We start from the raw sequence: 70875 nt of genomic DNA on the forward strand, positions 1-70875 counted from the left end.
GGGCTCTGGCGTTGCTACTTCGCTTACTGGGCCGGGAATAATCGTTGGAGTTCCTTTGGCCGGCGTTGGGGCAGCTTGTGGTATCATTTCGGCTGTTGCTACGGGCATTATGAAAAAGCTATCCACGAAAATATCCAAGCATGACACGACAATAGCTCTATCTAGGGCTAAAGTAAATACTATTACCGATCTTGTCTCAAAGGCTTTGCGTGACAGAAAGATAGACGACGTAGAATTCTCGCTTATTCTGGCCGAAGAAGACAAATACGAGAAATTAAAGACGGACATAAGGAATAAAAAAACAATCGTAAAAGATCTTTCCGAGGAATCTCGCAAAAAGATCTATCAAGAAGCGAAAGAAGAGCTTCAAAGAAAGCTTGCTCAGTAAACATCTGCTTCGAAAAGAGCGTGACGGGATTCTATTTACATATCGAACGTCAGTCTAGAAATTATGCAGATTAAATATAATAATTTTCACATACATAAGCGTCCAGATGTGTCTGGCGTTCGCTTGTGATCGTGGACTTTGGGGCTGGGGAGGCCTAAAGTCCCGAGTTTGAGCCTCGCTGTAGATGCATTTGGACCGGTTGCTGTGAGTGAAAAAAAAAGCCTCCCCCACTCACAGCAACCGTGGGGGGAGGGGTAGAAAATGCGATTCAACCCCGCGATGGGGGGTTTCGCGATTGGAAAAGTCAGGGGGTGTCTCGGGACGCTGTCCGGAGTTCACCCTCTGGTGGGTCGTAAGAAAGATATATGTGTATGTACTAGAGGGCCTCTGGCGCGGGATGAAATAAGCCCCGTAAGCCCAAAATGCAAAAAACCCCACTGGGGATAGCTTGGTGTTCTGCGTGATGCATTCCCCAGTGGGGTTTCTGGCAACGCCAGTTTTGCATTTTTATTTTCTCGGAATCCATTCTAACAGGGGGTGGTTGGGGTCTATTTTGTAAAATATTTCGTAAATTACGTCAGGGTAATAAGGAATATCCTTATTCAGCCGACAAAACATCCACTCGGCTTTTGTCATATCAGAAACCTCAGGAATAGACTTACCGGTAATTTCAGACAAAAGATAGGGAATAGCTTTGTAATATTTCCCTAGCTTTAATTTTTTCAGCGTTTTCCGTAGACTTTGTGGGGTTGGCTCTTCTAAATGGTCTATGATTTTCTTCTTTACTTCGTCGCTTAAATATATCGGATGTAAACCTTGGATATGACTCATCCAGTCCCTGAAGTATTTTATTCTCTTATATGGCGTTTTCTTACGACCTCCATTGGCGTAATACTGCTCTCTGGTAGCATTTGGTACGGCATTACGAATATTCTTACCACATTCGTAACACTGCGCTGACGTGTCGTCTTCTATCTGCATTTTCTTACCACAACACCAGAAACCCTTGGGCTTAGGTATGTTAACCTTGGATCTTAGACAAATTATACAGAAGTCATTGGTGAACTTTTTACATTCATGCATATATAAGACAAATATTCCTAACATTCGCGCAACATATAACGGGACACGGGTAATTCCCGCGGGGGACGCTAGTGCATAAACACGGGTAATTCCCGGGCGATTCCGAATGGTGATCGCGAGTCCCCCTTACTGCTGCTAAGGACTTGAAGGACTTGATAAGTACTTGAGAATGACTTAAGTAAGTACTTAAGGACGACTTGACTAAGTACTTGAGGCGACCTGGGCAATTCCCGCGAATGACTTGACTAAGTACTTGAGGCGACTTGATCAGGTACCTCAGCAAGTGCTGCCTGGAAGACCTTTTCGACTTCTCTGTCCTTTTTGAAGTCCTTCCAAGACATCGTAAGTTCCTTCAAGTCGACGTGCTGAGCTACGTGCAAAGCCGCAGAGGCGACTGCCATTAACTTACCGCACTTCAAAGACAACCACCCGCAGGTTATCTTACGTTCTTGGGCGATAACGTAGTCCTCGCTTATGTCCTTCCGCAGTTGCTCCACGTCGTCTATGGGCAGCGCAAGTCCAAGTAATTTAGTCGCAAGTCGGATAGCGGAGTCTGCTACGGCGTCCGTGGTTTTACTTGCAAGGGCGGCCTCGTACCTCTTATGGAACTTCTTAACCTCCTCTTCTGACAACTTATTAACTTGCTCATGGGTAAATTCCTTGCCAATCATTTCCTTGCACTTCCCCGAAGACACAAGGATGTTGAGTTGTTCCTTGAGGTTACTTTCATCTAACTGTGTGGGGACTTCATCTAAGAGCTGCTCAATCTCCATATACATTAGGAGTTAAAGATCGCAGATCTTTATGGAATACGGAAACCTCAAAGAGAAGATCATTTTGGAATGTTGGTGCGTTTTTAAATGCCGCATGTATTCATGCAACTGTTCCTTGCTTATCTCACCGCCGTAGTCGCTTAAGATGGTTTCCAGATCAGACTTGCTGGGAGTATAAAATACTACGAGAGATCCTATGTTTTCCCTGAAGGGCTTAGAGACGCTGGTAAGCTGCTGCGATAGCAACCAAACGCTGATATTGTCATGCCTACCGATGAAGGGGAGCTTCACCAACTCGGAAGTGCGCCTTTTTACGTCGTCCCCACAGGCAATGTCATCCAGTATGAGGAGTGTCTGTGTATCTTTAGGGAATTGTTTGTGCCAAAACTTAAGGTGGCTGGATAACTCGTTAGGATCCAGTATGTCCACAAAGAAGTCGTCATCTTTCACTCCTATGCCCGTCCAGGTGCGGTTATTCACGTAGGTGGGGCATAATAGCACGATATAGTCAAATCGGTATCTAAAGGGTCCTAATAGCTGCTCTACTACGAATTGGGTCTTTCCGCAGCCGGTGGGTCCTACTATCAGAGCGTTACAAGGAATATGATCTGGGTTCATTTATATTTAAACTTATTCGCTAAAATATATGGAGCCAGTGGAAGCAGTGCAAAGAATTGTCGCCGACGCAAAAGATAAAAGAGACACCATAGAAATGCAAAGGGAGGAGATCGATCGGTTGAAAGAGCGCGTGCAGGAGTTGTACGATGAAATATGCGGCCTGAAGCGCGCGGAAAGGTTTGGTGCGCTCTTGACGATGGCGGGCTGGGCAAAAGAGTCCGTGCAGGACTTCGTTCGGTATCCCTTATAGTGGTTATTAAATCCTTATTATATATGGAGTGCACGCGGTGTAACAAGGAGTTCAGCAGTAAGCAAATGTTAAAATACCACCTGGAAAAGAAGGTATGCGTTAAGAAGGCGCGCGAAAGGCGTTGCAAGGAGTGTAATCGCCTCTTTAGCAGCGTGCAGATGTTGGAGTATCACGTCGATAACCGCGTCTGTTTAAAGAACATCTGTGAGCGCTGCGAGGAGGACAAAGACGAAGAGTGGCATCGTTTCCGTTGTCGCGGCAATTACGACTTAGAAGGCGTAGCTTGCTTAGACCATGGCGACGTTGCGGCGCGATGTTGTCCAAAGGAGACTAAGAGGTGGTTAACGCAACGTAAGAAAGAAATCGATCAGCGCTTTGCGATGTTTGACCGCGTCGAAGGGGTAAGGTGGGAGGATAGAGAATATTGGGAGGCGCCCTGCAAGTACTGCGGCTGTCAAAGAAGTGACCAATATATTTGGCAGTGCTTGTATCCACGGTCTGATCCCCGCACCTTTAAGGAGTACTTAGATACGTTTCAAAGTTGGAGTGGTAATAACTTAAAAGATAAAATCGCCCGCAAGGGCTAGTAAGGAAGTCAGATCATGGTTTGCGCAAAGAGTTTCAAATCCTGATCTTATTTTTATTTATTATTATTAAGGTTAAATAATAATAAATAAGAATAAGGACCCCTTTTAAAGGAGGTTGCAGGATTCAATAATAATAAATAAGAATAAGGACCCCTTTTAAAGGGCCTTGCAGCCGCTGAATATATGCTATACTACTTCATGGCATTTCTGGGAGGATTCCTGATCGCCCTTTCAATATATGGACTGTATTACGTGCGAACCACCTGCCGACTGCATTGCGACACCCAAACCTAAACCGCGTAAAAAATACACCTGCCTTCATTGCGGCAAGGTATTCCCCGAAGAATCCTTTGTGGGGCATTGGTGCTCCGCGGATCCTAAAGCGCAGCGGACCCTATTAGACATTATGAATGCAGAGGACTCTCAGGCTCATACTTGACTACGTCAAATACCCACCTGCCATCCCTCTTACCATGACTCATAACATGGGTAACGTCCTGCCCTTCGATGGCGTACCTTATCCTATCGGGCGCCCAAAGGGTGTATGTTCTTTTTTTATTCTTTAAGACCAAGCGCAGGCGGTCGATGTCTTCAAAGACTACGTAATTCTTTATCTCGTAAATCTCCCCCACCGCCAAGTCCTTCCAGTGCGTTTGTATGAACTTTAACTCGTTAAATTTATCCTTGTCCATATATTCTATGGAATATCCTTAGATGCGTTCCCAGAGTCTCCGAGGTTTTGAAGGCCTTACAGCACCACCTGCAGGGAATTCGTAGGCGTTCAGCGTACGCGGTGATCTCCCTGCAAATGACGTCGTAGTCGCTGCTTATAAGCACCTTATGACCGCTTTCTTCATACCTCCGTAAGAGTAGTCGCTGATCCTCAGAAAGTACCCCGTTGCCTTTTGGAGTCTTCAGCTCGATGCAGAAGCCGCGGTAATGGGTGTGCGCATTCAAGATAAGCAGGTCGGGTTGCCCCCGTTGATATCCTTTCTGCCAGCACTTTATGCGTTTACCGTCGCCGTCCTGCAGTTCACCTAGACCGGGGGTCACGAGCATTTGGGGGTAAAACCTGCGGATGTAATCCACCACCTTTTTATGCAGGTCAAACTCATTTTCTATTTTGAAGACCAACTTGTTTGGACCGTCAAACGCATATTTACCCGATTTACGTAATGTTGGAAGGACTTCCTCGAAGACCCAATCGCGAAACTCCACAGCTTTGGGTAGTTTGGAGCTAAATATCAGCTGATACAAACCAGGCTCAGAAATGAACACGGAATGTGGGTGCATAGTAGAAGCGCCCTGTTTTAGGGCCCTTCCTAACTCACTCGACCTTTTCTGGTATTTCTCAGAAACGTGCTCCCTGATTGCATTTCTTGGCTTCTCATATTCCAACGCGGTAGCCACATCCTTTCCCCTGAAATACAGTTTGTCGCCTTGCACTATGCATTGCAGTTTGGTATCGTTCTTTTCGAATACGCGAAGCATCGTATACCTAAGGAATATTTTAATAGGCAACGCTCTTTAGCTGATTCATTTCCACGCTTAACTGCGCGTCAGACACGACGAAGACGTAGCAGTTTATTTTGTCGCCGTCGCTCGCACTGGTGTTCTTGGTGCGCTTGATCTCCAATGTTATGCCATCCTGCGTATTTACTAGACGTAAACCCTGACCATGTAGGTCTTCGTCGTTCGTTGTGCGCATGTCGATCCACAGCGCGTACTTATCCTTAAAGAATTCCTCAGGACTTACCTGGTCGCCAAACTTACGCATTGCCTCCCTGTAGACGTCTGCAGGTTCTATTCCCTGGGAGTAAACCTTGTTTGGAACGCCGTTAACGCTTACCCCCACGTTAGTAATGTTGGGGTTGTGAAAGGCCTCGGAGTCGCGCTTGCCGGCTTCGTAGGGTTTGGCAAACACCAGCATTAACCCCGTGAGACTTCTTCGGGGGAGGTTAATGCTTTGGTTGATAACCTCATCCGTCTTATCCAAGAAGCTAAACGTCTTGTACATCACTACGTGGTCGTAAAGGAATGCCTTTCCGGAGCTGTATTCCATGCCAGCGCTACGGGCCAGCTCTTCGCTGCGCACGGTTTCGTACTGCAGCTCTAAGTTGGTAATAGAGTATGGGGTTGTTGTGGTAAGTGCAGTGGTCAGCCCACCAATGATGTTATTAGCATCTGCTAAGGTTACTTCAAACTGTAACTCGGATAACTGTCTTGGGTAATACACGCCGTGATTCGTAATCACTTCAAAGTCCAGTGGTATGACATACTTGCTACCATAGGCGGTCTTTATTCGCTTTGCGTCTGCTACTGCGGTTTCTCCGCTGCCGTCAGTAGGTTGCGTTTTCGTAGGTGTGCGGACCTTACGTAGAATGACACTACCAATTCCTTGTTCTATCCTTTGCGCGCGGTCAAATGCCGTTAACCATAAGTCTTTGTACGTGGTGTATAAGTCATACCTATTCAAATCTAATAGCGATTCCCCTGCGAACTTTACGCGCATCTTAGAAACAATGTTGCGACCCACGTTGTTAACGATAATCCTTTCATCTGTGGGGCTTGACTGTACCGCTAGGTCGAACCTTAAAGCCAAGGTACCAGGAACCAACACTAGGTTATCCGTTAGGCGGGGCACGCCTACATACAGCGTCTCCCCCGGCTTTGCGCTAGAAGGCGTGAATGTGACCCGGTGAAAGGTGCGTTCTGCTTTTAGCCCACCTACTTGCTTAGGCAATACGTTTGGGTTTAACTTTGAGCTTATCATATATAATGGAAGTAGAAGGAACGGATTTTGATCCCCTTACCGAAGAAGGTCAAGTTGACATTAACGACGACGAATTCGACGCATGGACTAAAGGCGCGGAAACCGACCCCCTAGTTTACGACGCAGCCTTAGAAAACAAGTATGGTAGTAGATGGAAAAGCGCCAAGGCCACCTTAAGACGCATGTGGCAATCGAGGAACCGCGGCAGCCCCACCCCTGAGTACTTGGAACTTCAAAACGTGGAGTAGCCGGAGGCAGCTGCGCGGGAAACCGTAGAGTGGGCAAATCAAGAACTAAGGATGCGTTATCCCCACCTCGATGCTGACGGCGTAAAACTTACAGAGCGCGGAAACAAAGTCCTAATAAGCGTTAGAGACCTGAGGTATCCCGACAAGGACCGCTGGACAAAACCACAGCTCCTTTTCGACGAAAATGGCTCGGTTAAGGTTAACGTGGCAAGATTAAGGGGCTTCCAAGTGGCTACCCGAAGTGCGTTAGAAAGGTTGGAAAATTTGAATGAAAGGGTCGCACTAGAAAAACGCGCTGAGGAGCTGCAGAAAGCGTTGGAAGAAAAAAACATAGAATACGCAAAGCAAAGTCAACTACTTGCCAATGCTGAAAAGGGGTCTAACCACCAAAAAGAAAGAATGATAGCAATGAAAAACGACTTAGATAGGGCCCTTCGCGAAAGGGATAAAGCCCAAAGGGACTTAGAAGAAGCCCAAAGCTCACATGCTCCAACGGACGCGCTACGAGAAACGTTGGAAGAAAGGGAGGAAGAATACATGAAGCAAAACAAGCGGCTTGCCGACGCTCACAAAAGGGAAATTGAATATAAAAACCAAGAAATAAGTGAGCTGGTAGAACAAAGAACCCGAGTTCGGCGTGAAAGAAATCAAGCACAAAAGGCCCTTAACCTTGCCCTGCAAGAGTTGGACTTAAGAAGCGAAGATGCTAATGACTTACAAACTACCATAGCCGGCTCTTTGGTGGAACGGCGGCGGTTGGTTGCCGAAATTAACACCATGGAAGAGCAACTTCGGCAAAGAGATCAGGCCATCGAAGACCTAGAGGGGCAAATAGAGCGGCAGCAAGAAGTAATTGCGGACCAAACTCGTACCGAGGAAGAAAGGGAGGCAGCCCAAAAGGAAGTAGAAACACTTGAAATACGCCTTGCGGAATTACAAGCGCAAAAGGACAACCTGGAAAGGGAGTTGGGCCTTACCACCAAGGAAAAGGTAAAAAGAGCTCTTTTGAAGTATGGCGTTCCACTGGCATTTGCGGTCGCTATTTCAAGCGTAGTAGGCGTGATCTTGTCCGCGCTTAAGGCTACAGGCGCGGGCGTGAAAAAACAAGGTTCTGGTTTGACGGACTTGGGAAAAAAGATGGCAGCCGGTCTTCCTGGGCTGCTGGGTTCGGTTGTTTCCTTGGCACTTAGGGCCGGCGGTGAACTGTTGAAGTTCGTGGGGAATAACATTTGGATCTTGGTCGTCGCTATTGGAGTGGTACTCCTGAAGAAGATGAAGGGTTAATCTTATCCTTGTGTATTGCTGGTGGCTTATCGTCGTCGGGCGCCCGAGGTGTTCTCGACTGGGGATAAGTAAAGATAGTATTCGCGCCGCCTTGATAATTTGGTATCAGGGGTAGGGCAGTCATAGTAGAAATGGGTTTATGGCACCAAGCAGCATCAGCGGAAGCAGCGCCTTGACCATTTATTCGAAGGTAGGCAACGTCATTGGGAAGAACCTGAAGCTTCGCATATTGACAATTGGCTATCATGTGAAAAGTTATTGACGTTATGTCCTCTGTGCTTCGCGGTGGGGCCTCCGACGAAAAATGGGTCGGGTTCCTATTATTATCTTTTTTTCTGTAAGGCAGTAATGAATAGTCATTCTCATCGACAATCCTAAACCCAGCATTGCACGAATACCCCGTGCTCAGCACCATTAAGGTCAGGCTCTTGGTTACATTTTGACCCCCAGCGAAGTTTTTGGCGAGGGGACCCTGGGTACTAGTTTGCCATGGCAACGGTATTGTTCAAGATGCCAAATGCTAAAAGGAATTCCAAGATGGCGGTTATTATCGCTATTTTCACGAGTTTTGATGCTGTTTTCACGAGTTTTGATGCTGTTTTCAAGCCTTCGGAAAGAAACAGTTGCATTCTTTCGTTCCATAAAATCTAAGGAGCAACAGGGCTAGGTATTTTCTGCAGCCTTAATCTCTGACATCAAACTACAGTACTTAAAAGCAATGAAATCTGATTATGATCGACAACCGACGTTCTCACTCGGACTCTGTTCGTGTTGGATCAACAAACAAATATTTGGGGTATAATTCAGCCATATGAATCTGCAGGTACGTATTCTTTTTATTGATGATATAGAATTAAATTTCGTTAAGAATTTTGTTTAACCAAAGCTAGAAATATCGAAATAAAAATTAAATATAATTCTTACATTGTTTTACATTATATTTCTTTCAAGCCCAACCGAAGCCTTAAAAAACTTACTTTGAAAATCTTTGTTTTATTTCTACACATTAGCGCTTACGACGTTCAAAGCTGTTCAGCGATTTTTCAAGAATAGAAATCTATTTTCCACTCCCTTAGAAGAGCTCTAGCGTATTTTATTTTCTTTAATAAACAGGAAGCCGTTTTGTCAGACTTCATTTGTTCTGTCGATGGCGCTACCAGTCCATTGTTTACTGTACATAACTTTTCCCATTCTACGAGCATAGCTTGGCTCTTCCTACTCTCTGCCAGAACTTTTACTTGTATATGAGCTAAATCTTTGTTGTAGCTTTGTTCTAGTTCTTCATCTCTTTTTTTTCTCGCTTTCAGCATTTTCAGATGTAAGTGCTTCTTGTCAAGAGTTTCTAGTTCTTTTGATGGTCCAAAAAGTACTTGTATAGCTCTGCAGAGACTGCTCTTTACAACATATTCATACCCTTGGTCTTGCAGGTGAGTATGTTCTATAGTTTGCTCCTCTTGAAAGGGGTCTCTGTCTTTCAGATTAATGACTTCATCAGGAGCAGGATAAACTTCTATTACCTCTTCCATAGGATCATTCGGCTCGGGCACAGACTCATTTGGCTCAGGCACAGGCATAAGACTGTTTGGCTCAGGCACAGGCTCATTTGGCTCAGGCACAGGCACAGGATCATTCGGCTCAGGCACAGGCTCATTCAGCTCGGGCACAGGCATAAGATCATTCGGCTCAGGCACAGGCTCATTCAGCTGGGGCACAGGCATAAGATCATTCGGCTCAGGCACAGGCTCATTCAGCTGGGGCACAGGCATAAAATCATTCGGCTCAGGCACAGGCTCATTTGGCTCAGGCACAGGCATAGGATCATTTGGAACAGCATCACCTAAGTATGATGTATGCACCCTCTTTGTCGTTCCATCTTTCTGGTCAACCCTAATGATGTGTAAGGGGATTGCTATGTTCTCTCTGACACACACCTCCCAACAGCTCTTCAGGTAATGCTCTTCATTAGACAGAGTTTGAGATCTGAAGTGATGTAGCTGTGGACCCCTTAATAATGGATCAGGGTAATCAGAGACATCATGAAATTCAATTCCATTGTCTGTCTTCTTCCACCAGACACTCTCACCCTCAAGCAAGAAATCACTTATGTGCTGAAGGTGAGACTGCCACTCTCTTGAATGCTTCTTGATGATGGAGAGAGGGATGACTGTATTCTTTCGTTGTGGTAGACATTTGGAAAGGTTACTGACTTGAGCTTGCTGTCGCCCTGGATCATTTGCTTGAAGGCCAAGTTCTCTCTCTGCCTGAAGGCGTATGAATAGGTTGGGGATGATGTGTCCAGGATGGTAATTGCTGGTCTGTTTAGTTATCCTCTTGATACTGTTGAAGATCCTCTCTTGCCTTTCTGCATTAGTTGATTGCCCAGAGATGATTCTCAACATATCACCTGCATGTGCACTGAGGTTATGAAAATACACACCAAACATTTTCCTTAGGGTCAGCTTTTTAGGATTGTTGACAATGTAGTCATGCAGCAGTATTGAGTGATACCATGCCTGGTTGTAATACCGAAGAACTTGAGCAGGAGAGCGGTTCTTATCACCAGAGTACAAAATTCTTTGCATCTCAGTCAGAGTGTCAATGGTTTGAAGGGCTTCTTGGGAGAATATTCCTGACTGGTGAGCAAAACCTGCAGTCTTAATTAAAGCTACTCTGAAATCTACACATCTCTTGCTGTCTTTGCCTGTTAGACTCAATGAAATGGCCTCCTCCAGGATCTTAGATTCTTCTCTAGACAAGTGTTTAGAGAATTCTGCAAAAAAGTTCTCAATATGGTGACCCAGGTCATGGAGCGGTTCACATGGTAGGATTTCATAGCTGTCAAGGCCTAAATTAGAGAGTGAATCATTTGGTGTGTTAAACAAAAGTGCTGGAACCCGTTGTTTTCCTTGCAAGGTCTCTGTTAGTAGTTGTCTCAGGTCTTCCTTTGTTTTTCCATCATAAATTTGCCTTGATCCTAACTCTTCTGCTAGCTCAGTTTTTGAAAGACCTTCAAGAGGCTTTAATTTCTTTTGCATGGATTTTCTTCGAGCCACAACTCCTTGTAGTATGACATCCTGTCTCTCCTTTAGGCTTGTAAAATGACAATTTAGAGCATGGTCAAGGCAGTAAACCATGTCACAGTGGATGCCACAAGCAGAGCAAAAGTAATTACCACCCTTTTGTTGGCCGGCTTCAAAGGCTCGAAGTGGCATATCCCCATGACAGAGCCTCAGTTTATCAGTAAATTCAATATTCTTTACTCTTTCAGTGCATTTATTTCCGAGGCCAGCAATGCATTTCAACCTTTCGTCACTGTAAAGAATTTGTTCACTCTCTGAGCTCCCACATCGGGCAATGAAATGAAGCTCGGGTTCTTCTATTATTTGTTGTATATTGACATTTCTGCCAAATGCCTGCTTGTATTCTTCATCTGTGTAAAACACAGCAGGGTCATACAAGCAAGTGATCAAACAAACTAGGTAGCCTGAGTTTGCAACAGTGGAATTATCTAGCCAGACCATAAGATGTCTTGTCCTTTCTACTTCCTTAAGTTTTTCTTTCATTTTAAAAATGTCATTAGTGTCAATACCATTTAGCTCATTTACTCTCTCAAGTTCACCTTGAAGCTGCTCTTTGGTCATTCCATTAATATCCTGGTTACTTGTTGCTCTTAAGTACTTCATTTGTTTTGCTAACATATTTTCTCGTATCTCCTTTAGGGTTACTTTCCTGCCTTCAGTTGAAAATTGAACCTTCTTGACTTCAAGATTTTTTGTAAGTACCAGTTTTTCATACTACGAAAAAGAAAAATAGAGTTTGTTGTAAATTATATTATGAGTAGTTAAATCTGGGTTGGATGTGACATTTAGAAAATATTTTGTATTATTTACCTGGCGAGGCACTATCAGTTCCCCAATCGTATATTCTTTTGACCTCAGTTTTTCCTTTAGCTGTTGACGTAGCACTTTTTGATCTACTTCTACAGGAACACTTATTTCCCCACCTTGCCCTTTTCTTTTTTTGCGTCTGATCACAGGACTACCATCTCTCTTTCTTTTTGTTGTAAAGCGTTGTACATCAATGTTTTCAGAGATGAGCCATTCTTTAATTATTTGCCCACCATTTTTTGTCAACTGACTAGTTTTGTTGGTAACATCATATCTCTTAGCTAGCTCACTCCAGTTAATATTGTGTTTGTCTTCATAACTTTGTATTTCTGCCTTAAGTGCTTCTTTATCCCAGTTCATTGCATCAAAATTTCCAGTGTGGTTCTTTGCTTTCTTTGTTGGTGGACCATAAATTACTTCTTCTCTCCTTTCCTTTGCAGCTTCTTTGGTTTCAAAACAGAGTGCCTTTCTTGCTCTATCCCACCCATTCAGTGACTGTCCACTACCATAGCATCTAAAAAGAAAAAAAAATTGAAAGAATTTGACCATTAAACCTAAGATTTGTAGTTTTCATTAGTCAGAATATTGTAATTGATGGATTTTTGAAAATGAAAAATAAAATGATGTGCTATCAGAGCTGGTGTTTGTTTTTATTGAGGGGAAGTGTTAGTTTTTCTTGTTATTTGCATGATTGGAGGATTTTAGCAGGAGTTATTTCCACAAGATTTAAGTATTTTTGATTAGGTTCTGTTGATCAAAAGTGAATAATAGTGTAGTGATTATGTTTTAGATTTAACTCACCTCAAAAATGCAGTGTCATTCATTTGTTGTTCAATTTTATCTTTATTTTGCTTGTAGTGGTTTCTTCTTTCTTTCCGTCTCTCATTTTTTGATTTATGTTGAAGGTTCAACTCTGTAACTTTTGAGAGGGCCTCTGCAAAACTTGTGTTAAACCTTTTCTCAAACACGCCATCAACAGCTTTATACATGTCCCTAGCAGCTGTTTTAATGTCATTTTTCAGGGGTTTAGTTTGAGGGGTTTTAGTATATAACTTCTCTGCAGCACTCCTAGCTGCAAACACTGGATTACTCTTTGCCTTGGCTTTAAGCTGAGGTGAATTCACCGGAAAATATGCCTGTATATCAGAAAATCGGATAGCACATCCTTTGCAGTTGGCAAGGCTGTGTTCTCTCTTTCAAGCTTCTGGAAGACTAATCCATTTCTTAAGGGAGAAAGTATCGAGGAATTTAGATTTTTCTTCTAGTTTCTTGACGTTCCACTTATTAACTTTCTCTCTTAAGGCTTGGAGTTTCTTATGGAATTTAATGAAATCGATTGAAAATCTTTCCCAATCATCGGATGAAAAGATACTTTTAAACTTATTATACTGTTCAGTCTTCAGGTGTGCTTTATATTTTGTCGAACTTTCTCCTTGTTCCCTTATCAATACAGTGGTCCTTGCGATCTCCAATGCAGCAACTTTCGCAAATCCACAAGAATTAGGACACAGAAATGTCCCTGACATCGCCAGTTAATCCTTGGAAACTTTGCAAACGCCCAGTTATAGACTTATTATCGCTTTATGGTATTTTGAAGAATATATAGTAGAAATAAGATGAACGAGCTTTGATCGTTACATCAAGTACTAGTTTACGCGCCTTGAAATTCCCGCTCAAACTAATGCAGCGTTATCAGTAATAATCAAAGAGTTAAGTATTTTATGAGTTATTTATTGATGAATTCAAAACCTTTAACAGTGCGCTCGTAGTTTTCAAAACTACTTTTAAATTATAGGAAACAACAAGTTACGAATACAAAAAAAACATATTTGCACGTAAAATTAAGTGTTTTCTGTTCATGATTCGCAAATATTGGAAAAATACCTACATAGCACTATATCTTAAGAGCATCTCTAGGATAAATGTCCACTTTTTTGGCAAAATTCTCGTCTGTTTAGGCAGTCATAGCCTCAAAATCTAAAGCAATAAATTTCATGTACTCCGTCCGCCATCTTTAATTACCTCACTTACTAGCCATGTAACCATGGGAACTTTTCTTATTTAGCAGACAGCTGACCAGTTCTATGTGAGCCTGAATTCAATTTTTGAATCTCGGATATTCAAGCAAAAAAGGGGCTAGAAAAAAGGGAAAATTTTCAAATAAAGCGATTTTTTTTCCTGTTTTATGATTTTCAGTAGTAAAACTATACTTTTGTAACTGGAAATCGTGAAAGCGAATGCTGTTTGTACTTTTAAAAAGAGTAAAGTGTTTGTTTAGAGTGAAGTTCATGAATGCCATGCATTTTGTGTTAGAAATCTACTTAAAATCTTTGTTTTCCAGTTGGTTCTAATTAATTTAATACATTGGCTGCCCTTATAAGTAATCTTATTTGGTGTATGTAAAGAATGAGCACGTTTTCTAGACGCTTTAGCAAAGGGCATATTTTTGCATACATTATGCTTTCTAAAAGTCACGTGATTGTTGCTATGGAAACAATTATTTTTCTGTCAAGACCTGTGATGGTCATGAACATTTGGTATAAGTTTGAAGTTCATAGGATATATACATAAAGAATAGTAATTATTTTCTTCTTTTTTGTCTATTTTTCACCGAGAGCCTGACCTTAATGGTGCTGAGTGTTAATGGTAATAGTACACACGATTAATCCCAAGCCCCCAACCTTCACCCACAGCCCGGTGTCATACCAATGCTGTTCTAAGTATTCCTTCCCTCCAAATAATGAAGAAACCAATCTTCCTTCGCGTGTGGGTTCATATATTTCAGGGAATAAATTCCCTTCTATAGACTCATTACCGTAAGAGTGCTAATGGTCTTGTGATTGTAGATAGTACCCCTTTGATTTTCTATGCTGTTTATGCAAACACTCCCGGTGTCATCTACTCTTATCTGCAGCTTTACCTTCCCGTGGCAATCAGCAACCATGTGGAAAGTCCAAACCGATAAATTCTCGGTGCTCAGGGGGTTTGGCTCTACGGAAAAATGCACAGGCTCCCTGTTGTTCGTCTTCGCGCGCATAGGCTGCAGTATACCCTTGTCATCTAGAAACCTAAAGCCCACGTTGGCGTGACTACTCGTGCCAATGCAAATACTACAAAGGATCAATTTCTTTCCTGAGTAATTCAAATTCACGGACATGCCCGTGACATCAACCCAAGATGCCTGGTTGTATTTTTTCTCGCCTGTGTAAGTCGTATAGACACAATCTACTCCAGCTACGTAGGGGTTGTTCATCGCCATATATAATAACTCAGACCAATGCTTGCAGCGGTTAAGCCGACCTTTAGTAAGTTATGGTCATATTCCTCAGGTATCGCAGGCATAACCTTCTTTGATGGTTTCTTAACTACGGGTAGCTTCGTTTCGTGTGACTTTTTTGGCTTCTCTACGAAGTGAGGAATGTTCCTAAGAGTGTCAGAGTTCACGTCGTTCACCCCAAACTTCATATCCTTAGTAGCTCGTTGAAGTTTGTTGTTGTATCCTACTACAGAACCAGTATTTATAGATAAATTACTAGGCATTAACCAACAACCCGGGGCTACTGCATAGTCCAACCTCGCCTTAGAATTTTGTATAGCTAGTTGGTAACGCTGTACGCCCTTGCTAATGTCGCCCTCCAAGATCGAACTTTCGAATAAGACCAAGGCTTCGGCTCGCGTCTCTTCTGCGGCGCCGGTATTTCCAATTATACTCGATCGGGTATTTACCTGAGCTCCAAGAATAGAATACACGTAAGCTTCTATGCTGCGATTCAAACGGGCAAGGCCGGCCTTAGTTAGTCCTTTACCTTCTGGGGGTATGAAATTAAAGTATTGCTTCGTTTGCTCGTCGTTAACCATTTTGATAATCAGTGGATTAGCCCCGGCATACTTACCACCCTCGTCTTTGAACAAAGGTCCATCGCGGACTTGCTTGGTATCCTTAACTGGACCCTCCAACCACCACCACTCATTCTTCAAATGATAATGGGTTTCTGGGTGGGAAGCCATGGTCCATTGTAAATTCAACGCGTGGACTTCCTTATCACTTAGCTCGTGTCCGCCAATCCCCCAATAAGCCCAAATGTGCCCCAAACCATTGTTAGCACCCGCGGTACACCTGAAATCCTTCCCTACAACACCAAACTCCTTACAAAGTCGGTCGTAAGCAGGAACGTTGTATTTATTATCTCTTGGATAAAACGTGGCATCTCCCGGCAGCGCAATAACACCCATTTCATGTAGTATTCTTCTAACCGTGAAGTGAAAGTGAAACATAAATATCGACTCCTTCATCAGTTTGGCGCTTACCCCACAACCGCTGGTGGCGCACCAAACCGCAAAGTTTAGTTGCTGCGGCCAATAACGCATGTTAGGACCGCTTAACCATTCATGAGATTCCTTAGCGGTGGTATGAACAATGGGCACGTTTTTGAAGATATCTCGCACCTTTAACAGAAAGGAATGGTTGTTAGAGATCCGCATGTTCAACGTTAGGTCCAAGCTTGGATGTTCATTAAACGTAACTGCGGGTATCGGATAAGTACTGGTACCAAGCAATAATTCCTTTGACCAACCTTGCACGGGTTTAGGCTTAGGATGCTTCAGCTGAGAGTCTATCTGATCGACCAGCGTAGGTTTCAAATCCTCATTGCTGTACATCCTAGAGCCGTTATAGTAAATACCATCGGGCCTTCTTTCGAACTTACTAGGGTCTGCATGCGGAAACATCTTCCTAAAGGCCCTCCAATTCCAGTAGTCCCTGTTGTCATGATGTGGCTGCTCCTCAATATCATTCCCAAAAGCGTCGTACATTAGTATATATAATGGATGTTATACCATCAGCACCTCAGTTGTACCCAGATGTTCCCAATTATCACACTACGGCACCAATAACGGAACCTAACGAAATGAATGCCGAAAACTTCAGGCTCAATAAAGCAAATTTAATCCTGGCTTACTTGGAAGGGCAAACACAACACTACGAAAAAGTCCGAAAAAAGTACGTCAGAGCCCGGAGTACGCTACATAAGATTGCGATAACTTGAGGATCCATATCCGTTGTGTTAACGGGCTCCGGCGTTGCTACTTCGCTTACTGGGCTAAAGTCCCGAGTTCGAGCCTCGCTGTAGACGCATTTGGACCGGTTGCTGTGAGTGAAAAAAAAGCCTCCCCCACTCACAGCAACCGTGGGGGGAGGGGTGGAAAAGATAGAAAGTGCGATTCAACCCCCGCGATGGGGGGTTTCGCGATTGGAAAAGTCAGGGGGTGTCTCGGGACGCTGTCCGGAGTTCACCCTCTGGTGGGTCGTAAGAAAGATATATGTGTATGTACTAGAGGGCCTCTGGCGCGGGATGAAATAAGCCCCGTAAGCCCAAAATGCAAAAAACCCCACTGGGGATAGCTTGGTGTTCTGCGCGATGCATTCCCCAGTGGGGTTTCTGGCAAAATAAACGCCAGTTTTGCATTTTTATTTTCTCGGAATCCATTCTAACAGGGGGTGACTGGGGTCTATTTTGTAAAATATTTCGTAAATTACGTCAGGGTAATAAGGAATATCCTTATCCAACCGACAAAACATCCACTCGGCTCTGCTCATATCAGAAACCTCGGGAATAGACTTACCGGTAATTTCAGACAAAAGATAGGGAATAGCTTTGTAATATTTCCCTAGTTTTAATTTTTTCAGCGTTTTCCGTAGACTTTGTGGGGTTGGCTCTTCTAAATGGTCTATGATTTTCTTCTTTACTTCGGTGTCTAAATATACCGGTCGTAAACCCTGGATATGACTCATCCAGTCTCTAAAGTATTTTGTTCTCTTATATGGCGTTTTCTTACGACCTCCGTTGGCATAATACTGCTCTCTGGTAGCATTTGGTACGGCATTACGAATATTCTTACCACATTCGTAACACTGCGCTGACGTGTCGTCTTCTATCTGCATTTTCTTACCACAACACCAGAAACCCTTGGGCTTGGGTATGTTAACCTTGGGTCTTAGACAAATTATACAGAAGTCATTGGTGAACTTTTTACATTCATGCATCGTATATAAGACAAATATCTTAACATAGCAGCAACAAATAACGAGACACGGGTTATTCCCGCTGCCGACCCGTTCCTTAAACCGCCTGTAAAACCCGTAAATCTTCGACATCGACCGCGAGTCCCCCTTACTGCTGATACCACAAAAGCTGTTAGTGTAACTCGCGTATTTCTACGGGTTATTCCCGTACCGTAAAATAGCTCGCTATAGGTGATGACGCCTGTAATTCCCGTGAAAACATGATAGGTTCCTAGCATCACCGCGAGTCCCCCTTACTGCTGCTGGGGGAAAATTACCCATATATACTACTGCAGACTTTACTGCACTTTCAAAAACATGCGAACTTTTCGCTGCCCTCAATCAAACCTAATCAGTTGGTACCTTTCATATTTTTGACTGGCGGCAGCGAAAAACGAAATTTCACCGTGCAACTCAGCTCGGAGACACCGCCGAGTTCGCATGTTTATGAAAACTGCAGCGACCAGTTGCGAATTTTAGATCCCTAAACTAGCAGTCAAATCCCCCCAAAAAATTCCTCTAAAATATAACTTTGACAAAATCAAATAAGGAGTGTGATGGTTAAGTGTTATTGGTTATCCTCCGCGCGTCAAAGTTTTTTTTCTCCGGGTACTGGCTTTTCCTTCCTCCTCAAAAATCAACTTCTAAATTCTAATTCGATATCTCGGTAGCATTATCGTTAGATTGTGCGTTTTTTAAGTAAGAGAAAAAAGCTATGCCTACCTGAGAGAGAATTCATTTCGTGACTGGATTTTTGACTTGTTTCGTTTGTTTGTGGTGTTAGATCATGAACTGAAGCAAGTTGGCAGATGTTGTCTTCACAAAATTAGAAATAAGTGTGAACGTATATAATAAGAGTAATTTGTCAGATCTGATTGGCTGAGGGCAAACGCACGAGAAGATAGGACGTCAAACTTGGTAATGAAGGCAGTGTTAAGTAATCCGTTACAGCCACTCCCCCCCCCCCCCCCCCCCCCAACCAACCCCGTACTTAGCTAAAATATGTTTTGTATATCCCCCACCCCTCCCCCTCTCCACGTCACCTAGTACCCACCCCCTCATTCAATCCCATCCTGAAAATAAACTATGCAACTTCTCTCAAAAAAAGTTTCTAAAGGAAGTTTATTTAATATGACGAGGAGGTGGGCACCTTTAGAGATTACATTTATTATTGGCCGTTCAGGAATTGAGAAAGGGATTGGGGCCGAGTGAAAATATTAATCCAAGTAAGAAATAAATCCCCATTACAAAAACGCTCATGCTATTGATATCACTGAGTACTATTATCGAGTTTTAGCATGTTTGGATGAATTATATACTGAATAGCAAGCCAAAAATAAGAGAAAATGTATGGGGTTTGAGAACAGCGTCCCAAAAAAACATACATTGTCTCTCATTTTTACGATTTGTTTAAAGCCTGCTAATAAGTCAGTATTTGCCCAAACATTCTCAAACTCGATAAACGTAATAACCTTAGAGTGATCTTTCATGTGATGGGGTTTATTCTTTAATTATCAAACTCATGAATAATTCATGAGGAAAACACAACAGAAATCACGACCATGAAGAGTGTTGTAAAACTGATACAAAACTGTGTTCATTTGCATAAACTTTAAGTTGGATTTTCTTGGCCAAATTCACTTTAATTTTGAAAATTTTAGCGAAACACAAATAAACTAACCTAGACGTTTGATACGTTACGCCTCGTGGTTGTATATCTGATACAACACGGACATGAATACTGTATATATTACTTAGATTAATATTTCTACACTCGGCCCCAATTTCTACCTCAATTTTGGAAAGGCTGATTGGGGCATTAACGTAACGTACTGTATGTTGGCACCTAGCCTTAGAAACTGGTCCCAAAGTGTTCTTCATTAAACCCTTATTATTTTGTCAACTTTCGATCGAAGAGGCTATTGCCAGGAAGTGATAAGATTTAAGTGATAAGATTTTTGTTCAAAACACTTAAGCTCTTATTTCTGATAAGATTTCAAAAGAACGCTTATCCATTATTAATGCAGTGTAGAAAGGAATTATTATGCTAAGCGTGCCTTATTTACTTCTGTTCGTGAATGTTGGCCATATGTTTTTCGACTCCCTTGTGCTTAAAAAAAAACGTTTTCAAGTTAAGTAAATTGAAGCAAAGTAATTATAGTTAGCTTACTATGCTCAGCGGTCTTCCGCCACACGAGTATATGAACAGTGAGAAAATACATTCTGTACCCAGTTGCGACGTATGTTCCTCTTCGGTAGCTTGATTTTAACTTGGCCAAGCAATCAAGAAGTACAAGTTCCCGTACTCCCCGATGTCCCAGTGAATCCAATAGCTGACCAGCAAAACCAGGAAAACGCAAACAAAGACTCCCTACATCAGTACCAGGAGAACTTGCGGTAATATTCCTGTTTTACTTAATTTGTCGGATTTTTTCGATACTTGCCGAGTTTCGTTAATGTTCGAGGCAAGATTAGCTGTTTTATCAAGTTTTAGCTCAACTTTCCTTACGTTGGCAGTAAATTTCCCTTGGTTTGTACGTTTTGTAATTCTAATAGTAATGTTTGCTAGTCAGTTGTTGGTCATAAGCTAGTTATGCTATATTTTGGTTGCCACAGTCACTTCCACTGGCCGTTCGTTTAATATATTTGCCATTTGTGTTTGGTCATGAACTATTTGGCTCAAAGTTATTCATGGGTTTTTGTCAATGCTTGCTTTTTGGTTTTGTTTTATTGTGCACTCCGTGGTTTTACTTCGTTCATACTTTTGTATCGTGCCCTCTTTCGGTTCCTTGGCCATTTTCTGCTGTTCTGGCTTCGTTAAAATCATTCCTGGGCAATGTTTTGGTTGTCAGATATGTTTGGGTGGGCTTAGCTTTATTCATGACTTTTGATTTTGTATTTTACGCATGCAGTGTTTAGTTGCTATGCGTTGTGATTATTTCACGTGCACTTTGTTATGCTGGCTTCGTTAAATAACCTATTCAGAGCCAGTTATTGTTTGTCATGAGATGTTTTGTGTTTTACGCATGCTATGTTGGTGTGATTTTACGTATCGATACTGAATTTAATTGAAATAAATTATTGTCATACAGAGCAATCTTCGCACCATTAATATGAACTCATTATTATTAGATAATTAGTAAAAATCGTATGCCCATATGATCATATCTGCTATTTAAATGTCTAATAAAATGAAATGTATAGTATTATTTCATTTTCTTTTGAAAGCACCCATTTATGGTACTTCGTCTTTCAAACCTAATCAAAACTTTGAAGGGATTGATATGGAGTTTCAAAAGACAAATTTCCTTGAAAATTGGCATAGATAATGCTTGATATCGTTTTTATTAACCCTTCTATTTTGGGGCTGATTCTTGATGTTCTTCGTGTCTTTTTAAAATTCAAAATGTACATGGCACTAGAGCTATCTTTCTAATTTTCAACTTCTAAAACCATAGTCTTTCTCCAAAGTATCCGTAGAATAACTCGTAAAACATATTTTGCAATAACTAGAATTTTTATTAAATGCTAAATCAAAACAGAAAGTCGTCTTAATAAGAATATTTTGACCCTTTTATCCATCATCTAACCGTCTTGCAAAGTCTGCACCATTTTGAAAATCGAGCTGGAACGTGAAGTCATGAATTGAAACGACAGCGATTTGCCTAGAGACGACCCATCTCTCCTGGGATGGGATTGAACGGCTTTGGTTTCCTTATTATTTATTGGTTTTCTACTATTTGAATTAGTTTAAACAAATTATAGTGAATATGTAGCCAGATTTCTCCATGCGCAGGCAGCAGTTCAAATCATATTATTGTAAAGACCGCTGACAGTGTCACCTTCTGGGCATGCGTATAGCGAGGAAAGCAGCGATCCAAGTGTCCAGTAAACGTGTAAACACCACATGCGGGAAACTCCCCCAGCACCAACTTTGGTACGCCATTTCTGCTTGGTTTTTATATAGTACAGAGCTTACAAAAGCCATCAGCCAGCCAGCCAGCCAATTAATCAATCAATCTTTATTTTAATGGGGCTAATTAAACCAAAAAACATTGGTTAAGTTTATGCAACTGACACAACCAGTTTTAAAATGGTTGAAATATAATTGGTTGTTATGAGCGATTTACTTTGGGTTACAACAACCATAATATTATTGGTTATTATAAACAATTTTACAATACTGCGGATTTTAACAACCAAAAGTATATGGGTCATTATAATCAATATTTTTAAGGCCAAAGCAATGCAACTGAAACATCCATTTTTCAACTCTTGGATACGCGAAGCGTAGAAACGAGTTATTGTGAGGGGTCTAAAATATGCAAATGTGTCACTCGCTCACTCGTTAAGATGTTAGCAGATCGATAATTAAACGTTTAACGATCGTCTTACGTCATCTGCTTGCGAACGTTACACGACACTAACAAGCATGCACATAGTTTTTATTCAGTATAGACTACATTGACTATTTTTATAAGGAAATGAACTGCTGACATTTCATGTGGGATATTTCTAGCACTGTGTACCCACTGTGCATGCGTACACTCGCACATAGTTTTATGTTCGGATTGTTTATATCAAAAGAATCAAGGAAAGATGCAAGTTGAAGTAAAATAATACTATTAACGCCTAAACTAAAATTCCAATGAGTCAAACCTTTTTTCCTGATGTGTTAAAGTAAACAGAAACGCTTATATACAATCGTCAACATCTTTAGATTTTTTTCAGAAGACTCGTATTTAGAGCCGGATGCAACATAATGAATCTCTTAATGACGACCATTTTGATATTGACCATTTTTATTAACCAATAACAATTTGGTTGAAATAACCATTCGATTTTTTCTAACCATTTTTTTTTTTTTTTTTTTGGTTGTTTCAATCAGGCAGTTTTTACAGTGCGGTATTATGATTATGAGATTAGATGAGAAGTAGCTATGAGAAGTAATCTCAAGTTGTATCATTGAGGGCTATTTGGAGATCTTTATATCCGCACAGTCACCGTGCAGTATAACAATGATAATGCAATATTTCCAAAGGCATTATGACCAATAATTCTTACAATAACAAGAAAAAAGAGAAAACCCATGTAAAATAAAAATTCTAAAAACACTGGCAATAAATGTATATTGCCTCGAGATCTCTAGTGTCTCTTCGATACACTTTTAGATGGAACGCGAATTGCCCTATAACACTATGACGTCATTTCAAAACAATCTATTGTTTTAACGCTAAGGATCATGGTAGCCAGAGGGGACACAATAGCAGCAAAACGAATTAAATTAGACGGGGAAAGGTGAGAACAGATAATGTTGTACTAAATATCCTGAACGAAAGAAAATTTCGCCTAAATTCCTATTATTCTTGCCCATGTAAACAAGCTGTGACGTCATAGTGTTATAGGGCAATTCCGATTGGCTCTTGGCCATGTTTATATGAGGTGAAGTCCAGACAGTTGTGATACATGTCTGGCTATACTTCTAGCATCCTGCAGGACACACTGGACCAACTACGCCGTTGCAAGGTCTTTCATATGTATAGCCATTTGAACATGTGATGTACTGCTTACAGTCAGTTGGGTGGGAATAATCTCCACTAGCTTTGCCATCACAATATTTGCTTGGATCAAATGTGGTCGGTGGTTCAGTGGTGGTCGGGGCTTCAGTAGTGGTCGGTGGTTCAGTGGTGGTCGGTGGCTCAGGGGCGGTCGGGGCTTCAGTAGTGGTCGGTGGTTCAAGGGTGGTCGGTGGTTCAGTGGTGGTCGGTGGCTCAGGGGTGGTCGGTGGTTCAGTGGTGGTCGGTGGCTCAGGGGTGGTCGGTGGTTCAGTGGGGGTTGGTGGTTCAGTGGTGTTCGGTGGTTCAGTTATGGTCGGTAGTTTAGAGGTAGTCTGTGGTGTGGTCGGTGGTTCAGAGGTGTTCGGTATTCCAGGAGTAATCTGCTGCATTCGATCGGCCGTCAGAATCATTTCCATGTAGATGCTGTTAGATGTATTACCTATGTACTGCAATGGCTTTGACCAGCGGGTTTCACCACTCAGCTTACATTTTTTCCCAAGCAAATCGTAAGTAAGGCTTCGGCACCTCTTGTCTGTAATGCAGTTTACTAGGCAGGTTGGATAATCTTTGGCTTCCATCTGGTGGTAGGAAGCATTCTCTAGACTCCAACCCCATTGAGACCTCTTAATGAGCTGTCCAGCAACAGAAGAGCTATCTGTAAACATCCACAAATAAACAAAGAAGAAACCAATACTTGCTTGTAGTATTTGCATCCAAAGTACTGGGCCTGAAACAGGAAAATGCTTGATATTTTATCTAGTTGTGTTGTGCTCGCTATCCTTAAACACAAAGAAGTTCTATTTCCTCTGCGTCTTTTTGTTCAGTACTATGAAAATGAGTCTGTGACGTCACCTTCTCAACAATAAGGCCCGTCCACACGTATCCGGAAATTTTTGCATCTGCAAACTTTTTTTTGCGGATACGGGTTGCGTCCACACGTGTCCGCAAATTTTTGTATCCGTATCCGCAAATTTTACGAAAACGGTGTGGACGGTGAAAACGATTCGAATACGCTGCGTGTGGACGCAAACATTTTCGTATCCGCAAGAAATAATTTGCGGATACAAAAATTTCCGGATACGTGTGGACGCGGACTAACATCGTTCTATATGTTTCTCGTTGCTTTGCATTTTGTGATCAAAATATCTGCTAGTTTCATAGTTACTAAGAATTGAAGTCCCGCCCTCTACCAACCTTTGGATTTTATTTTTAGAAATGAAATAAACTAAGAACTTCTTTACAAAATAAAGTATACTCTAGAGCGATGTTTAGTTTAGAGTATAGGACAATATATCAAGGACTCCTATAAAAATGCGTAAAAATATAATACTTTCCATTGGAATATCTTTACAGGGCTTATTTACTGTAAATTTTGTGTCTCCTTATGACTAGTGTTAAATATTAAAATTTAAAATAGATACGCTCAAAAGCCTGCAGTGATGTTACAGTCAGTAACATATTGGAAGTATAAACCTTTATAACTTGAAGATACAACATTCAATAAAAGAAATATTTCACCATTCAACTATTCACTTTATGTAGAATCAATACTGAAAGTATTGTATAAGGGGTTAGGTGCACTTTAATTAAAGATTATTTCAGAGAAGTTTCACTAAAATTAAATTTCAGATGATTTCAATAAAAATATTGCCTTACATGAAAAATAATTTTTGAGTATATTTGCGACATTTAAGAAGTAAAATTCGAAAATGGCGAATGTTGGCATAAATTGTTCGAATGGAATTCGTGGTATTTCACTGCAATTATCTCTAAACAAGTGTGAAGAACTCTTTATTTAATTCCTCAAATATTTTGAAATATTTGAAATTAAGGAATTTAAACACTCCAAGTTTTGAAATTAAGAAGTTTTAGCACTGAGTGGAAATCCTAATTTCAGACACAGAGACTCGGAGTTCGTATGTTTATGAAAATTGCGGTAAGCTAGTTGAAAAAAGATAGATCCCTAAACTAGCAGTCAAATCCCAAAACAAATTACTCTGAAATACAATTTTGACAAAATTAAATCAAGAGTGCATGAGATAACACAAATTCTAGGACTCAGTAACTTGGTGTAAATGTGATTAGAGTTACTTATTGGTTATCCTCCGTACGTCAAAGTTTTTTTTTTCTCCGGGTTTGACTGGTTTTTCCTCCCTCCTCAAAAATCAACTTCTAAATTCTAATTCGATATCTCGGTAGCATTATCGTTAGATTGGAAGTTTTTTAAGTAAAGGAAAAAAGCTATGCCTACCTGAGAGAGAGTTCATTTTGTGGCTTGATTTTTGACTTGTTTCAAAAGAGACTAGCAGTCTTCCGCTTGTTTGTGGTGTTAGATCATGAACTGAAGCAAGTTGGCAGATGTTGTCTTCGCAAAATTAAAAATAAGTGTCAACGTATATAATAAGAGTTATTTGTCAAATCTGATTGGCTGAGAGCAAACGTACGAGAAGAAGATGGGACGTCAAACTTGGTAATGAAGGCAGTGTTATATAATTTATTATTATCTTTTCCGGTATTGAGCAAGGGATTAGGGACGAGTGAAAATATTAATCTAAGTAAGAAATAATCCCCATCACGAAAACGCTCATACTATTGATATCACTGAGTACTATTATCGAGTTTGAGGATGATTGGATGAATTGTATACTGAATAGCAAGCCAAAAATAAGAGAAAATGTATGGGCTTTGAGACTCACAGCGTCCCCAAAAAGCATACATTGTCTCTCATTTTTACGATTTGTTTAAAGCCTGCGCTAAGGAGTCAGTATTTGCCCAAACATTCTCAAACTCGATAAACGTAATAACTTTAGTGTGATCTTTCATATGATGGGTTTATTCTTTAATTAGATTAATATTTCTACACTCGGCCCCAGTCTCTTCCTCAATTTCGGAAGAAAGGCTGATTAGAGCGTTAACGTAACGTACTGTATGTTGGCACCTAGCCTTAGAAACTGGTCCCAAAGTATTCTTCCTTAAACCCTTTTTTTTTTCCACCTTTCGATCGAAGAGGCTATTGTCACCAAGTGATAAGATTTACGTTTAAAAGTTCAAGCCGCGAAACTGTTGTCCAAACACTTAAGCTTTTATTTCTGACAAGATCTCGAAAGAACGCTTATCCATTATTAATGGAAGTGTAGAAAGTGTAGGAATTAATATGCTCAGTGTGCCTTATTTACTTTTGTTCATCAGGAACCCAGTCGCAATACTTTGTTCATCATAATAGATTATTTTTAAGATTTTTTTTGTCGGCCATATGTTTTTCGACTCCGCCGTGGTTAAAAAATTTAGACGTTTTCAAGTTAAGTAAATTAAAACAAAGTAATTATGGTTAGCTTACTATATCGAGCTAGTTTTATTCTCTTTTATTAATGACATTAGAATTTCCAAGTTTTCCTTTAAACCAGTTGGAGGCAGACTAACCTAGGGAACAATCTTTAAGGTTTCGTTTGGTGATTCAATTGCCATCATTAAACAAGCTATTGAGAAGACAAAACAGTGGAAAAGAATTCACGTCTTCGTTTTTGAAAGAGGGTTCCGAAAGAACTGCTTTATCTTCAAGAGATATTTATTATTTTGTGGCAAAATACGAACAGAATTGCTTGAAAGGATCCAAGAAACTAGGTAAGTATTTATACAATGAAAACAATAATGTTACTTTTCCAGAGTATTCTAAGCTAAATCAATGTTGTTAAGAGCCAATTAGATATCGAAGAAAATTTAAGTTTGAATACAATTCCCGCCCTCGCTCTGTTAGTCTATGTGTGTCATATTTGAGTTGAGTTGTCCAAAAATCAATTTCTCTATTTTAAGACTATATATAAACTGAATTTAATTAAAATGAATTATTCTCATAAAGAGCAATAGTAAAATAAATAAATCACTTTTATTTAAGTGTCTAGTCGTTCTCGCGTTCTCGGGGACACTTTTCGCTCACACGCACTACCACTACATTAAATGTTCTATGCACACAACGCTCAACTCACATGTTGATTTTTACGGAGGGAGGAAGCAGCGCAGCCTTAATATGAACTCATTATTATCAAATAGTTATTACAGTCGTATGCCAATATTTGATCTGTTATTTAGATGTCTACTATTAAAAGTAAGTGTATATTTTTATTTCATTTTCTTTTGAAAGCACCCATTTATCGTACTTCGTCTCTCAAACCCAATCAAAACTTTGAAGGGATTGATATGGAGTTTCAAAAGACCAATTCCCTTGAAAATTGGCATAGATGATGCTTAATATCGCCTTTATTAACCCTCCTATTTTGGGGCTGATTCTTGATTTTCTTCGTGTCTTTTTACAATTCAAAATGTACACGGCACTAGAACTATCTTTCTAATTTTCAACTTTTAAAACCATAGTCTTTCTCCAAGGTATCCATAAAATAATTTATTTATTTATTGTATTTATTGTTAAATCAAGACAGAAAGTTGTCGTAATAAAAATATTTTGACCCTTTTATCCGTCACCTATCCGTTTTCAAAGTCGGCACCATTTTGAAAATCGAGCTGCAACGTGACGTCATAAATTGAAACAGCAATTTGCCTAGAGACGACCCCTCTCTCCTGGGATGAATATTGATTTTCCTAACTTTTATTTCACACGAAATTCAATCTATTTATTTCTCAATTTTTGTCTCAGACCAAAAGATATTACATTGCTATGAGAACGAAAAAATCAACGCCAAATCAGCCAATGACATATCAGAATACTCTGACGATAGTTTTGACGACGAAAGGGACTGTGAACTGCAAAGCGTAATGACGTATCATTCAGATTTTGTGGATGATTCCAGATCACATACAGAAGAGAAGCGAACAAACAAAGGTAAATATTATCAAAATAAATGCAAGAAACTGAACCTAGAATACGAATACCAAAATACTTCGGGAAAGTATAAAAATAGCGAGCTAACAAATACAATAGTCCTCTTTAGTTTGAGAAAAATGGCCGTGAACTATTGATGTTAGTGTTGAAGCAGGAGGGAGGAGACTTGACTAACTTCAAGCATAAGAATTGAAAGTTATAAATATCTTATTGCTTTTTGTTCGTGAATAGGCAGAAGAAAGGAGACTTGACTAACTTCAAGCATAAGAATTGAAAGTTATAAATATTTTATTTCTTTTCGTTCGTGAATAATCACTAAAATCACACAAACATGTAAAATAATATTTTATATTTTAAAAGATCTTGATAGTAAACTTCACGAAAACCATGCAGCAGCTTGAACCTATAATGTTATTTATATATTTTATTTATTTATAGCGTTTTGATTATGTTCACTGGTTTCACAATAATTTATCTTCTATCTATGGGTCTAAAGAATGATCATTATGTCCATAGCTTTGCTTGTAAGAGTACAAGAAAACGTCACACAGATCGATAATATAAAAGAAACAGAAACAGGAACAGAAGTTGCTCCGGGTAAGCTTGATTTTAACCAGCACATAAACGACCAATATAAAGTGATTGGTAAAATTCTGCAGCACGATAACTTATCTGAAGAAACAAAAGGCGATTCCTCACAAGTAGAAGAGGTGTTTCAGGGTGAGAAGGAAAACACAGTTTTTAAGTTTAAACGAGAGGGTGAGTTAGTTCTTTAGTAGTGACTGATAAGAGATAGACGTAAAAAGCATAAAAATCCTGGTTTTCAAGACAGGAAACACATTATTATTATTGCAGTGTGTATATATATATATTTAATTATTTATTCACTATTTATTGATTTATTCTATATTGTAAGAGCATTGAGATATTATGTAATGCGCTAGAATAAAATTATTATTATTATTATCATTACAGAAACCCAAAAATTATGAATATATCGAGAAATTATGGGATTGGAGTTGATATTAAAGATACGCGCGGGAATTTGGGACCAGATGTTTCGCTTCTCTCAGCTTGAAACGAATTATTACCCCATCAGAAAAAAAATTTGTTCGTAACTCAATATTTCCTAGTTCCCGGTTTTCAACTAGATAAAAAACAGCTTTTACTCAAAAATAAAGTAAATGAAACTTATCCACTGAAAGATTCATCTAATATTTTATAGAATAGTATTTTTCGTTGTTATTGGCGAAATACATTTCGTTTTGACAAGGGATGATAGAAAATCATTGGAAATTTTCGCTGTGACAAACAATGCATTGTGTACCTAGATTTCCAAATCTAATGGCAGGGTTCGTGCTACATTTTCGTTTCAGTGGCGGATCCAGGGGGGGGGGGGGGGGGGGTGGGGGTTCGAAGGGTTCCACGGAACCCCCCTTGAAGGTTTGATCTTTTAGGTAATAGAAATATGTCTTATATAAATTTTGCTTAAAAGTATCCACAAGGATAATGTTGAACACGAAATGATAGATATTTGTTGCCATGTTTAATTTACCTTTAAGTTCCGTTACTAGATAGTAAATTAGGTGATTAGAGCCAATTTTTTTGTCAGACATCGACTAAACAAAAGAGAATTATGCAAAGTTTAAGAAACGGAACCCCCCTTTGAAAAATCCTGGATCCGCCACTGCGTTTCAAAATTCAAGGACTTTTTAACCACTTTTCAAGCACAAAAATTCGATTTTCAAGGACAAAGCTTTTTGTATTAGAACGTGGTTTAAACATTGATTAAATGTTACAGTGCAGCTAATTCAGCCGGGGCCACGTCCACCAATAATAAAAACGATCATGACACGCAACCAACCAGTAAACAAGCAACCAGAAACTCTTCAATCAATTTTAATCGTTATTTATTTTAAAAGGAAAGTTAGAAATAGCATTAATTTTGCATTAAATTTAAGGAGTATTCCAGGAGTATGGCGTTTTCCCTTTTTTTCAAGGGCTTTTCAAGCGCCCTTAAAAACGTGTTTTCAATTCAAGGACTTTTCAAGGATTTCAAGGAGTAGCACGAACCCTGTTATGGGATTCGGATGGAAGTGTACATAAAAGGGCCCGATCGTGTAAAAACTGAGAAAACGAAACGAAAAGAAACGGAAGGACTGACAAAAGGAGAGGATAGAAGGTGAAGGTGACCGAGTTATAAACTGATCAATCTTTTCAGTAATTTGTAAAGGTGTAAACAATAAACCAATGACTTAATTTCTAGTAAATTTAAAAGAGGAAAATGAATTATTTTTTTCAATGTCATCGGGACAGGGGATTTGCCTAAATTTTTATAAGTATTTCTTCCTGATTGCAATTATTACAATTATTTAGAGTGCTACTACAAAAAGTTAAATTGGACACGTTAAGAGCTCAAGAAGCCGCGACATCATCATTACTTTTATCTATAGCTTTCAAAACTAATGCTGCTAAATGAGCTTTGAAAGGCGGCAAAGCCGTGAAAAATGAATACCTTCCAATTTGATTACACCTTTCAAATCGCCAGCTTACACTAATTCTTCTTAAATGGTAATCTCTGGTTACTAAGGACAAAATTTTGAGACACTTCTGTTCAAGGCTACTGGACGGACGATGTCCCCTTAAGGAAATAAGGAAATGATTTGTCCTTCAGCATGCATAAGCTAGGTCATCCATCCTGTTAACCATGTTTAATGTATTTGAGTATGGCAGATAAGTTAAAGTTGTAACACGATTTAAGCTCACGATGGCCAGAGTTTCACTATCACCTGTCTTGTATTAAGCCTCATTCAATCTCAAGATAGATTCACACCAGCACATTAAGACGACAGTTCGGTTTCTCTTTCATTTCCTTGTCTATAATATGAATTTGTGCCCAAATAGCTGGCCTTTAGGTAATAACAACCAGATAATTTAGTGCATTCAAAATTTTGGAACGTACAGTGCGAACATTACTGATACTCTCGCTTACAAGTAAGTGTTGATTTTTTGGTAAATTCTAACGATTGCTGATTTGTTTTTGTTTTGGAAGGTATTTTCCTTGCGCTGTTCTTTGGGAACATTCCATCCTTATCGTAGAAATTTCGCTGAATGTGCATGGTCTCATTCATAATTCAAGATAATTATATAAACGTCCCTAATGACGGAAATATTCCAGTTTGCCTCTTTCCTAGCTCCTGGAAGAAGTCGAATTATCCTATCTGCAGCATAGAATATTTTGAATATTTTGTCTTGAGGAGCCCGAAGACAGCCCAATTTAGATGTCTGTGATAAACGAGCGAACAGAAAATCATCATAACATATCTCTTTATACGACACTATAGCGGATTATTTTATTCTTTTGCCTTTTGCAGACAAGCGAATAGTTTCAAATGACTTAAGCCAACGAAAGACAAGAATCACATCTTCAAGAAAAGGTAATTATAATCACGACAGAATCACTGACTCGAAAAATCCGGGTACCAATCAAAGGAATAGCTTCACAGTTCCCTGTGCCATCTTGAAAGGTAACTGTGCCTGTACATTGAACCGAGAACGGTGGTGAATTAACTTGAAGTGATAGAGACATGTGAAAAAAAGGTGTAGGTCTCTACTATTGCAAGGTCAACACGGTTATCGCTTCGATGCAAAGGTACGGTTACCTTTCAAGATGACTCGGAAAACTGTGAAGGAGACTATTGGCTAGTTTTTCCACTTTGTTTTTAGCCAAAGGATTTCGAACGCGAAAGACTCTTGTCCTTGTGACAACCAAAGGAGTTCCTAAGAAACGCGAAAAACAGCAAGAAATGGAGAATGCAGTCAAAGAAATATTGAGACGAGGAGAAAACAAGATCAACGAGTTGAGGGTACGGGCTCAAAACCTTCGTTTGGATTCAGAAGAGTTAAGGTAAGATATACTACCGCCACTGCTACTACTACTACTCCGGCTACAGCATCTGCAACTGCAACTGCTCCTGCTCCTGCTCCTGCTCCTGCTCCTGCTCCTGCTCCTGCTCCTGCTCCTATAATATTAACTTATTTTGTACTTTCGTTTTTTCGTTCGTTCATTCATTCATTCATCCATTCATTTTGTTTGAGAATTGCTGCAAAAGGATCTATATTCAAACCTGGTTAGACAAGCAAAACAGATATAATATTAACTCGTGTTACATTTATAGGGACGAAAATAGAGCCTTAAAAAAGCTACAAAGATTGCAAGGGAAAGAGGTGGCTGACATGGAAAGATTCGTTCACATGACAACCACAACAGCGAGGGACATCAGAAAGGACGTTAGAGATGCCGAAGAGTCTTCTTTTAGTATTGATACCTCACTTAGGTAAGCGTATTTTATCTCTCAATCTGTCTGTCTTCCTGAGAGCAGTCTGTCTTTCTGTCTGTCTGTCTGTCCGTCTGTCTGTCTGACTGTCTGTCTGATTATCTGATGATGATCCTAGCAAGCTTGTGGTGTTCCGCAAGAAATAGTTTTGGGTCCTGTATTCTTGTTTTGTTTGGATGCTGTCTGCCTGTCTATCTGTCTGCCTGTCTATCTATCTGTCTGCCTGTCTATCTATCTGTCTGCCTGTCTATCTGTCGGTCCATCCGTTCGACTGCTCTCTGTCTGTCTCTCTTTCTGAACATAGGAAGAAAAATAAAGAGATTCGACAACTTCGACGAAAATGTGAGCGATACGAGAAGTTGATAGATATGGACCATAAGATGCCTGGAGTATCCGAACTGGAGGAGAGACTGGATCTGGCAGAGAAATGTCTCCAAGATAAAGATAAAGAAATTGAAGTAAGTAAAAGATGAGCTCTGCGTCAGTGTCAGCGGAATCGATGAATTGATCATAGAGCCATCGAATTTAATCTAATTGGTGCCCACCCCACCCCCTCCACTTGTAGTAGTGTCACGTGAGAGCTATGTGGCCTGGGGCGAAAACGAACAGAAAGAGAGAGCTGTCATCAAAGTCCAAAATACGTGTACACAATGTGCAGGACCTCATTCTTAGACTATGTATGGTACATTACAATCTTTCGCTGAAGCAACTTCGCATTGTAACTGGATCTGTGCCCCCTGAAAATAAATACTTCTCAGTTCTCTCAAAAACAATTACAACATCTTTTTTTACACTATTATAAGACATTGAACGAGAAGGTCAAGATTCAAGAAAAGAAAACAATCCAAGTGAGAAAAAAAGGACAGAGAAAATTTGCCCAGCTCGATGAAGAAGTTGATGGAACATTACAAGAATGCGAAGACCTGAAGCAAAGACTAAAGGTACGGATGATTGCTGCTCTATACACAGGGAACCCAATTTAGATAAAAGAACCGACAAAACTTAAATTGGAAAAATGCCCTCCAATTGAAAAAACAAGCAAAAATAAAGTGCGATATTTTTCGTGCGCAATTTGGTAAGACTGCCGGGTAAGGCCCCAAACTTTTCCCAAACAAAATTGTCGTTCGTTTGCGTAGCCATCAACTCCATATTCTTATTTTTCAAGCTTACCTTGTTGAGAAGTGAATGTAGTTTTCTTTTTGGTGGTTTTCCAGGCATTTAAAGCTTTAAAATGTCGAAAATATTAATCAGAACTTTCAGATATCATAGCGAAGAATCATTGTCCACCATCTTGGATTTAGCTTAGAGTCCTGGCCTTTGACAAAGGAAACCCAACGCCTTTAAAATCACAGGGAACCCACGCGAACAATATTAGTTTGATGCTAAGAAAACACGATTTTATACACTCCTGTAGAAATTAAAAATCTCGAATGATAAATGAAGCTTTGGTCGAGTTAGAGTGACCATACACGCCATGATAATGGACGTTCATAGATCGAGAGAAGTTTGTAATTGAACGCCACCAAAGGCTCATAAAAATGAGTGGATGAAGTTATGTGCAAACGAAGAATAATATGATTCTGTTGCCTGGTTACAAAAAAAAAAGTTACTATACTGTTTACAGACGATAGCGACATTTCATATGTCGAATCGTGGACCCAAAAATATTTTCATTCGATTCTTCCTTCCTTCCTTCCTTCCTTCCTTCTTTCCTTCCTTTTTTTTCTTTTGTTTGTTCTTTTTTTTGTTTCCCATCTAGATCTTTTCTAGTCTTTATTTTACTTCCTTGTTTACTTTTTCTATAGATTTTTTTTCATTCAGTTTTTAGGCTCATTTTCTCTCTTCCTTAACTTCACAGGACGCAGAACGTAAGATCAGTATGAACAATATATACAGTCGAAAATCAACAATACATAATGCTTTTCCAGCCCCACCAATGCTACCCGCTCTACCATGGCACCCCCCCGTCTCACGACAAACCACGAGTAGTAAAGTAAAGAAGTGGTTGGACGATTACGATAATAAACACTGAGGGATGGGATGGGAGGGGGAGTGGGGTGGGGTGTGGACTGCATGGTCCTAATTCCAACTAAAGCAATGAAAGAAAGAACGGAAGAAAGAAAGATATAAAGAAAGAATGAACGAAAGAACTAAAGAACGAACGAACGAACGAACGAACGAATAAATAAATGAATGAATGAATGAATGAATAAACGGAAGAAACGAAAGAACAAAAGGATCAATGAATGACCGAACGAATAAACGAAGAATGAATAAACTATCCGATGAACGAATTCATAATCAAACGAATTAAATAAATGATCGAATGAACGAGCGAATGGATGAATAAACGAATTAACAAACGATCGAATTAAAGAAGGAACAAACTGAAACGAATGAATAATGAATGAAGGAATGAATACATTAAAGATGGAATTAACACATAAGAATATCTGGTGGTGAATTATCGAATTATGAATCAACATGATTAAAAATCATCGGGGATACTTTCCGATGATACTAATGGCGGCTGCGTAGGAGACGTGACCAACATAACTATCCGAGTATGTAAATGAATTGATAACCGGATCAAGTTGATCATATACTAAGAGCACATAACGAGCAAGTAATGGATTATGACTAAACGATTCAAAACAGTCAGATAAATATAATGTAAAGTGGTTGCCAACCAGGAGGGAAATAGTGCTTTGCCGTAGAAAAATGGAGCTGCACATAACTACATGATAATCTATTTACAGAAAATATTTTCAATTTTTTTTCAAACTAGATAATTTATTTACTGAAATTACAGGATTCAGTGAATTTATTTTTCTTTGGTTGGAACACATTCAACATCTTTAATTTAGTTAAGTCTTGTTGCTGTACAAGAATTAAGGGCGATAAGGTCACGCCCTCCATAAGACGAATGTTATTTATGTCAATGAATAATATCATATCTTTTCTGAGCGAATTGTTTTTTCTCTTTTAAATAGTCTTGAGGTCTGAGGTCTTCCTGAACGAGATTCTCTGATATATCTTGGCTCATATAACATGCTTCAGTATTTGCAAGCCTTTTCTCATTTCTTCGCCTAGTCTGCCCAGTAAATACATCCAATGCAGTGACAGTGGTTAACAAAATATTCATAACGCCAAGGACGTCACATAGCATGGTGTAAAGGATATTGAACCTAGATCTTGCTATCACTTCATTTTCACTTGCGCTTGGCTGTAGGTTCTTCGATATACTAAAGACTTTCCCTTACCTTCGGGCCATCGAACTCCAGATCGGCGGGAATTTCGTACTATTCTCAATGGTGGTAGAACATAGATCGGGGTACTTCGAAATTCATTTATGTTGAAATATGGACCCTCATGATATCTCGGTGAACTCGCGCTTTGGAATCACGAACAGAGGGAGCACAGCCCATAGCTATAGATATTTCTATCTAAATACTACATATAGACACTATTATATTTCTACTGATCGTCAAGGCATATATGGGAATAAATATTGCCTGACGTTCCTATGGTAACGGAATGTTATATTTTGAAATAAAATAAGCTTACTGAAGTCACAAGCAGAAGGTGCACAGCCCATAGCTTATATTTTTTATCTAACTGTATTACATATGGACATACTATATTTTTACTCACAAAGTCATATAAGGGAATAAATATTCCTGAAGTTCCTATGGTAACGGGACGTTTATATTTTGAAATATAATAAGCTTACTGAAATCTAAATGATATTTACTCCCCTAGTCATAGATGGGAATGATATGCAGAATCGCAAAGAACAATAAGTAACTTTGAACTAGCAAAACTGCGCCGGCTTGTTATAAGGATCAAAGTCTTCGTTTTCAGTTACCCATGGCAATCGCAAACAATAATCGAACAAACCATAATTAAACAAATAATTAATGACCTCATTACAAGTTGATTTGAAATAGTGCGTCCAAATGACGTCACTGCGAATTTGACGTGTGAAGCTGACGATTAGCCAGGGGGAAATAAAAACTTGCCTGCCATTGCAATAGAAATATAAAACTCATTTATCAGCTGGCAGCATAATAAGTGCATCTATTTAATAAGGGAGTTTACTTCAAAACGTGATCAAGGCTTTACTCATTTTCTGTGATGCGTTATCGTGAAAATTGAGAAGCCAGTCAACAGAGGACCCAGGGTTATGCCATCATGCATTTCGAGTGAGATATATGAAACAATTGGATCTGGTCTAATCTGATTTACATAAGAAAGAATTCAGTTTCCCAGGGAAAAAGACGCTATTCTTGTCTCCTGTTGTGGCCGACATCACGTGATGGTGCAAAGCCTCTATAGAACGTTCGTTGCACTTTGCCAGGAGGGCAACTTGAAAGCCGACAGTAATCAAACGATACACGTGATTATACCATATAATTTTCGTGATAGGCCCTCGCACATATTCGCAATTTTATTTTTGGACCTAAAATATCAATTATTCGATATCCCTCGTTATAACAATGAACAACACAGTTCTATTTTTTTATAAAGAAATTTGTCATAGAATATCAATAATGGTCCTTGTTGAAAATAGTTATCCCGAACATAAAACTGGTCTTGTGAACCTTTATCAAATAATTATTTATACTTTGAAATATTTATTTTATATTTAACAAAAACTCATAGCTGAGCATTAGCTTTTAGGTCATTGTAAGAATTATGTTACAACTTTATACCCAGTCATTTGAAATTCTTTTGGTCAGATATATGACTTCAGGAGCATTTTTGGGGTGAATGCTACGTCATAGCCGCCATGTTGTTACTAGCTTCTCTTGATAGATCAACAGACATGGCGACGTTTTCATTGTTATTTATATCTCAAGGGAATTTAGTCATTTGGTTGCACCCCAAGAATTGGTTTTATAAGGAGCATGTTTGAAAAGGTGTAAGGCCTAGGGCAAACGTCGAACTTTCCATGCACCGAACTTAATTACATCAAAGAATGCCGCCTCATTATCACCTGATATCCATTGTTTTTAATGAGTTCGGTACATGGAAAGTTCGACGTTTGCCCTAGGCCTAAGATTTAAAAATAGACCTTATTCGTGGTGACAACGTTTTCCCAATTCAGCGTGACGAACCTCCAGGGGGTTCATTTTCTTTTGTTTTTACTCCTCGAAAAATTCATGAGTATCCCAAAGCATACGAAAGGAATAACGATGATATCCCGACGAGTTTCGAAACAATAGCTCTTCATTCCCCCAGAGGTTTGTCACGCTGATTTGGGAAAACATTGTCATACCACGAATAAGGTCTATTGGACTAGCTTTGTTGTGCCTTCTCCTCAAGCCCATCTATGATCTACTTTGAGCTTGCTTCGAACACCAAGGAATAACCCCTTTTGCAGTTCCCTGCACCATCTTGAAAGGTAACCGTACCTGTGCATCTAAGCGAAAATGGCAAGGACCTTGCAATGATAGAGACATCATAGCAAGGTCACCGCCGTTCCCTCTTCGATGCACGGGCAAGACTGCTTTACGAGATGGCACAGGGAACTGTTTCGGGGACTCCAATATGTGAGCAATCTTATTAGATGGGAAAGACCACAGGTAGCCCAAGCAACCATTATACATCTTGACTTTAAAGATACGCGACCAGCAAGAGGTGTAATGACATCCATTAAGAATAATAGGATAAGAATACTAATTGATGATAATATAATGCTATGAATTGCTGCACCCAGGTTCTGGGGGATTTTCTTTAGCATTCTTTCTAAGACTCTCTAGATATTCCTTTTGAGATTCAGCCAGCACCGCAGCTAGAATTCTTTCTTCATTCCATTGATTAAAATCTGAAAGACATACACATTTTGTTAAGTAAATCAAATAAACTGCAAGACTTAATAGTGACCGTGACCGAGCATTTTGATTGGATAAGCAAAGCTCTCATGTGCTGTGATTGGTTGAAATGTTATGTGATTGGTTAAAATGTCAATTTCGCAACATGAAGGTGTGTCTAGTACAATTTAGACTGCTTTACCTTGGGCGTAATGTTTTCCAATTCAAACCCAATGCAATACTCCTTTTTACAGTTCCATTCAGTGTCCACGAATAATAGTTCCTAGCCGAGGCTGGAGTTTCCGCACATAGCAAAACTACAGTTTGTCATGCGTTGGAACTCCAGCCTCAGCTAGGAACTATTATTCGTGGTCACTGAATCGAATTGTAAAAAGGAGTATTCTCTTGAAAATACTGATTATTTGTTGGAGCTGTATCCATAGACATGTATTTTCTCATACACAACTGATAAACAAAGAAATGATACTTAAGGGAATCGACCTTTACTGAGATAGAGAACATGGTGCATTGTGGTCTAGCTTCTGTACAAACATTGTTTGATCACCATGCCTTATATGGTGTTGTTTGAACCAAATCTAGACCACAATGCAATCTGTTAATTGAGCTCAGGAAGGGCCTATGGCACATGGTCTGAAATGGGACAACATTATAACCAAGATATGAGAGGCCTATTTCACAGTCGTACTTGATGTCCACCCTGGATCAAAGAAACATGAGAGGCACTTACCATACATTGACTCTGTCTGACAAGCAGCACCTTGGGACTGTTCAGGTGATGGTGGATTAGAAACAGCGGTTGAACAACTAGGGCGAGGTTCAAATTGAGAAGTCTTTGTACAGGTAACGGTAGAGCTACTAGAAGATGAAGGACATGTCTGTGGATTGCAGTCAGAAAGGCTCGGTCCCATGAAGCATGGCTCATGTCGAGGGGAGCTGGGTGATGAGTTAGGGGAGTGACGAGGAGACTTGGTAGGAGGTGCGCTGTCTATGTCTCGCTCCCAGTCCCTGTGGTGTGGGGAGTTGGGTCTTTTAGATTCAGTAGATGTGGATGTGCTACTGCTTGAAGATGGGCTTGAATAAGTCTGTTTAAAATAGTTTAAAAAGTTATTAGTTTGAGGGGTGAGGAGAGATGAGGATAGTTAGATAGAGGAAAGGAGAGTAGGATAGAGTAGAGGAGAAGACAGTAGAGTAGAATAGGGTAAGGTAGGTTACGGTAGGTAGGGTAGAATAGAGTAGAGGAGAAGAGAGTAGAGTAGAATAGGGTAGGGTAGGTTAGAATAGAGTAGAGGAGAAGAGAGTAGAGTAGAATAGAGTAAGGTAGGTTACGGTAGGTAGGGTAGAATAGAGTAGAGGAGAAGAGAGTAGAGTAGAATAGGGTAGGGTAGGCTAGAACAGAGTAAAGGAGAAGAGAGTAGAGTAGAATAGGGTAAGGTAGGTTACGGTAGGTAGGGTAGAATAGAGTAGAGGAGAAGAGAGTAGAGTAGAATAGGGTAGGGTAGGCTAGAATAGAGTAGAGGAGAAGAGAGTAGAGTAGAATAGGGTAAGGTAGGTTACGGTGGGTAGGTTAGAATAGGGTAGAATAGACCCCTTGCACTGAGTCCCTTGAGGAATTGTACTGGGGGACAAAAACAATGGATTTTTTTGCAGAAAAGACACCCTATTGTTTTGTCCCCCAGTACAATTCCTCTAGGAATTCAATGCAAGGGGTATATAGGGTAGGGTAGGTTAGTTTGGGTTAGTTTAGGTTAGGGTACAGTAGGTACGAATAGGGTAGGTTAGAGTAGGGTAGGTTAGGGTAGGGTTGGCTATGTTAGGGTAGGTGGGGGGGGAGTAAGTTAGAATAAGGTAGGTAGGGTGTAGGCAAGGAAGGGAAAGGAGAGGAGGCATGTTATGTGGTTGCACTCACAGCTGCACGGGCTCCTCTGGCTCTCCGTTCACTGTCCTGTAGCCAATTTAAGTAAGATTCTCTAGCTACAGCTTCTTCCATGGCTTCATTGGTTGCTTCCCAGTCAGTGGCACGAAGTTTATCTTCAAGCATTTGCTACCAAAAAACATCAACTTCTTAAAAATGTAATGTGATGTAGAATATGCTTGTACTTTTTGTACCTGGAGCTGCAAGTCTAGAGTGATCTCTAATCTAATTCTTTTCATAATCATTAAAAAAATTCCTTGTTTTACGAGGGCAGCAATTGATTTCCAACGGGTAACAAACCTGATATAGCAGAGGGACGAAAACTGGAAAAACCGGGAGAAAAAACCTTTGAAGCACAGGACAAAACCAACAAGAAACTTTATCCATATGATACAGAGTGTAAAAATCCTAACAAAATGAGATATCTATTTATGTCTATTCTTATCTCACCTGCTCAATATGCCATTCCTCTGACTGACGCATAGCATCATTTACCAACACATTCTAAATGGTAAAAAAAGTTACAAGTTAAAATCCTGTAATCAATAATTATTACCATGTTGCAGGAACTCCATTAACAGTTACTATAAATAATATGGATAAAGACTTATGGATTATCTATTTATTTATTTTCATCAAATTTATAAATATAAGGAAAATATTCTCCATATTCACTGAGCGAATAATTGAGGCGAATAATTGTTTTAGCATATACCAACTTGTGTACAGAGTAACTCATTTCTATATACAATTCAATAAAAACAAACAAACTTTTAGCAAAACTTTTAGGCCATACTTTGTTGCCTTTTTAGTATTGATAGGAATGGAATTTACTTTGCAAAACGATTGCCGGCAGATGCCATTTTGTTGCTGACTCAATATTCCGAGATTCAGAGGTGAATATCGTACAATATTCACCTCCAATTAACCAATGAGCGCGCTCGTTCTTAGGAAGATGATGATGATGATGATGATGACGATGACTATAAAATACTGTACTACGCTTACCCAAGGCTTATATCCTGATAAACCAAGTCCTACACCAACTGAGGGCTTGTTTGGGTTGATAACAGAGTTATAATGGACATTACTGTGATAGCTTAACCTGATTGGTTCATTGTCAGTCTTTTGTGTGCTATGGAATATGTTGATTGGTTCTGAAATAAAGAAGAAAAAAATAGTCGGAATACTTGGGTGTGATTGGCTGTTTTTTATGAGATACTGGTCGACCAGAATCAACTATTCTCATGGTTTATAGGTACGTAACTAAAGATTGAAGGCTGGATCACACTAGCGACAGAGAGCTTTTGATCTACTGTGAATCATTGGTCTGAGTTGGAATGAACTGTAAGCCAAAGGGTGATGGAATCGAAATCGTGAGGCTCAGAAGTTTTCTTTTTCTTTCGATATTGATCCAGATTATGACAATTATGTTCGAGTGTGAACAAAAGAATTGGAATCAGAATTGAAAGCTTTGACTAATGACACTATCTCATCCCAAAACATAGTGGCCTCCTTGGTCAATATGGAAACAACAAAGAAGCGTGCTAAAGCGAGGCTTACAATTCTGTTTGCTTTGTTTACACTAGGACATAAGCTTCTTGTGCTTCTGTTGCGCTCCTGATTCCAATGCTTACGATGCTAGTATGAACCAGCCTTAAAGATAAACGAAAGTTTTTACTTAGTGAACTTTGGCACTCTCCTAGCAAGTGAACAACAAATTCCTTGTCATTTGATATTGAATATTACCAAGTCTGGTTGCGGTAACTCCACTGGTGTACGGTCAGAGTAAACATTTCTTACCTATACTATTCTGGTACACTTCTATAGTGCGATTATACATCTCACTAAGAGCTTGCATTTCTACATGGTTGCCATGGCAATGGTTTTCCCGTTTTCTTCTTATATAGCTACGAAAATCCTCAGTAACATACTGAGAGAAATAATCCATGTTCTTGAGCTGAAAATAAGAGAGGGAGCAGTGAGTTTTATGCTTTTTGTACTACTCAATATGCCGCAGTTGTGATACATGGAGAACTACTTTGCATTTTGGACCAAATTTCACCTCAAAGATATTTGATTTCCTACAGGCGAACATTCTTATTGTTTTGCCAGACAATATGGCTGTCGTGAAACCATATGTTGTTTTAAAATGTCTAGTATATTTTTAGTTTACATCATGAAACAGAACTTCACATTTTAACATCTATTTGTTTATATGTAATTTAAACCATTGAATTCTGAGTTACTAGTTACTGGGATTCTCAATATTCTGTGAATATATTTTTTTGATTGATGGCAGCAAAAAAAAAAAGAAAAAAAATCAGAGAGTGCTACTTAAAATCGAGTTCACAGAATATTGGAAACCGTAGTAAAGAACATGTTTGAGTTGTACTCATATGCATGTGTCTTCTACTGTATGACCATTAACAAAAACATTTTAATCTAGGAAATGACATGTGCTTCAATGGCAAAACATTACGCCCTAGGCAGAGGTCTATTAGGCGACTAAAGCTGATGATCTTTGTAAATGACATATTGAGCAAGATCTGCTACTTAGTTTGGTTTTACTATGCTTACCATGTAGTCCATGCAATGCTTTCTAACAACAGTATGCATTTCCTGGTCACCGTACACTTGATCAGCTGTAACATAACAACAAAATTAATGTTAGTAGATTTTTCCTGCTAGCATAATAATTTTTAAAGATGCGAATGTTTCATCAAGCAAATTTTTCTTGGAAAAAGAATCTGAGCTCTAGGCAGGATTCCAAGTTTTCATTTGCTTCCAGAACCTTCTGTTTGCTAGTCAGATGCTCTAACCAACTAACTGACCTATTGGAACTCATGTTGGTGAGCGAGGTCTTGATGATATTCAAAAAGTAATGAATTAATTGATTTTAAAATTAACATTGTGAGAAGATATTATGAGATTCTTTATATTATCATAATATTTGTAATTCCTCGATGGTTCCTTTGAAACCAAGAGTGGAGTGTGTGAGGAAAGACTCAATTGTTTGGTTTTTGCTTCCTATTCCTATCTTTTGGCCATAAAAAAACTGTCTTTAGTTAACATTTGACCCAAAATGTGACCCAACAAATATTTGACCAAACATTTAGTCAACACTTTTAGCCAAAAAAGGGGATAAGTTGAGCAGCAATTATATTTCAAGTGGAGACACCTTGGATCCCAGCAAACAGCTACCACGGGGTGGACTGCTGGTCAGCATTGTCTCCGTTTTAAACTTGCCTAAATTATGCTTGGCCTCATTTATTTTGAACCAACCATGACAAATGGCCAAAACAATTGACCCAACATTTATGCAAAATTCCATGTACCGTTTTTGAATCAACCACAACATATTGTCAAAACATTATTTTGAACCAACATTTAACCAACATTTCAGCCAAAATTCTGAGCCAATATTTTGAACCAACTAGGATCAATGGTCCCAACAAATGTTGGGCCATTTATCATGGTCTTTAACTTTACATCTGGGAGATTTTTAGTGGTATCTGAGATACAAAGTCTAGGAACAGATTCCATTGATAAAAAGGGTGACTTCTTTTGTATTTTCCTGTCAAGATGATTTTGAAAGGGTTTAAGAAAGCCGTCTAAGCTAGTAGCGCAATTATAATAACAAAGGAATCTAACCTGAGGGAACAATATCTCACCAATATGTAATTAACCAATATGGGAATGGTTTTGCCTTTGTAAGGATAACAAAACCACCTCACGTTTTAATAAGCTTCCAATGTTAAAAATATAAATAGAACCAAAGAAATTAAATAATGAATTAAAGCTATAAGTATTGTGTAATATTTTTACCCTAGTCTTTGTTGTACTAAGGAGTGTAGAAATAGCTGAGAATAGATTGTGGTTTGAAGGAAACAAACTATTTTATATTTTTTCACTTGATATTTATAGTTCTATGGATTTTACATTGCTAAAAGTCATATTTAGAAGTAGGAAAGAAAGAAATATTTTCTGCCATATTGATAAAGGAATTTTATTATTTTTTAAATCGTGATCACTGTGGCTTTAATGTAAAATTGGAAGCCTATTTGAAAGGGTTAAAAATCGTAAAAGATCCTGATATAAGGAAGTAATTATCTTAAAAAGGTGTCTGGGAAAGATGTAAACCTATTGTTTCCTTTTGACTCAATAAGAGTGTTTTAAAAAGGCAAAACAAAGCAGTAGGGAAGTCGAATTTAAGCTTACCAACAGCTCTGAATAGACATGCTCCATCTTCGGCCATTCTCTTGATAATCAATCCCTTTTTTTCCTTCAAAGCTTGTTCAAACTGTCTTTCCATCTGTATTTTAGTATTAAGAAACAGAGAGGATAGTAAATATTCTTTCTTTCAAGGCTTTTTCAAGCCAAAACAAAGCCAAATATAAGCCAAGTGAATGCAAACCTCCTCGGTGACGACTTCCAAATTCTGCCCATCGTGTTCATCAGAACTGTTATATCCAGCTTCATCGCTGTGTCTCTCATGATATTTATGGCGATGAGGAGATCCTCTATGCCTTCTTTTTGTACTACAAGCAGCATCAGCAGCTTCCCTAGACTCAAAACTTTCGCCAACATAATCGTCAGAAGACCTATTCAAGGAGCTCCTCTCTGAGGGCGAGGGACGGTTTGGAGCGCCTCGTATTCTCCCTCTGCCATCACTAGTTGAACTAGAATCTGGTTTCTTACTTTCTGAATGCTTCTTCTTGGGTAAAATAGTCATATCTAGTTAAAAGTTGAAGTAAAAAGGAAAGAAAAACCCTAGAATTATCGGTGCCACAACATTGTCTACTAAATGATATCCTTACACCGTGACGTCATTTATTGCTTATGCGCATTCGATGTTGCGCAGTGCTTTTTGTGGTTTTCGTGACCATTCGGGCGAGCTACGATCGCTTCCGATCTTAAACCGAATTGTTATCGGTTCACCGCATAAGTGTTCGTAAAAAGTTCGGAACATATATATAGTGAATGATCAATGGCTAAAATTCCCACAGGGAAAAAGTCCCAGAAGTAAAAGCCTTCAAGAAATTAAAGATTGATTCGCATTTTAGTATCTTTAAGTTGAAAATAAATAAAAATACAGATTAATGAAGTAAAGAAAGTAAGAGAAAGGAAGAGAAGGGAATTAACAGAAACTGGGTTGAAACAATGCAACGAATAAACAAACAAACGAGGAAAAAAAAAAAAAAAAAAAAAAAGAAACAGAAAGCAAGAACCAAGATGAGTAAGAAAGCAGGAGATCTAGAATGGAAACGGAAGCCATTTGAAATTTAGGGGGGGGGGGGGGGGGGGGATAAGAGAACAAAAAGGAAAAGAATGAATGTATGAAAGAATAATAGAGAAAGAGAGAGAACACGGTATGATTAAGAAAAAGAAAGGAAGAATGAAAGAATGAAAGAATGAAAAGTAGAAGAGCTGTGGAAGAATACAACAAATTTTGCTGTCAAAAACTATTCAAGCCTATTCATTCTACTCCCGTGGGGGGGGGGGGGGGGGAGGTTATGACATGATAATTAAAATCGGAACTCAGTGCAATAAATTACTAGTATATCTTTTGTCATAAACAGGGTCCACAAATTTGAGTTTCTTTATCACAAACAGGAATCTTTTAGAATCCCAGCGGAACACCCCTACCCAAATTCTGGCGGAGTACCCCCCTCCCCCCTCCCCCCTCCCGGCCTACTGCTGAAGCGAGGCTCCTGTCTGCAGATGTTTTGCATATTTGATTCAAGGCGCCATATTTGAAGTGTATAAGCAAACAAATACCACAAAAACCTTTGAATTATTTATTCTGATGTTTATTATACCTAGCGACGGTTAGCTAGCTTGATCTGGGAGATCAAGATGTCTCAGCGAAGCGGTCAATCGGCTCCTCAAATCCCTTCTCAAGCGGACGAGAGCATCATGACTACTTTGAGGGTCATAATGGACGTATTGAAGGTAAACTATCTCTTATATATTTGAGACCAGAAAAAAAAAAAAAATCAAAAAGAAAAGGCTTGAAATTAAGAGAATAATCAAAGACTTATTTTCATCCATTATGTTTGATTTCTTTTCGTTTTTTGTTTTTGTTTTTTGTTTTTAATTGAAGTGAATTTTATCGAAGTTCTCTAGAGTTTTTATTTTTGACTAAACACCGTACAACACAGTGTAAGAATTATTCACAGCGCGTCTACCCCGTGGTTTAGCGTCTCTCAGCTTCATTTATTTACATTCCGGCTATTGTCGGTCGTTGTATTTATAGTTACCGAACAACTAATAATCGCATGTATGTGTGGTTACTTAATTAATAGCTGAATTAATTCAATTTTCAATGCAATATTGTAAGTGGGTGACTGAATAATTTCGTTATCAATTGATACCTTATTTTTCGTATTATTCGTATGTTTTTCGATGAAAAAGTTTTTGTTTCTTAGACTGTAGGCTCTGGACTTTCTAAGTAATATTCTGGTATTATTTTGCGATAGCTTTTAAACAGGTTGAATTTTTTTGAAAAAAAGCTGCCTTACTTTGCTGCTAGCACAGTTTATTTTAGGCTGTGTATGGGACTGACCCCCAACCCCTCCCCCCAGGGTAGGTCCAGGAATCTTCATATAAATGACCATGTAGAAAGCATGGTTCTATCTTTGTGTAGAATACACAGTCTAGGTAATTCAGTAGCCACAACAAAAGACTACACAATATACAATAGAACAGACTAACAAAGAATACGGATGTTGCACCTCCCCCTACCCCCATTGAAAAAATCCTGAATCTTCCCCTGGACTGTCTTTGAGTTGATGATATTAACAGTTTTTACTCTGCTGGCATGCAGTCACATGATGGATCTATCAAGCAGCTACATAAGTGGCTAGATCAAGATTCCATGAAGACCACTAGTCCAATGGTAAGATATTTACAGCTATTTGCAATCTTGATGGTGTTGTATTCCAATGAGATTTCCTATTTAAGGATGGATTGGGTGGGCGTACACTGCTGATGCATCCTCTCTCACCACTGTGGTTCCAAAGGTTTGGGTTACTAGTTTAAGCCCTGCAAACACCATATCTGAATTGAGTTTGGTTAACATTTCTCCAGTTTCCTCCCTCTGTAAAAATCAACTTGTGAGTTGTTGTGTGCATAGAATATTTAATATAGTGGTGGTGTGTGTGAGTGAAAAGTGGGCCAAATTGGAAACCAGCCCTTAACACTGTATTTGACACCAACTTTAAATAAAAATATTATTATTATTATTATTTTATTGGTTAATCAATGCTATATATGTAAGTACAGGCTCATTTTATTGAATGTGGAATTTGATTGACCTCCCTCTGGTCTCAAGTGTAGACTGTGAACAGTCCCTATATTTCCTTTGTTCACTGTTTGGTATCCAAAAAGCAAACAGTGACCAAGGAGAATAAAGTTTGACTCCTGGTCTCAACATCGTATAGAAGTTAATTGTTGGGTTTAGAACTACCTTTAGGCTGTGTTTTTCCTGGTTGCTTAGACTCTGGTTTTCATTCCTCAAAACATTACCTCCTAAATTTCAATCCAATCTAATAGCAGTGCTCTGACATAGAGCAGCTCATAAAAAATGAAGGTTTTTGAACTTGGTGTCTTGAACTTGGCCAGAGTTTCAACTTTGAGAAGATAAAGGATCCAATGATCGACACATATAATAAAATGAAGTTAAATTTGGTTGAACCTAAAATGAATTTTGAAATTTAAAGAAGAAATGAATGGTAAAGCTTAAATATTCCAGCAAGGTCCTAATTATTTTACTAACTGGTAATCTGAGTGAAGTGGTTCTGACCCTACCCTTGAAGGAATTTAAAGAAGAAATGAATATTAAAGCTTTAATCTTCCAACGAGGTCCTAATATCTTAGCAACTGGTAATCTGAGTGAAGTGGTTCCAACCCTACCCTTGAATGAATTTAAAGAAGAAATGAATAATAAAGCTTTAATCTTCCAGTGAGGTCCTAATATCTTAGCAACTGGTAATCTGAGTGAAGTGGTTCCAACCCTACCCTTGAATGAATTTAAAGAAGAAATGAATGGTAAAGCTTTAATCTTCCAGCGAGGTCCTAATATCTTAGCAACTGGTAATCTGAGTGAAGTGGTTCCAACCCTACCGTTGAACGAGCCTCCAGTACGAGATGGTGAACCTTTGGCTGATAATATCCCAGATGATGTCTCAGAAGTGTCTTCCCTAGTATCCAGTAGAACAGAGTACAAGGAACTACCCAGTAGATCAACTCTCATTAACAGTACTATGTCATCAGGGGGTCATGTGGATCAGCATATGCCACAATATGTCACTGGGCCTGGAATCGGCAAAACAGGTAAATAACAACTAGATCTAAAACAATCCACCTGAAACATAATTAGGTGTCATGATAAAATTTTGGGATGGGAAGATTCTTGACTAGTGATTTCGATTCCTTATTGAATTTCTATTCCTCCAGATGTTAGGAGCCATTTGGCATATTGGCTACCGCCAATCAAACTTACCACAAGTTGAATGCATTTCTATCGCTAGCAATAAATATGTTACTGTCAGTGGGAGAATGCCTGTTGAGTTTTGGGAATAATTATCGCTCATGATCAGAATGCATTCAGCTTAATATGGTCAGTTTGATTGGCATTCAATAGGAATCAAGGATAAGGTAAAAACAAAAATGGATGATATGTAATACCTTTCTAGGTAACAGCCACCCACCTTCCATCCCCCCTCCCCCTCCTACCCCATTAAATAGTTATGGACCCACCACTGGTCTGAGTTTAGTTTTTTTTTTTTTTAATGTGATTAAAGTCAAAAATCTAAGCATCTTTCCTCTTTGGAGTTGGAAAATGTATTGATAGAAATAAAGGAAAAGATAAAACCAAAAAAGGATTATATGCAATGCCTTTCTAGGTAACAGCCACCCCCTCCCTCCCCCCCCCCCCCCATACTACCCTCTACTCCTCTCATACCCCATTAAATAGTATAGTTCTGGACCCACCACTGGTCTGAGTTTAGTATTTTTTGACTGATGGAAGCCAAAAACCTAAGCATCTTTTACATGCTCATCTTTTGCCCACTTTTACAGGCGTTACAAATGAATATTTCAGTACACCAATGAGAACAAGCCTCAATAATGGTGCACCTACCAGGCCATCTATAGCAGATGATAAGGCAAAGTTTGACATATCCATGTCATCTATTGATGCTGATACGAGTGGTAAACAAAAGATTCATCCTCTTCATGTGACTATACCCCCCCTCCCCAAATCAAGGAGTTAAAATCCACAATCAACACCAGAAATAAATGAATGAATAAATGAATGGATGGATGAATGAATGGATGGATGGATGGATGGATGGATGGATGGATGGATGGATGAATGAATAAATGGATGGATGAATGAATGGATAAATGAATGATTGAATGAACGAATGAATGAATAAATAAAATGACACTGTGATGTTAGTAAGTAGACAGAGTTCAGCTCATAACACCAACTATTATAGGACAAATACATGAAATAGCGTAATCTAATTGCATGAGCATGTCGACTACCCTTAAAAACTTTGTTTTCTGACAGTGTCATGGAAACACTTTGATTGATGTCCACTAAAACCCTATTTTGTTGCGATAGAAAATCATGTGACTTTGTGATTAGGAAGCACTGCAAAAAGAATAAGAATGCTAATTTGAGTAATGTCGTTATTAGGAGGAAGAGACATCTTGCAATCACCATGGCAACCAAGTTCCTTACAGCAAAGCCCATCTATGAAGACAGGAAACAGAACTTCTTTAGCAAATGTTTCATGTAAGACTAAATTATCATGATAAGTTTAAATGAGGTAGTTAAAATGAAACTTTTTTTCCGGTTTGCTGAGAAAAGAGAGAAACCATTAAAGCAGTAAAAAAAATTATTTAATTAATAACTGTTTGGTAGAAATGCTATTACTACTACTTCTGCTGCCGATGCTGCTGCGCTGTTGCTGTTGCTACTACTACTACTACTGCAATCAACGCTATTTGATTACAACGGGTCAACTCGATCGCACGCTATCCATGTAATCACGCTAGATTGACCTTGAATTCGGCAACAATCGTTTGCATTACGATATTCGCTATCGCTAACCTCTGGCAACCACACGCTAAACGCTATATTTGTTGTTTTTTCTGCCCTCCCTCCCAATGGTAGCTATATATATGTAAGTGTACCACTGACCAGATTATCAGTGTGACAGGTGCACGGTGAGTTGTGACAGGGTTGCCATGGTTACCGCGATTTTGTGTGCCAGGCCCCTCTCATCCCACCGAACAAGTACCTAACGCCAAGTTCATATACCAGTGATGAGTTTAAATGCTCAGCTATTGGTTACGACTTATACTTCTTTTACAGTTATTATTGCTGCTAAATAACTGCTACCATGACTACTAATAATGCAATTTTTTGAATTATTTGCAGTGGGTGTTCTTCAAACAAAAATTCAACTGCTCGAAAACCAAGGTAAGAAAAGGGAACTTTGATCTTTTAATACTGATGCCTATCAATCATCTGGAATTTCCTGTTTTTCAACTATGATGTGTAGTGACACTACCTTTCTTAAATCAATCAATCAGTAGGAAGATGCAAAATTGAAGTTATAATGTAAAATATATTGGAAAAATAATAATAAGGATCGATTTTTATGGCGTTAAGTTACTTTAAAAGTACAACTCATTGTTCTATATTTCCCCCCATGTTCAGTTAGTGAATGGAGTGAAATCATGGATGAAATGTCTGATCGCATGGCCAAGCAACCGTCTCTTATCAGGAAATTCGCCAAAGAAAGGTATGACGGTTTTTAAAAAGGTTATTATTTACCGCAATGATTGGTTTAGCTGATGTCAATCAACTCCGTACTCTGTCTAATAGACCCTTTAGCAATGGTTTCCCATTTCAGAAAACGTGTCATTTTTTTGAGAATGAGATTCTTTATTAAGTTGTTTCCATATTTGCGCGTCTTGTTAAATGCGCAACTTTTAAAGAAAGCAATATCAATCTAGGGAATGACAAGTGGTCTCAAATGGGGAAAAATTCGAGTTGTATCCATATTCATGTGTTTTCTCATGGGCAACTCGTTAAACAAAGAAATGATACTCTAGGGAATGACTCGTGGTTTGAAATGGGAAAACAATACAGCCAATATAAAGACGTCTAGTTGCTGTGAGACTGTTCGCATGAGTCAAAGTGGCAAGAAGAATTCTCGCTACTTTCCTTTTGCTTAGCCTCTGAAGGTTACTCGCTATGGCTTTTGTTGCTGCTGTTCGATAGGGATGGGTATCCTGTGTTGAAAACGAGGAAGACTAAGGCGAGCCAGTACAGGAAAAGAGAGAGAAGAGAGAGAAGAGAGAGAAAAGCCCGGGGGGAGGGGGGGGGGGGGTTACTCCCCTATATTCGCTATACGGGTACGTGCCGCCAAACAGCGTATGGTTTTCAGCGATTCTACTCTGGACCAGGGTATAAATTTCACAGATTTTACTCTGGAACAGGGTCAGGATTCAGAGGGCTCAGTGGCACATCCCTACCCTAAACGGGCAAGAGTACCCCCCCCCCCCCCCCCCGGGAAAAGAGCAAAGAGACGCCTGCGAAGGAGGCTACCTTTTATTTTTTTTCTAATGGTTTCGTTTGTTCTTTAGTACTTGCGATAAAGTGAGTCAGTCTCAACATATGGAAGACATTGACATACTGGAAAACCGACTCTTGGCCAAGATGGATGAACGGGTATGAAACTAGTAGCTTAAGTACCACATTAGATTGAGTTTGTCTTTTTTTTCAATCTCGAGCCCAGAATCTTTCGGCTTTTTCATCAGCGGGGACTCTGGGTACGAGATTGGGTTAGTTATAGCCCCGCGATACCTGCTACCAGTTTTCCGCAAAACGGGAAAGCCGATACATCTTTTCCGACGCATGCGCTAGCGCTGTCAACAGTATCGCGTGCTCAAGTATCTAGCTAATTAATATCTACTGTATATATTTATATAGGATTTTTTAAATTTTATTTTAATTTTATATTTGAGGGCCATAAGTTTATAAGTGTTTCACTTTTAGGTGTTTCTCTCTTGAAATAAAAGCTTCACTTCACAGTGTGCGCCTTCATTGGCTGGTCGTTTTTTGCGTCCATGCCTTGCGTTTGTTCCTTGCTCTTACTATTTCTTCCAAATTTTTTTTTCATTTTCACTTTTTTTTTCCAGTTCGCACACTTTGACAGGAAGATAATCGAGTTGTACGATGACATAACCACTAGAGTGGAGGTCAAGAGTTCCCCAAAGGGTAAGACATCACGCCACGTTGGTTAGCTCAGTTGGTAAGAGCGTCGTTCTGTTGTGCGGGCGGTCGTGGTTCAAGCCAACACTTAGGGTCTTAAAGTAACTGAGGAGAAGATGCTGCCTTTGTAATAATAGCTGTAAATGGTTAGATCTTCAAGTCCTCTCGGACAAGGACTTAAAACCGTAGGCCAACCCTTCCTAACTTGCAGTATAATGGGGGACATAAAGAACCTGTTGAATTATTCGTGTAAGAGTAGGGGATTGTTTCCCGGTTCAACAGCCTATCCCTGTCTAGAGGCATAACATTAATGTACTAACAAATCACTCATGATTGTAAGCTGCACGACTGCTAATAGCGCCTTAATATGCAGCCCGTAAAGTCCTCCACTGCTCACAGATGTAAGAGAATTGTTCTGTGGGACAAAACAATAGGCCGTCTTTTCTTATGCAAAAACATCTGTTGTTTCGTACATCAGAACAATCCCTCTTGGGACCCAGTGCAAGGGGTCTATTCCTCAGAAAACAGTAATTGAACTCTTGCATGTGACGTCAAAGCAGCTAAATTTGGAGGACAAAACAAAAGAATTTCAATCTCCTGAGAATTGGAAACCCATTGTTATGTCCTCCAAATGAGCTGCATTCCGACGTGCTGCAAGGGGTCTATTGACCAATCAGAGCACGCGATTTATTTCAATTATTCTATAATTTAATTTTAAAGGTGAAACACAGGACACAGCCGCACAATTCAGCGTTGAGTTGGATTCATTGACAGCACAGGTAAAGTAGATTGTCTGTTTAACCTCCAAACTCACAACTATTACCTCCCGAGTATTCTTCACTTGCACGTTACGTCATCGCGGCCATGTTGGTGCTATTTACAAAAGATTTCTCATTAGCATCAATTTTCTCATTTCTGTTATAAGATACGAATTAAAGAAGCCGTTATTTTGGACACGGAAGACGAAATAAAAAGCGCGCGCGTGCGCTGTTGCTCTCATAATGCAAGCGCTCCCAACCAATCAGTAAGCGTGATTTATTATAAGGTTAAGGTTATGGCTATCCCTGCTATACTAAGTGCCTAAAATGTTGTTGTTTGCAGTTCAATGAACAACAAAACGAACTTCGAGTAATTGAAAAAGGTTTGTATAAGCACAGACCCAAGTGTTTTCTTTTAACAAGATTCGGACTTCCATGATGAAGACAATCCTCAGTTTCCTTACATATTCCATATCTTATTCAGACCTAAACAAACTCGATGATGAGGTGTATCAAGTCAAACAGGACACCAACATGTACAGACATCACGTGACTAGTAAACGAAGCGACGAAGAGCTTGTATCACTGGTGGCCGAGCAGCTACTGGACCGAGAAGACGTGACTGGTTGGAAAACTGCACTCAAAGAAATGCATTCTGCTCTTAATAAACAGGTATATACAAACTGTATGCTTGTCCCATCTCCCCCGGGCTTTCTCGTGCTCTTAAAACGAAGAAAGACTATAGTAAAAGACGAGACAAGGTGGTGGCGGTATATACAAACTGTATGCTTGTCCCATCTCCCCCCGGGCTTTCTCGTGTTCTTGAGGCTTAAAACGAAGAAAGACTATAATAAAAAACGAGACAAGGTCGTGGCTTAGCGGTAAAACTTTGGCCAATCTCGTACCCAGAGCCTGCGTTTCTTCTGGCCTGCGACGAAGAGCGAGGGCTCTGGCATGATCTATCTTTGAGACCAGGATTTCTTGGACTTCCGGTATAAGAGCGCATGCGTACAAAGACTTGCCAATATATATACGTATATATATATATATGTTCCCAATTTCTAATTTTTATTTTGATGGGAAGTAAATACAGAAGTCTGTTTGAAGCATGATTTCCATTGATTCTATATTTCACTTCGGAAAATTGCGCATGCGCCAAAAAATGAATTATGTCAGAGCCCTCGTTCTTCGCCGCAGGCCAGAAGAAACGCAGGCTCTGGGTGCGAGTCTGAACTTTGTTTTTCTTTTGACTTAGATTTTTATGACTTCCTGCGCATGCGTATTACGTGTTGATTGTTTCCAAAGATTTTCAAATAAAATGCCATAGATGAGATTTAACGCTATTTTTCTCACACTTGTTTTAGTCAGAAATCAACTCGTCCCTTCATCATTCCTTCGCATCGCTGGACAAGAAAATGAATTCCCTTAATGTAACATTTCCTCATCATGGCAGGTTAGTATATATTTCCAATTTCCATTATATTTTATATCTTCACCAAGAAAACTGCAGTATCTAAGGTGACTGCCTACTTCTGAACATTCGATTTGAGCCCACGATCTGCGCGTGAACCAAAACCGCTTAATAACCTTCAAAATTGTGTTATTGAAGAACCATACACGTTTTGAAAAAATTTCATTTAGTGTTGTAGAATGAATCCCTTGCCAGCATCCATGCAATTATAGAGGTTTTGCACCATCACGTGTCGGTGCCCATAATACTGCTTGGGCTTCCTGTGGTTATATGGCAGAACAATAAAATAGCCCACTTCCGAGATACGCTTCGCTTGTCAAGTAAAATGGTTTCAGTTGGAGGCTAGGTGCTAAATTCAAGTTATTCTTTTATCTTGTCACGAATGACTGAGCATTTAGCACAGAGCCTCATACTGAAACCTTTGTACTTGACAAGCGAAGCGTATCTCTGAAGTGGGCTATTCCTTTGCTATTGGGATTGAATTCTTTCTTATGTAAAATGATTGTATTGTTCCTGCCATCTAACATGTAACATCTATCACTCAACCAGAACATTCATTACACAAAGACACAAATGGTCTCTTGCGTATTTGTCTTTGTGTGATAAATGTTTTGGTTGAGGGATAGCAACTATTACTCACTAAGGCCCAGTCCACACGTATCCAGAAATTTTTGTATCCGCAAATTATTTTTTGCGGATACGAAAATGTTTGCGTCCACACGAAGCGTATTCGAATCGTTTTCACCGTCCACACGTATCCGTTTTCGTAAAATTTGCGGATACGGACACAAAAATTTGCGGACACGTGTGGACGCAACCCTTATCCGCAAAAAACAATTTGCGGATACGTGTGGACGGGGCCTAAATAGTGCTATTTGTCAATGTCAACTTTGTTTTATTTCATGGTTTTACTGCATGCGCTCTATTGAGAGGCTGAAATACGAGGCTAAGTAAATGAGTAAATGAGTCTGTAATCATGAATTACAGCGGTAATTTAGAACTCGAAGTTATGATTCCTGTCAGAAGGACAGAAAAAAACTTGTTGATAACCTACTATTTCAATCCTGTCGTTGCAGATGGCGTTGGGGTGGTGTGTCAAGCGTCTACCCAAAAGGCCATTCGTGCGTCAATGGGTATCACGCTGATGACATCAGCTTCGTAGCGCAACTCATTAATTCCGAGCCAAGAATGTTTGTTTGGGAGAGAAATAAACCCTACGTTGTAGTAACGACTGCTGGGTGTTACTGGTAGGTACGCATAACTAATCATAATAATAAGAGATAGCTAGCTAAAAACTAGTTTGAGCTGCGTCGGTGTTTCTAATGAAACAGTAATGATAAAAGGGTAAATTTTACACCATGAAAAGATGAAAAAACTTACTGACGTTTCGGACGCTAGTTCTTCGTCGGAGTAAAAGAGCATAATGATAATGAGGAGTTCTTAAATAAGGAAGGAAGGCTCAGGTCAAACGTCGAACCTCATCCGAGCCGAACTTAATTGAAACAATGGATAACAAGGCGGTCTTCTATGATGTCTTTAGGTTCGGCTCATGTGAAGTTCGAAGTCTGACCTTAGTCTAAATGCCTTATTTAACGTCGGTGTTCCTTCAGCTAGCAGCTTGTCTTCCAGGGAGCTGACGGTGCGCACTTTTCCCAGAGCCTACGATTTGGCCAAAGAGTAGGGTCTGGAAACGAGAGTGTTAAGGGACGGACCGTTAGATTAGATTGGGGGGTGGGGATTTGGGAAAAAAATTCGAGCACAGCTTTAAAGAGTGAAAAAAAAAAAAACCTGCATAAAAAAATGTTACGGCATGTCGTATTTTTTAAGCCAGTACCGTACGTTTCCATCCATTACTGCTCTAAAAAAATCCAACTCTTTCAGTTTTAGAGATTTTAGTACTTTCTCGATGCACCACAAATTGTTTTCACTCTTTTTAGGATTACTATTGGTGCATTCGGCTTGAAGTCCAACTCTCCACCATCTCTACAGGTTACAGTAGACGAAGAACCAGTATCATTAGTAAGCTTTCACAGTATCATTGGTTTTAAAAAAATCAACTTCTATGTCCAATAGATCGTTTTCTCGAGGTTGCGTGCGCATCCAATTTGATGGGCCACAAAACTGAAAAACGCAAAGTCAGTAAAATTGAGAAGGCAGTTTTATATTTAAAGAGGAGAATAATCGATTTTATAGATTCTTATCGAAAAAAAATCATAGCTTGTGTTAATACTCGTGTTCTGGTGTCGTGGACCGTCAAGTTCCTTAAATTTGGATGCGCACGCAACCTTGAGAAAACGGTCTATAGGCCTCTTTACCTTGGGCGAAATGTTTCTCCATTTCAGACCACTTGTCATTCCGTTGAGAATAAAATTATTTGTTTGATTTGTATCTATATTCATGTGTCTTCTCATGCGCAGCTCGTTAAACAAAGAAACGATACTCTCGGGAATGATACGTGGGCAGAAATGGAAAAACATTACGCCCAGCTAAAGAGGTCAATAGCCCCCTTCACAGTTCCTTGCGCCATCTCGAAAGGTAGCCGTGCCTTTGCATCGAAGCGAGACGAACGGTGAGCTTGCAATGATAGAGACCTTATTTTGACACCTTGGACAATTATTCACGTCTCTATCACTGCAAGCTCACCGTTCGTCTCGCTTCGATGCAAAGGCACGGCTTTCTTTCAAGATGGCGCAGGGAACTGTGAAGGGGTCTAACGGAATTCAAGATGGCGTCCCCTAAGACAGTCCCACAATGCACTGCGATGCCAACTCAACCAATCCCCCCCCCCCCCCCCCCCCCCCCCCCCCCTTCCCCCAACCTCGGAATGCGTAATAAGATCCTAATTGTTAGTTTAATATCAGTCCAAATATTTCAGTTTAACAGTTCAGGAAAGTCACCTACAAGTCATAAAATAAGCGTTACGTCATCTGCTCCCAAGCACCAAGCCTCCTCTAGTCGACACAAGTCGGATTCATCGTCATGGAGACCAGGTAATCAGCCAATCATTGCGCATCTCATAAGTAGTGTGAAATGTACAATTCTCAAAAAAGATCTTGGATGCAAAGCTAACTTAAAAATATAAAAGAAACCACAACAATAGAATATACTCTGGTTGATAGCACATGACGGGCAGTGTTTGCCTACATTGTAGGCTGGTAATGAGATTCATTCACGAGCTGATTAATACCAAAAATACTCTCTGGTTAATATCATATGACGGGCAGTATTTGCCTGTCATCGTAGGTTGGTAAAGTAGTATAGGGAATGGGGGTTCCAGCGCAATCTCAACACGGGCAAGACCCGTATCAAAAATCCACCTACGGACGACCCCCCACTCCAAGTGTGGTTGAGGGCAACAGCGCACTTAAATATGTTAGTCTATATATGGAGTGCGAAGAATGTAAGAGAACTTTTAAGAAAGAAGCGGATTTGAAAAAGCATTTGAAAATGAAGACGAAGTGTATGAGCAGTTATGATTGTGGATGTGGTAAGAAGTTTGAGACTAAGGTTAAATTGTTTTGGCATTGTCAGGACTGTGAGTACGACTACGACGACCTAAAAAGTGCTTGGTATTAGGTATAAAATATTTCCTATTATATAGATGGAATCCCAAAGCAACTTCAGCACGGTGTCAATACCCGGTAACGGTGAGATTGACGTTAGACAGTTTTGGCGTCAGTCAGAAAGGAAGGTTAAAAGGACTCTCCGAAAAGGTATAGAAGAATTAGGAGCCCTGAAAGCGAGCATAATGGTAGAAGTAAGTTTGTCAAAAGACGAGGTAATGACGACAGCAATGTTGCGATCAAAGTCGTTAGTGATATTAGAATCCACGAATCTGGATAGGTCACTCAGTGAAGCCTTAGAAGCAATAATGGAGTCGCTGTCTAACTACACGAAAGAAGGATCGGGTTGGACAGTAGAGGAGGTTGAAGGAATAGAGATAAGTATAGCCAGGTACGTACCCATACGAGGGGGGAGTTACGTACCGCTACCAACGTGGGTGGAAAGGAAGAAGGCTATTGTAAACGTGAAGAATGAAGACAATCGATGCTTTATGTGGGCAATCAGGTCTGCACTGTATCCAGCAGAGAAGGATCCCTGTAGGACAAGTAAGTATCGCACAGATGATTTAGAGTGGGATGGTGTGGAATTTCCCATGCAGTTGATAGACATCCCCATATTTGAGGAAATAAACGATCTAGCAATTAACGTTTACGGAGTCAGAGAGCAGACGATAGTACCGTTAGTTCTGTCAAAAAGTAAAGGAGAGCGCGTACATTTATTCTACCACGGCGGACACTACTCATGGGTTAAACACATTAGCAGACTATTCTACAGACATACTAAGCACAAAGGCAAAAAGTACTTCTGCGACTGCTGCTTGCTGTCATTTACATCCTTAAATACCCTAAAGAAACACGATGAGATCTGCCGCGGAGTCGAAGAAGTGGCGCAACGGATCCAGATGCCCACCAACAAAGAGCTTTCATACGCAGACCATCAAAAGCAGATGCAAGTGCCTTACGTGATATATGCAGACTTCGAAGCGTTGATAACTAAGGAAGAGCAGAAACGTGGTGCCACGAATAAGGTAGGATTACACGAGATCTGCTCCTTTGGTTACATAGTAGTCAAATCAGACGGTAAAGCAAACCCTCCTGTGATTTACCGAGGTAAGAACGCAGCTAATGAGTTTCTAGAAGCATTGCGAGAAGAGGAGGGGGAGATTAGAGAACAATTAAGACGTCCAAAGAAGATGGTATTTACCAAAGAGAACCAGGAGGCTTTTAACAAGGCAAAAAAATGCCACATTTGTCAACATACGCTTCTTCAGTTTGGAAGACGAGCCAAGAAAGCGTGGGATGAAGATGGAAAGTATTTAGGAGAAGCTCATTTTAAATGCGGGAAGTATGCTAAGAAGGGTGAGAAGCCGGGAAAGCCCTCCACGCACTGCATTCACTGCCACAAAGCATTTGTTGAGGATTTCTATGTGGATAAGGTTAGGGATCACTGCCACATCACTGGTAAATACAGAGGAGCGGCTCATTGGAAATGCAATATAAACTTCAAAGTAAATCCAGACATGGAGATTCCGGTGTTCTTTCACAACCTCCGCGGTTACGACTCCCATTTGCTACTACAAGGAACAGACGGCTCCGACGTCAAATGCATACCCAACAACAAAGAGCGCTACATGTCCGTAACTGTGGGTAAGCTAAAGTTCTTAGATTCGCAGCAGTTTATGGCGGACTCCTTAGCAAACCTCGTAAAGTATAACACCAACTTTCCCATTTCCAGTCAATATGGCGCGGAAAGGAAAGGAGTCTACCCATATGAATACATGGATTCCTGGGATCGATTCAAAGAGTCCCTACCACCCAAAGATCGCTTCTACAGCACCCTAAACGAGTCCGGTATAAAGGATGAGGAGTACCAGCATGCGTTAGACGTGTGGGAAAAGTACTCCTGTGAGAACATGGGGGACTACCACGACATCTACCTAAGGTCTGACGTAGTGCTGCTTGCAGATGTTTTCCAAAGCTTCAGAAAGATGGCTATGGAATATTACGGATTGGATCCCGCTAATTTCTACACGGCTCCTGGGCTCAGCTGGAGTGCTTTGTTAAAGAAGACAAATGCGCAGTTGGATCTCCTAACGGAATACGACATGTATCGGTTTATGGAAGACGGTATTCGTGGCGGCGTATGCGGGCCCAGCCGACGTTACGCCCGCGCAAACAACCCCTTAGTAGAGCACGACCCAGAGAAACCAACCACATACATTTACTACCTGGATGCGAATAACCTTTATGGTTGGGCAATGTCACAGTACCTACCTGTGAGAGACTTCGAATGGGATCCAGTGAAGCCAATAGACTTCTACATGCAGGTAGGAAAGGAGGAAGACAAGGGTTACGTTTTAGAAGTGGATCTGGAGTACCCAGAGCGCCTGCACGACGAACACAATGAGTTCCCCTTAGCACCAGAAGCGATAGAGATACCATTTAAGCAGCTAAGTCCGCTGCAAAAGCAAATGTGCCCTGGTTACAAACCGTACAGGAAACTAACTATGAACCTGATGGATAAGAAGAAGTATGTGGTACATTACCGCAACCTGCAGTTCTACGTGCGACACGGAATGCGCGTAGAGAAGATCCACAGAGTCCTAAAATTCACGCAGGAACCCTGGATGCGCCCCTACATTGACTTTAACACGCAAAAGCGTACCGCAGCGAAAAATGACTTCGAGAAAAACCTCTTCAAACTGATGAACAACAGCGTGTTCGGAAAGACAATGGAGAACATCCGCAAGCGCGTAAGCGTAAAAATAGTCAGCACCAAAGAGGAAGCAGAAGCATACGTGTCACAGCCAGGCTTCGTTAGATACGTAGAAATGCTGAACTTCTACGTGATTCACATGAAAAGGGCAAACCTCTTACTAAACAAGCCCGTTTACACAGGCTTTACGGTGCTGGATCTATCGAAGCTGCTTATGTACGAGTTCTACTACGATAAGCTTAAGCCAAAGTACGGAGACCGCTGTCGCCTCCTATACACAGACACCGACTCCCTAATTCTAGAAGTGCAAACGGAAGACGTTTACAAAGACTGCCTCCCCGACATAGACGAGTACGACACCAGCGGTTACCCGAAGGAGCACTTCCTTTACTCTGCGAAGAATAAGAAGGTAATTGGGAAGATGAAAGACGAAATGTTAGGAAAACCCATAGTAGAGTACGTGGGTCTGAAACCAAAGATGTACAGCGTGCTAAAGTTAGACGGCGTAGAAAAGAAAGCTAAAGGCGTAAAAAAGTACGTGGTTAAGAAGGACATTACGCACGAGTCCTACCTCAACGTATTACGAACACGCAAGGAACAGCGGCATAAGATGAACAGCCTGCGCAGCTATGGTCATCAGATACATAACGTCACGCAGGAGAAGGTGTCGCTGTCTGCATTTGACGGTAAGCGATGGATGTGTGATGACGGAGTGCATACGATAGCATTCGGACATCACACGATAAGCAGTTCTTCCATGACGAACCCACGTGTGGGGCCATCGTGAAGATAATACAAGATGGGCTGACCCTTCTTAGCTATTACGCTTCGGATCTGGTAAGTTTCCAAAGACCAATTAGGATCCGTAGCTCTTTTGGATCCTCCTTCTAATTCACCCGGTCCGTAGAGATATCGGACCGTGACATTGCCTAATTTTTTTTCATGGGGGAAGACCGCCCTCGAACTTCTGACGTAGGACTTGTGTTCCACGTGTTTCTTTTTTATGGCATCCCTGGGTTTCATTCCCGTAGCCCTGGCCGCCTCGTTGTTCAAAGCCGCGACGACCTGGGGGAGCCGCTGTGTCCATTCCCTGTTGCGTTTGGAGGGATCTTCCAGCTCTTTCCAATACTGGTATCCAAAGAGACGCTCGGCCAGAGTCTTATTGAATCTTTCGACGATGCTCTGACCCCTGTGGTACTCAGCTTCAGCTCTCCTAATTTTAGTGCTGTGGTCTTTCAGGGTCTTAGTAACCACGCCCATGAACTCTGTCCCCGCATCCACTTGCAGCAGCTTGGGCCATTTCAAGGCGCGCTTATAAATCCTACCTAGGGCTTCTGCGACTTCCCCAGAATCCTTGCTGGTTATGGGTTCGGCGTCCTTATATCTGCTTGCGATATCAACTACGGTCAAAGCGTACCTATAGGTCTTTCTTCTCACTTTGTCGTGCGGCAAGAAAAGCAAATCTGCCTGATGAACTTCATTAGGGGTATTTACGGTAAAGCTGGGCCTGGGAATGTACTTAGGCACGGGAAGATAAACCTGCCAGAGGGTTTGTTTTTTTAACCAGTTCTTAGCCATTTCTTCTGATACCCTGGCCGCGGTCGCGAGTTTCTTGATGGCCGACGCTCCTCTCCAATAGCCTTCAGGCCCATAGTAAATCCTCTTGAGTTTGTCCTCTACGCGGCCCATTATATGAATTCCAAAACAAGATTGATCTTGCGTCCGTTAAAATCCACCGTCTTTCCGTCCACCTTAATGGTGATGTTTATGCTTTCTACCAAATTAGACAAGTCATAGCTCAAAGAAATGGGAGTGTATTCTACCAGGTCAAATGGATTACCCTTAGGTAGGAATTTGGACATAAGAGAAGACTTTTCTCCATTGTTGTAACTATGGACTAAATCGCAATAGACTTCGTAAGAGGATGCGACTTTCCATTTCACAGGTATGGCTGTGTTGGTAATCGTCTTGCCTGAGGCACATAATAAAGATCCCAATGGGTCAGACTTTCCAAAAGTCATTGAATAATTTGACATATTATGTTTGAGGGTCATTTCGTGCGGCAATCCTGTGGTGAGAGTATAACCGTGTTTTGCTAATTCCTTGGCCAGTGTGATTGGTGTATAATGTCCATCGGGCAGCAATACGGCTTGATAGTTAGATCCTCCTGTATGCTCAGTGACTATGCCCCTAATCAGGTTATACCAAGAATTGTACAAAGAGCAACTTATGAGCCGAACCTTATGGGCTTTAATGGGGGGATTCAAGTAAGTGGTAAAGTCATTCTTGTCGCTTTCCAAAAAGACGATCATTATATTAGGGGCATTTTACAATGCCCACGCCAAAGCTACGCCTCCCGCCAGCCCTGCGACTCCTACAAAGACCAATTCATTGTCTTTTTGTTTCTTAGAAGGCTGGTAGTAATTCTTAAAGTCAGGCTTCTTTAACGCCACTGTGGGATGCGCTTGCGCATAAAGTTTGAAGGCGTAGTCTGTATTTTCGAAGTTCTTATCCGCCTGCATTTTGTCTTGGTAGTTCTTGTCCAACCAATCCCTGTAGGCTTGTCTCTTCTTATTCCAAGCTGCCACGTCCCGCTGATATTTCTCCAGCGCTAAGTCGTGTCTCTTCCTCTCAGCGGTTAAATCTCCGCTTTTGTCGCCTCTGACTAATCTATCCAAATACTGACCACCATAATTAGCTCCAGTGAATGCTAAAGCTGCAATAACTCCACCTGCGACCACGCTAACCATTATATGTTAGGTAGGTACTTTTCCTTCTGTAGGTAATTCTTTACCATGATAGCCCCGCCTACGGCAGCGGTCATTTTAGCAAAATTAGCGAAGCTCTTGCTTGGGTCTTCAGTAAAGTCTTCTTTGAGCACTTTCTTACCTACCCAACCAATACCCGCAACGATGGAAGTAATAATAGCTGCTTCTTCAACAGTTTTCAACAACGCGGTCGACATTATATTACAAAGCGAGAAGGTTATTCCATTTCAGGGATTTTGCTTTTTCTAACCTCCACAGGTGCGTGATATGTTGGTGGTTCTACCTTTTTCGTAGCCCGCCATTGTAAGTAGAGGCTGCCTGCTGCTATAGCAACTCCTAACGCGCCAATGACGTAGCCGGGATTCCAAAAGGATCCCTCTTCTTTTTCCTCCACCTTTTCTTCTTTTTTGGCTTTGTTCTTCTTGTTCATCTCCGCGAGCTTCTTCCCCGCGGCAACTCTGCCTGGAGATTTAGCCTTGGTAATCTTCTGCTCGGGCTGCTCTGCCTTCGACTCTGGTTCACTCATTTATATCTAAGGACTTGAAGGACTTGATAAGTACTTGAGAATGACTTAAGGATGACTTGACAATGACTTGACTAAGTACTTGACAATGACTTAAGGACGACTTGACTAAGTACTTGACAATGACTTAAGGACGACTTGACTAAGTACTTGAGGTGACTTGACTAAGTACTTACGAATGACTTGACTAAGTACTTGAGGCGACTTGATCAGGTACCTCAGTAAGTGCTGCCTGGAAGACCTTTTCGACTTCTCTGTCCTTCTTGAAGTCCTTCCAAGATGTTCCGAAGGAACCTAGTACCTCCTTCAAGTCGACATGCTGAGCTACATGAAGTGCCGCAGAGGCGACTGCCATTAACTTACCGCACTTCAAAGACAACCACCCGCAGGTTATCTTAAGTTCTTGGGATATGACATAGTCATCACTAATGTCCTTCCGCAGTTGCTCCACGTCGTCTATGGGCAGCGCAAGTCCGAGAAGCTTGGTGGCCAGCTTAATGGCTGAGTCTGCTACGGCGTCCGTGGTCTTACTTGCAAGGGCGGCCTCGTACCTCTTATGGAACTTCTTAACCTCCTCTTCTGACAACTTATTAACCTGCTCATGGGTAAGTTCCTTGCCTATCATTTCTTTACAATTCCCAGAAGACACAAGAATGTTAAGTTGTTCCTTGAGGTTACTTTCATCTAACTGCGCGGGGGACTTCATCTAAGAGCTGCTCAATGTCCATATACATTAGGAATCATAGATTCCAACCGTGTAGGGAAACCTCAAAGAGAAGATCATCTTGGAATGTTGGTGCGTTTTTAAATGCCGCATGTATTCGTGTAACTGTTCCTTGGATATCTCACCGCCGTAGTCGCTTAAGATGGTTTCCAGGTCAGACTTACTTGGAGTATAAAATACTACGAGAGAGCCTATGTTTTCCCTGAAGGGCTTAGAGACGCTGGTAAGCTGCTGCGAGAGCAACCAAACGCTGATATTGTCGTGTCTGCCGCTGAAAGCGAGCTTAACGAGCTCGGAGGTGCGTCTTTTTACGTCGTCCCCGCAGGCAATGTCATCCAGTATGAGCAAGGTTTGCGTATCTTTAGGGAATTGCTTATGCCAGAACTTCAAATGGCTGGATAACTCGTTAGGGTCTAAGATATCCACAAAGAAGCCGTCGTCTTTCACTCCTATGCCCGTCCAGGTGCGGTTATTCACGTAGGTGGGGCATAATAGCACTATGTAGTCGAAGCGGTATCTAAAGGGTCCTAATAGCTGCTCTACCACGAACTGCGTTTTGCCGCAGCCGGTGGGTCCTACGATCAGAGCGTTACAAGGCATGTGATCTGGGTTCATTTATATCCCTTCTTTCGAAGGGAACTTGTTCCCTGATATATATGGAGCCAGTGGAAGCAGTGCAAAGAATTGTCGCCGACGCAAAAGATAAAAGAGACACCATAGAAATGCAAAGGGAGGAGATAGACCGGTTAAAAGAGCGCGTGCAGGAGTTGTACGATGAAATGTGTGGTCTGAAGCGCGCGGAAAGGTTTGGTGCCCTGCTGACGATGGCAACGTGGGCTAAGGAGTCCGTTAAGGACTTCATGCGATATCCCCCATAGAATGTTAACAATAAGGTTAAATCTTTGTTAAGGATGCCCGGAAACTATTTCAAAGAGTGTCTCAGAATGTTGACATTGTTAAGGATGCCTGGAAACTATTCCAAAGAGTGTCTTAGCTTTACTATTTTGAATCCTGCAAGCGCCCTTTAAAGGGGGTCCTTATTTTTATTTATTATTATTAAATATCCCTAATTATTCTTAATAATAATAAATAAAAATAAGAATGGGATTTGAGACTCTTTGCACGAACCCTACTTTACTATTTTAAGCCGCCTACTAACCATTACGGGCTTTCCAGGCATCCTTAACAAAGATTTAACCTTATTGTCAACATTCTGAGACACTCTTTGAAATAGTTTCTGGCCGTTAAGGACTTCATGCGGTATCCCATATAAGGGCTATTAAATCCTTATTATATATGGAGTGCGTGCACTGCAACAAGGAGTTCAGCTCGAAGCAAATGTTAAAATACCACGTTGAAAAAAAGGTGTGCGCTAAGAAGGCACGCGAAAGGCGTTGTAAGGAGTGTAATCGACTCTTTAGCAGCGCGCAGATGTTGGATTACCACGTTGATAACCGCGTTTGCCTAAAGAACGTATGTGAGCGCTGCGAGGAGGATAAGAACGACGAATGGCATCGACATCGGTGCCGCGGCAATTACGACCTACTGAGCGTAGCCTGTAAGGAACACGGCGACGTTGCTGCACGATGTTGCCCAAAGGAAACCCAAAGGAAGTTAACGCGCCGGAAGAAGGAAATTGACCAGCGCTTTGCGGAGTTTGACTGCGTCGAAGGCGTAAGGTGGGAGGATAGGGAATATTGGGAGGCAACCTGCGAGCGTTGCGGCTGTCAAAGAAGTGACCAACATGTTTGGCAGTGCCTCTACGACGGTCAAGGCGGCTTTAAGGAGTACTTAGATCGCTTTGAGGCCTGGCATGCCGGCAATGAGGCGGCAAGGAAAGCCCGTAGAAGTTAGAAAGGACCTAAGATAGTAAGACAGGGTTTGTGCAAAGAGTCTCAAATCCCATTCTTATTTTTATTTATTATTATTAAGGATATTCGATAATAATGAATTAAGGATATTTAATAATAATAAATAAAAATAAAGACCCCTTTTAAGGGCGCTTGCATAATCTAATAATAATAAATAAAAATAAGGACCCCTTTTAAAGGTATATGCTAGCCTACGCAGCTGCCTTTCTGGGAGGCATTCTAATTACCCTTTCAATATATGGACTGTATTACTTGCGAACTACCTGCCGACTGCATTACCCCTCGTAAGCCGCGTAAAAAATACACCTGCCTTCATTGCGACAGGGTATTCTCCGAAGGATCCTTTGTGGGGCATTGGTGCTCCGCGGATCCTAAAGCGCAGCGGGCGCTTAACTACAAAGAGGAGATGGAGTGACTGTTCTTTCAATGTCAAACTTCCATCGGCCATTTACCTTACCATAGCTGCGTAAGTGGGTGAATTCCTCGCCCTGAATTACGTACCGCACGCAATCCGGCGCCCAAAGGGAATATTCCTTACCTTCTAAGTCTTTGAGGACTAACCGTAAACGGTCGATGTCTTCGAAGACGACGTAATTTTTTATTTCGTATGCTTTACCGTGGGCAAGATCACGCCAGTGAGTCAAGCTGAGCTTCATGATACCTATGGAATATCTTTAGGTGCGTTTTCAAAGTGGCGTAGGACTTAAACCGCTTTACACAGCCCTTACAGGGAATACGAATGCCATCCGCGTAATCCATCAGGGCACGGCAGATAATGTCGTAATCGTTGCTAACCATCGTTAGGTAACCATTTACATCAAGCTGCGAGATTTTCTTAGATTGCTTCGCGGATAAGACGCCGTTTCCTTTTGGGGTTTTCAACTCAATACACAACCCGCGGTATTTCTTGTGGGCGTTAAGGATTAAAAGGTCTGGCTGGCCGGCTTGGTAGCCTTTTCGCCAGCATGTTATGCGCTTGCTGTCAGAATCCTGCAGCTCGCCAAGACCCGGCGCTATGATGAATTCAGGGTAAAACCTACGCATGTAATCGACTACCTTTGCATGCAGGTCAGCTTCATTTTCTATCTTAAAAGCTAATTTATTCGGGCTGTCGAAGCGTTTGTCCATCGCATATTTACCCGTCTTTCTCAACGCGGGTAGGACTTCTTCGAGGACCCAATCTTGGAATTCTTCTGCCTTTGCCATCTTCGAGGAGAATATCAACTGATACAACCCGGATTCGTTCACATACAGGGAATGTGGGTGTGAATTGGAAGGGAGGCGATTCACCTCCATTCTAAGTTCGCTAAGCCTTACCTTGTATTTATCGCGAACGTGCACCTTAATTGCATCTTTTGGGCGTTCGTAGCCCAATGCGGCCGCTACTTCCTTTGCTTTGAAGTACAATTTATCGCCTTGCACGACTTGCAGTTTCGTACCGTTGCTTTCAAATACGCGAAGCATTGTATATTCAAGAAATATTTTAACATTGTCGACTTCATTCCTCAGCCGTCCTAGTAGGCAACGCTTTTCAATTGGTTCATTTCTACGCTTAACTGCGCGTCAGACACGACGAAGACGTAGCAGTTTATTTTATCGCCGTCGCCCGCGGAGTCATTCTTGGTGCGTTTGATTTCCAATGTTATGCCATCCTGCGTATTTACTAGACGGAGGCCTTGACCATGTAGGTCTTCGTCGTTAATGGTGCGCATATCAATCCACAGCGCATATTTATCCTTAAAGAATTCCTCGGGGCTAATTTGGTCGCCAAACTTGCGCATGGCCTCTCTGTACACGTCTGCGGGCTTTATCCCCTGGGAGTAGACCTTGTTTGGAACGCCGTTTATGTTGACCCCCACGTTAGTAATGTTGGGGTTGTGAAAGGCCTCGGAGTCGCGCTTACCGGCTTCATAGGGTTTGGCAAACACCAGCATCAACCCCGTAAGACTTCTTCGGGGGAGGTTAATGCTTTGGTTGATAACCTCATCCGTCTTATCCAAGAAGCTAAACGTCTTATACATCACTACGTGGTCGTAAAGGAATGCCTTGCCAGAGCTGTACTCCATGCCAGCGCTACGGGCCAGCTCTTCGCTGTACACCGTTTCGTACTGTAATTCTAAGTTGGTAATAGAGTATGGGGTTGTTGTGGTAAGTGCAGTGCTTAGCCCACCAATGATGTTATTAGCATCTGCTAAAGTTACTTCAAACTGCAGTTCGGATAACTGTCTTGGGTAATACACACCGTGATTCGTAATCACTTCAAAGTCTAATGGTATGACATACTTACTACCATAGGCGGTCTTTATTCGCTTTGCGTCTGCCACTGCGGTTTCTCCGCTGCCGTCAGTAGGTTGCGTTTTCGTAGGTGTGCGAACCTTACGTAGAATGACACTACCAATTCCTTGTTCTATCCTTTGCGCGCGGTCAAAGGCCGTCAACCATAAGTCTTTGTACGTGGTATACAGATCGTACCTATTTAAGTCCAGCAAGGATTCCCCGGCGAACTTTACGCGCATCTTAGAAACGATGTTGCGACCCACGTTGTTAACGATAATCCTTTCATCTGTGGGGCTTGACTGCACCGCTAGGTCAAACCTTAGCGCCAGGGTGCCAGGAACCAACACTAGGTTATCTGTTAGGCGGGGCACGCCTACGTACAGCGTTTCCCCTGGCTTTGCGCTACTGGGGGTAAAGGTGACCCGGTGAAAGGTGCGTTCTGCTTTCAGTCCGCCAACCTGCTTAGGTAATACGTTGGGATTTAACTTTGAGCTTATCATATATAATGGAAGTAGAAGGAACGGATTTTGACCCCCTTACCGAAGAAGGCCAAGTCGATATTAACGATGAAGAATTTGATGCATGGACTAAAAACGCGGGGGCAAAGCCTTTGCTTTACGACATGGCCTTGATAAGCAAGTATGGCAATAGGTGGAAAAGCTTCAAGGCAGCCTTGAATCGCATGTGGCAATCAAGGAACCGCGGCAGCCCCGTCCCCGAGTACTTGGAACTTCAAAACACAGACGAAGCAGCCGCGCGGGAAACCGTAGAGTGGGCAATGCAAGAGCTAACGCAGCGCTACGACAACTTTGATGCTGACGACGTAAAGCTTACGGAAAAGGGAAACAAAGTCCTCATAAGCGTCCAAGACTTAAGATTTCCCGACAAAGACCGCTGGACAAAACCGCAACCCCTCTTTGATGAGGAGGGCAACGTTAGGGGCGACGTCTCAAAATTAAGAGGCTTTCAGCAGGCTACTAGGAGCATGTTAGAAAGGTTGCAAACCCTGAATGAAAAGGTTGCGCTAGAAAGGCGCGCTATCGAACTGCAAAAGGCGCTGGAAGAAAAAGAGGCGGCGTACGAAAAGCAAAGTCGACTACTTGCTAATGCTGAGAAGAAGTTTAGTCAACGAGACGTAAGAATGGAAGAAATGACGAAACACTTAGATCAGGCTTTACGTGATCGGGATAAAGCAGAAAGGGAGTTGGAGGAGGCTAAGAAATCACATGCTCCGACGGCGGCGTTAGAAAAAACGCTAAAGGAAAGGGAGTCAAGCTATAAAAAACAATTGTTGCGGCTGGGTCAAAGTAAAGACGAAAGCATACTGCAAATTAAACGAGAAGCCGAAAAGGCTTTAGATGAAAGGGATACAGCTCGACAGGCTTTTCGCCTTGCTCTGCAGGACCTAAACATGAGTCAGGAGGAAGTTAGGAAATTACAAACCACCATAGAGGGTTCTTTGGTGGAGCGGCGGCA

At 40.7% G+C, this 70875-nt stretch overlaps 5 protein-coding genes and 1 pseudogene across 6 annotated transcripts; 2 read left to right on the plus strand and 4 right to left on the minus strand.

Annotated features, from left to right (window-relative positions):
* Nucleotides 1-8414: 8414 nt before the first annotated feature.
* Nucleotides 8415-12441, minus strand: LOC148907498 (uncharacterized). Its single transcript, XM_089035220.1, has 2 exons — nucleotides 11895-12441; nucleotides 8415-11798 (listed from the first exon to the last, which is right to left on the minus strand). Exons 1-2 carry the CDS (start codon nucleotides 12438-12440, stop codon nucleotides 9048-9050), a joined length of 3297 nt encoding a protein of 1098 aa, XP_088891346.1. The 5' UTR covers nucleotide 12441; the 3' UTR covers nucleotides 8415-9047.
* Nucleotides 12442-12688: 247 nt separating this feature from the next.
* Nucleotides 12689-13417, minus strand: LOC148907499 (uncharacterized; annotated as a pseudogene).
* A 10017-nt stretch (nucleotides 13418-23434) lies between these two features.
* LOC148907500 (uncharacterized) lies at nucleotides 23435-33987 on the minus strand. Its single transcript, XM_089035254.1, has 3 exons — nucleotides 33852-33987; nucleotides 25762-25875; nucleotides 23435-24237 (listed from the first exon to the last, which is right to left on the minus strand). The coding sequence occupies exons 2-3, from the start codon at nucleotides 25775-25777 to the stop codon at nucleotides 23435-23437; spliced, it is 819 nt and encodes a 272-aa protein (XP_088891380.1). The 5' UTR covers nucleotides 25778-25875; nucleotides 33852-33987.
* On the plus strand, nucleotides 28008-34713 carry LOC116287139 (lebercilin-like). The gene is made up of 8 exons (XM_031693777.2): nucleotides 28008-28344; nucleotides 28861-29103; nucleotides 31719-31781; nucleotides 32071-32251; nucleotides 32523-32681; nucleotides 32986-33139; nucleotides 33485-33622; nucleotides 34540-34713. Exons 1-8 carry the CDS (start codon nucleotides 28278-28280, stop codon nucleotides 34711-34713), a joined length of 1179 nt encoding a protein of 392 aa, XP_031549637.2. The 5' UTR covers nucleotides 28008-28277.
* Nucleotides 34714-37298: 2585 nt separating this feature from the next.
* LOC116287142 (OTU domain-containing protein 5-A) lies at nucleotides 37299-45258 on the minus strand. 2 transcript variants are annotated; one of them, XM_031693779.2, is made up of 9 exons: nucleotides 44848-45258; nucleotides 44652-44745; nucleotides 43011-43075; nucleotides 42234-42390; nucleotides 41439-41587; nucleotides 40881-40934; nucleotides 40425-40559; nucleotides 39246-39600; nucleotides 37299-38511 (listed from the first exon to the last, which is right to left on the minus strand). In XM_031693779.2, exons 1-9 carry the CDS (start codon nucleotides 45163-45165, stop codon nucleotides 38384-38386), a joined length of 1455 nt encoding a protein of 484 aa, XP_031549639.1. In that variant the 5' UTR covers nucleotides 45166-45258; the 3' UTR covers nucleotides 37299-38383. The 2 variants fall into 2 exon arrangements, with proteins under 2 accessions (XP_031549639.1, XP_031549640.1); XM_031693780.2 differs by lacking the exon at nucleotides 40425-40559.
* Nucleotides 45259-46267: 1009 nt separating this feature from the next.
* Nucleotides 46268-58039, plus strand: LOC116287140 (uncharacterized). Its single transcript, XM_089035256.1, has 16 exons — nucleotides 46268-46385; nucleotides 47260-47331; nucleotides 48503-48767; nucleotides 49515-49646; nucleotides 50140-50238; nucleotides 50887-50928; nucleotides 51169-51253; nucleotides 52101-52185; nucleotides 52656-52734; nucleotides 53449-53507; nucleotides 53830-53869; nucleotides 53971-54158; nucleotides 54851-54939; nucleotides 56034-56204; nucleotides 56895-56976; nucleotides 57833-58039. Exons 1-16 carry the CDS (start codon nucleotides 46290-46292, stop codon nucleotides 58037-58039), a joined length of 1791 nt encoding a protein of 596 aa, XP_088891382.1. The 5' UTR covers nucleotides 46268-46289.
* Nucleotides 58040-70875: the final 12836 nt, after the last annotated feature.

Source organism: Actinia tenebrosa, unplaced genomic scaffold (assembly GCF_029948245.1).
Source record: "Actinia tenebrosa isolate PJP-AT-01 unplaced genomic scaffold, QUT_ActTen_1.0 PGA_scaffold3__52_contigs__length_22856419, whole genome shotgun sequence".
NCBI lineage: Eukaryota > Metazoa > Cnidaria > Anthozoa > Actiniaria > Actiniidae > Actinia > Actinia tenebrosa.

Coding starts and splice junctions, on each gene's coding strand:
- LOC148907498 (XM_089035220.1), bottom strand. CDS start 12,440: ATGGTCAAATTCTTTCAATTTTTTTTTCTTTTTAGATGCTATGGTAGT. Junction 11,799..11,894: donor AACTGATAGTGCCTCGCCAG/GTAAATAATACA, acceptor TCTTTTTCGTAG/TATGAAAAACTGGTACTTAC.
- LOC116287139 (XM_031693777.2), top strand. CDS start 28,278: ATGACGTATCATTCAGATTTTGTGGATGATTCCAGATCACATACAGAA. Junction 29,104..31,718: donor TTTTAAGTTTAAACGAGAGG/GTGAGTTAGTTC, acceptor TGCCTTTTGCAG/ACAAGCGAATAGTTTCAAAT. Junction 32,252..32,522: donor TTGGATTCAGAAGAGTTAAG/GTAAGATATACT, acceptor TTACATTTATAG/GGACGAAAATAGAGCCTTAA.
- LOC116287142 (XM_031693779.2), bottom strand. CDS start 45,165: ATGACTATTTTACCCAAGAAGAAGCATTCAGAAAGTAAGAAACCAGAT. Junction 43,076..44,651: donor ATGTCTATTCAGAGCTGTTG/GTAAGCTTAAAT, acceptor GTTATGTTACAG/CTGATCAAGTGTACGGTGAC. Junction 39,601..40,424: donor CCAGAGGAGCCCGTGCAGCT/GTGAGTGCAACC, acceptor TATTTTAAACAG/ACTTATTCAAGCCCATCTTC.
- LOC116287140 (XM_089035256.1), top strand. CDS start 46,290: ATGTCTCAGCGAAGCGGTCAATCGGCTCCTCAAATCCCTTCTCAAGCG. Junction 54,159..54,850: donor ATTCTGCTCTTAATAAACAG/GTATATACAAAC, acceptor CACTTGTTTTAG/TCAGAAATCAACTCGTCCCT. Junction 56,205..56,894: donor ACGACTGCTGGGTGTTACTG/GTAGGTACGCAT, acceptor CACTCTTTTTAG/GATTACTATTGGTGCATTCG.